Raw genomic sequence first — 72,089 nt, forward strand, 5'->3', positions numbered from 1 at the left:
ACTTTGCCTGTGAAATCAGGACTTGAATTCCGTGAAAGCACAGTTCACTTGGACGAGCACATCAGAGCAGGGTGCACCAGTGGCTGCAGGAGAAAGACCTCAACACATTATCTACCAGCACCCAGAAAACCCAGAGTTATATAACCACAGTTACACAAGTAAAAAATGTCTATATCCTCGCTACTCTTCCTCTGTGCTCATGCCCCATCTCCTAGAAATTAATAACAAAACCTAAAGTTTGGAGAGGAGATTTTTGGGAGAGACAGAAAAAAATACACCACATTCCCTTCTTAAAGGAGGTCCTTGAAGAAACCTCATATGAGGCCCTAGGTGAAGCCAGGAAAATTGAAGTGTGTGCTGCATATGTATTGGACTGGGTATTCTGATTTCTGAATCAAGGCTCAGCAACTTAAAGTGACCAAAAAAGTATTAGCTATGTTCAGTTTAAGTGACTATCAATAATATCACAAAGGGCCAGGAAATTCATGGAGCAGTCAAGGATTTTACCCAAGGGCAAGAGTTAAGCTCATCCTTTGAATAAACACGCACACACACAAACACACAAATGGAGGGAGAAAACAATTCAGTTCCATATGGGACCATCCCACAATTTGTGTCTAATAATTTTTGTTTTGGTTTCAAAAATCATCATTATCCTTCAATGATTTGGGGAGTGTTGTTTCTTTTTAAGAAGGAGGCTGGCTTCTAAGACTACAGTCTTTGCTTCGTATGGGTTATACTTATAAGTACTTAATAGAACCATCACAACGTTTGTGTAAATGATGAGGCCACCCCTCCACTCTTCCTCCCTCTCTTTACTTTCCACCACGAGAGTACAGTGGGACCTTTCTGCAATCTACAATACCTTGTGCATCTCAAAAAGGTTGGGCTGCTGTGACATTACTGTCTACTTTCCCAGAGCCTGGCACTAGATCACATGCTGGATTCTAGAGCAAATCCATCTTTTATTATGAAGAAAACTTGTAAAAAATGATTATTTAAAAAATTCTTTCAGACCTATTGTCTTGTTCAGTTGACTCTGGTTTTTAAATGTTCCAAAAAATAATCCTCTACTGGACAAATTTCTCCCTTTATTCAGGAAACATAAATACAGCTATCTCTGTTAGACCCTATGTTAAATACTGGCTGTGTAATGGTGAAAAAAATAGACTCATTTCTTATTTTCACCAGGGTTACTGTTAATGAGAGTTATATTCAACAAATAAGCAAAAAGACTTATGAGTTTTAAGTACTAAGAAAAAAGATCAGAGTCCATAGAAATAATAACAAGAAGCAACAAATTTTGACCAATATAAAAACTTTATTATAGCTAAAATCAGTTTTAGTTTATGCAAATGGGACTGCAATTGGTACAATCACTTCAGAAAACAGTTTGGCCCCTATATTTCAAGAACCTTAAGAAAATTCCGGTGCTTTAACCTAATGATTCATTTGTAGAAATTTATCCTACAAAATTGATTTGAGATGGAACTAAAGAACTATGAGCCAGCATATTCATTGCAGCATTATTTAAAGTAATGAATAACTGAAAATGACCTAAATTTCTAATAAAAAGAGAATGGTTCCATAAATTAGAGTAAATTCATAAAATAGAAAATCATGAAGTCTTTTACAAAGGATAGTTATGAGCTGTTGATAAGTGGACTTTTGGTCCTGTCCAAAATGTTCACTGAGGCATTTGGTCCACACCAAAATATGGTCCTGTCAAAAATGTCCATGAGTGTATCAGGTCCATGTCAAACAATCCTTGACATTTGATCCTCTTAAAACCTCCTTCCTCAGAAGACATCTCTTGGTTCCAATAGCCTATGACATTTATTTATATTTTTGGTTTATAGAATTAATATGTAAAAATACCATCCATCATGTTTTATTGGTCTAATAATTGTGTTATGTCTATATTGCCACTAATAACTCTTTTTGCTTTAGTAACCTAGCTGGTAATCATGTAGGTAGATGGGCTTGGGTTCAAACCATGCATAAAAGCTGGATTTATATTAATTATATTTACTAAGCAAGAATCCTACAGTTAGAGAAATATACCAAGAATAACTTGAAGATGGACCCTTGTGATGCACAGTGTATTAATAGGTTACTGGGTTTTTGGTTGGCTGTAGCTGGATTGTTCAATAAGGGCAGAGCTTGAAAGAAGGAGCTTGGTCAAGCTTCTGGGTAAAACAGATGGAAAATACTTTGAGGCAAATTTTCCATAAATTGTCTTCCATTTTTGGGACGAGCAAGAAGGGGTCAAGTGATCATAACTGTCATGAGAGAGATTGTTGGTATTCAGTAACCAAATTGTGTCTGATTCTTTGTGACCCCATGGACTGCAGCACACTAGGCTTACCTGTCCTTCACTATCTCCTGAAGTTTGCTCAAATTCATGTCCACTGAGTCAGTGATGCCATCTAGCCATCTTATCCCCTGTTGCTCCCTTCTCCTCCTACCCTCACTCTTTCTCAGCATCAGGGTCTTCCTGAATGAGTTGGTTCTTTGCATCAGGTAGACAAATTATTGGAGCTTCAGCATCAGCATCAGCCCTTTCAGTGAATAGCCACGGTTGATTTCCTTTAGAATTGACTGGTTCGATCTCCTTGCAATCCAAGGGGCTCTCAAGCATCTTCTCTAGCACCACAGTTTGAAAGCATCATTCTTTGGTGCTCAGCCTTCTTTATGGTCCAACTCTCGCACTCATACATGACTACTGGAAAAACCATAGCTTTGACTATACAGACCTTTGTTGCCAAAGCGATGTCTTTGGTTTTTAATATGCTGTCTAGTTGCATCATAGCTTTTCTCCCAAGGAGCAAGCATCTTTTAATTTCATGACTGCAGTCACCATCCACAGTAATTTTTGAGCCCAAGAAAAAAATCTGTCACTGTTTCCATTTGTTCCCCATCTATTTGCCATGAAGTGATGGGCTTGGATGCCATGATCTTAGTTTTCTGTGGTTGAGTTTCAAGCCAGCTTTTTCACTCTCCTTTTTCACCCTCATCATGAGGCTCTTTAGCTCCTCTTCCCTTTCTGTCATTCGAGTGGTATTATTATCTGCATATCTGAGGTTATTGAAATTTCTCCCAGCAATCTTGATTCCATCTTATGCTTCATTCAGTCCAGCATTTCACATAATGTATTCTGCATATAAGGTGCAAATAAATAAGGTGACAATATAGAGACTTGATGTACTCCTTTCCCAATTGGGAACCAGTCTGTTGTTCTATGTCCTTTTCTAACTGTTGCTTCTTCACTTGCATGCAGATTTCTTAGAAGGCAGGTTAGATGGTCTGATATCCTCATCTTTTTAAGAATTTCCCACACAGTCAAAGGCTTTAGCGTAGTGAATGACGCAAAAATAGATGTTTCTTTCTGGAATTCCCTTGCTTTTTCTATGATCCAGCAGATGTTGGCAATTTAATCACTAGTTATTCTGGCTTATCTATATTCATGTTTTATATCTGGAGGTTTTGAGTTCATGTACTGCCAAAGCCTAACTTGAAGGATTTTGAGCATACCCTTGCTAGCATGTGAAATGAGTGCAATTGTATGGTAGTTTGAACATTCCTTGGCATTGTCCTTCTTTGGGATTAGAATGAAAACTGACCTTTCCAGTCCTGTGGCCACTGCTGAATTTTCCAAATTTGCTGGCATATTGAGTGCAGCACTTTAACAGCATCATCTTTTAGGATGTGAAATAGCTCATCTGCAATTCCATCACTTCCACTAGCTTTGATATTAGTAACACTTCCTAAGGCCCACTTCACTTCACAGTCCAGGATGCCTGACTCTAGGTGAGTGACCACAACATTATGGTTATCTGGGTCATTAAGAGCTTTTTTTGTACTATGTATTCTTGCCGCCTCTTAATATCTTCTGCTTCTGTTAGGTCCATACCATTTCTGTCCTTCACTGTACCCATCTTTGCATGAAATGTTCCCTTGGAATCTCTAATTTTCTTGAAGAGATCTCTAGTCTTTCCTATTCTATTGTTTTCCTCTATTTCTTTACATCATTCACTTAAGGCTTTCTTATCTCTCCTTGCTATTCTCTGGAACTCTGCATTCAGGTGGGTATATCTTTCACCTTCTCCTTTGCCTTTCCCTCTCTTCTTTTCCCAGCTATTTTTAAGGCCTCCTTAGACAGCCATTTTTGCCTTCTTCATTTTTTTTTCCTTTGAGATAGTTTTAGTCAGCACCTCCTGTACAATGTTATGAACCTCTGTCCATAGTTCTTCAGGTACTCTGTCACACCTAACCCCTTGACTCTATTTGTCACTTCTACTGTATAATCATAAGGGATTTGATTTAGGTCATACCTGAATGGCCTAGTAGTTTTCCCCACTTTCTTCAAATTAAGTCTGAATTTTGCAATAAGGAGCTCACGATCTGAGCCACAGTCAGCTCCAAGTCTTGTTTTTGCTGAATGTATTGAGCTTTTCCAACTTCAATGGATACCCAGCATCTAATTATCACCCCCCCCCACACACACACACACACAGCTATTCCATTGCTCAGGTTACTGGGCAACATTTCCCTTGAATTGATGTCCTACAGAGGTACAACTGCAGTAGCCTGCAAGAGCTCTCTACTCCTATTTGGGAAAATGTTAGTTGACATGACTTCCACACTTACCTCTCAATCACTGTGGACCACCATGCCCTCAGCTGGTGCCTACCTACTGATGATTCAGCCTGGTTGAACAGGGTGTCAGATGCATAAGATATCAGTAAGGTTTACCCAGCTAGTAAACCAGTACTGACCCATGGTTATGGGTCAGATGCTTACAAAGAAATAACTCTTCTCCTCTTGCTTGGAAATACGATACCTTTATTTGAAATTTCTCAGCAGAATATGACAGAAATAGTATACTTTTAAAAAGAAAAACCAGTGTTATATCTTAATGGTATTTGTTACCATTTCCAATCCTTAACAGTAATTGTAGTAAAGGTACTGAAGCTGTGAAAAAAGGAGAATCTTCTACACCAGATATATAAAGTCAAGACTTGGATAACATTTCAATTATTCAAAGTGAGACAGGAAAACATCAGTACAACACTGGTCTTGAAGGGGAAGTAAGGGAACCTGGAATAGGTTACAATGACAGAAAAAGAAGCAAATGCAATACTGTCACAAGTAGCGTGAAGACCTCATCATGATGTTTGTGATGATGAGGTCCTTTTGACACTACCAGAAAGAAACTCATTAAAGAGGAGAGTAGACAGAATTTAAAGCAAACATCAACCCCTGAACCGAACTTCATTGCATGGAGCTGAAATTCCAGAGGAGTATTCCAGTAACCAGTAGAGACCCAGTTCTTATGCATGATTCCAGTGCTCGAGATGAGGAAATAATTCTTTTTTATGGCTATATTCGACACGAGTGCCAGTGCAACATTACTCAGCGATGGCACCTTCAAGATGGCACCAACACAGTTCACTCGGTTATTTACTGTGCACCGTGTACTATTGGGTGAAACTATGCCATTGATTTATGCACTAGCAGTGAAAAGGCAAGGAAACACTTATAGATAAGCAAATGAGAAAGCACTTGCATTTATACAGAAAGAAGTCTCAACAATAACCTTTCATTGTGCCTAATGAATTTTGAGATTTGCAAATATGAATGTGATTTGACAACTCCTATCAAATGCGGGAGGAAAATGGTGCTTGATTCACTTTTCACTATCACTGTGGTGAAAAATTTCTTTGTATCTAATATTTGAGAATATGACAACAGAAAGTAACACCTATAAGTGTGCTTTCCTGTTATTTGAACTTCTGTTTGTGTCTTTGGAAGATGTAAATGAAATTTTGGGGTACATTGTGGAAATTGAAGAAAAAAAATTAGATGACCTAATGGATCATGTGGTGACAGTACATGTCCATGGAAGGCTTGGCAGAGGCATAAGACCACAAGTGCTTAGATTTCCACCAGAAACTTGGAATATTTTTATATCAGCACTGAACAGCAATCACAGAACAAACAACACAGTGGAAGGCTGTCATAGCAAATTTCAAAAGCTGATGGTAATACATCATCCTTCAATTTGGAGGTTTTTTTTTTTTTTTTTTTTTTTAAGTGTTAAATGAAGAAAAGCAAAACAGTTATGACTCAGGTCCTTGGTGGCACACTCAAATATGGCCACTAGCTTCATGGCAATACTAACACAATAAATCCATATAATGAAAGTTGTTGACAGATATACTAGATATAAAACCAATGATCAGGCCAATGTATCCTTGAGAGCAATCACTTGGTGACTTAAGAGCAATCCTGATGAACATAACTAGGAAGAACAAGAGTAAATTGAAAGCCAAAATTCATCATGAATTACAATAAAATAATGCAAAATACAGCTTTAACACAGTTAAAATTCATATCATTTAGTGAATAATGGGCCAAAATTTTCAGTAGACATTTTGAAAGCAATAAATGTCCTGCAAGAGATCTATTAAATTGATACAGAATTCTATACATATATAGTATACTTTCAATCTAAATAAAAATCACACCACTTATTAATGATCTATTGTGTGCGGCCCAGGAACTATAGCTAATAATAGATGTTTTTTACTTTCTCTACACCTTTCTGTGTTTTCTATAATGAAGATGTGCTCTTTCTGCCAGAAGAAAAACAAAATGTTATAAAACAGAAAAATATGCACAAAAAGGAAATTAAAGGGCAATGGCTATCTAAAACTGTAAGCACATCTAGGTTAAATAATTAGCCCAAGTTTTTAATTTTTAAATATTTTCATTGTTTTCTAACTTTATAAAATGAATATGCACTATTTTGGGAACATGAACAGTGTCTACCCAAATAACAGGTTTTTGAGTCAAATAGACTCAAAATCCCATCTGACATTGAAAAATCATTTCTGTGAATTTGGACAAGCTATTTAACCTCTCAGAATTTGTTAACACATTTGTAAAACAGATGTACCAAAATGTCTTCAAGTTTGTTTGTTTTGTTTTTTGGAAAAATAAAATGAGGGAAAAAATCACATGAATTGGCTTACTGCAATCTGTCATAGAATAAGTCCTCTTTAAATTCTCCCTTCTTATCCCTTCTCTTATTGCCTGCCACCTTCCACTGCATCAGTTTTCCTTCACTGAGGAAAAAAAAATATTACATTTGTTTAGTAGTAATTGGTTAAATTTCAAACAATTATATAAAGGATAGCAATTTTAGCTGAATTTTAAGAGTAGCAGGACAAAATTGATCAATGAAAACTAGACAGGATTTATATCCCCTCTGTTATTGAACTTTAATATTTTTAATGACTTTATAGAATTTAAATTTCAATATTTTATAGACACAGGAATCTACTGAGTTGTTGCAAATGTGTCCAGTATTCATTTCAGTTGAGATATAAATGATAATTCATTTATGTTGATAAGGATAGAATTTGAAATTATGTCCATTTCCCTACTTCCTTCTATCCCTTTAAGATGACCATCATCTAGGATACCATCTTCTATTTCAGTTGCACATTTTCTGATGGGTCAGCCATAGTGCAGAACAGAGAAATTATTATAGGGAGCCATAGAAACCAGTGACTTTCTAAATTTTAAAGCAGTCCCACAATTATTCTCAGTAGTTAAGCACTCTTTCTCCTAAAGTGTCATTGTATATTCAGCTTAAATATTAGCTCACTTTCTATAATGGCAGTGCTCTTAAAGAGGTTTTATGTAAGTGCATTTGGAAAGCCAGTTATTTAGTGTTGTCCTATGGTGAATTCTTTATTAAAATAAAGACTTGTTACCAAATTTACCTTTTCCTGTATGGGGTTTTGTTTAATGAGGCATATCCACCTTGATCCCTGCTGAATGAAAAGGCATTATTTCATAGGCTGGTGGAAGTTTCTCAGGAGAGGTACTGCCTTCAGTGTAGGCTTGTCAGTCTCTCCTTGTATCACCCTGGCACCTGAATAGTGAGAGATCAGGCTGGGAAGGTAGGGGCAGGTCCAGTAACTGACCTGCAACTTACCATAGGTCTAGACAGTCCAGTCCTATCCCAGAGACTGATGAGTAATGCTGTTCTAAGAAGGAACAAAGTTGGGGATCAGTGAGGTTAGGGAGTCAGCGAGAGAATTCTAGTGGGCTGGGGATGGTGGGAAGGGCAGGGTACTGAATGTCTCTCAGAACGTGGGACTGTTGGCTGCTCAGGCTGGTCCTTCATTATCTACTGACTGTCATCACCTCTAAATTCCCAATTGTTATTTCTGAACAATAGGAAATCACAGTTCTCTGGGATACACTGATATATTGTTCTCTATGATACATTGATATATTGTTAAGTGTTTAACAATCTGCTGGGAAGAGGGTTTGAGGGTGAAAGTGGAAAGAGCTTTTATTTGTAGCTTCTGCTGATTTCCATGGTGTCAATACTTTGGTGACAGCTGATTTCAAGCTACGAGTGTGTCATTGGACAAGCTGTTGGTAGAAATGGGAGACCTCAACTCTTACCAGCCAGTTTGAGACGGCTCTGGGAACATTATATTACCTTTTCTTGCTTGAGGTTGTGTCTGATGTATTGGAATACTGGAATATTCTCTTTTTTTTTTTTTTTTAATTTTTTTTTTTAATTTTTTTTTATTATTATTATTATTTTTTTTTTCCAGTGGGTTTTGTCATACATTGATATGAATCAGCCATGGATTTACATGTATTCCCAATCCCGATCCCCCCTCCCACCTCCCTCTCCACCCGATTCCTCTAGGTCTTCCCAGTGTACCAGGCCGGAGCACTTGTCTCGTGCATCCCTCCTGGGCTGGTGATCTGTTTCACCATAGATAGTATACATGCTGTTCTTTTGAAATATCCCACCCTCACATTCCCCCACAAAGTTCAAAAGTCTGTTCTGTATTTCTGTGTCTCTTTTTCTGTTCTGCATATAGGGTTATCGTTATCACCTTTCTAAATTCCATATACATGTGTCAGTATGCTGTAATGTTCTTTATCTTTCTGGCTTACTTCACTCTGTATAATGGGCTCCAGCTTCATCCATCTCATTAGGACTGGTTCAAATGAATTCTTTTTAATGGCTGAGTAATATTCCATGGTGTATATGTACCACAGCTTCCTTATCCATTCATCTGCTGATGGGCATCTAGGTTGCTTCCATGTCCTGGCTATTATAAACAGTGCTGCGAATATTCTCAAACTTTTACTTTTTAATCTCTGCCTCAACATACTTTCTCTTTCCTTTCTTTTCCTCTCTCTCTCTCCTCCTTTTTTCCCCCTCCATCTCTCCTCTCCCCAACCTTCTCCCCCCTTTCTCCAGTTTTCAGTTAACTAGTGAACCATCTACAAATGTTTCTCCCATAAAATAGCCACAGGGTTATTGGTCATGTTGTTCCTTTCAGCAGATTTTAACATTATTTTTTTCCCCCCTAAAACAATGAATTGCCATACTCCTGTCTTTATTGACACAGAGATCTTCTCCTTCTGGTATGCTTTCTTAACACCTAAGTGATGTTAGGGAAAATTTATTATTTTCTATTCAATTAGCAATATGCCAATAATTCTTGTATTTTAATCTTAATTCATATACTACTATATGAAGTAGTACATGTGATATGAAATAGCTTCATATGATAGTACTTGAATCTTCCAGTATTTATTAGATGCAGTATTGGGTGCTATGAGACCTATGAACAGCAATGAGATGACAGTTTGGCCTAAAATTTAATTGACAAGAAAACAATAACATACAGTAAAAATCAGAGAAATTTATGGGAGTGGATAGAAACACGTGCTAAGTTCCATAGAAAATTACAGCAATTTAAAACTGACTGCCCTCAGAAATGTTTTGTTTGGCCTATATAGTGTTTTTCAAATTTTCAATCAGTTCCAAATTTCAATTTTACATGAAAGTTAGATATTATATTTCAACAGGATAAATGGGATTATTTGGGAATCTTAGCCCCACACTGGAGAAGGTAGCAACATCTTGAGTTTATAATCTTCCTTAATCCCATAGATATATATCTGTAAACTCATCTTGCCTCAATATCTGGGCCAATCCTTCCTTTCCATGAGAGGGATTTATGAAATTTTTGTTCCACATTCACCTGATTCAGCATAAAGCCAGCTTTGATGGCTTAGGATTTGTATCATAATCCTCATAATACTTATTCTTTTCAGCTAAGAATGAATCTCTGCTTGGGGGGCCATTTTTCAAATCTATCCAGGCCAGTCTCCTTTTCTCCATGTCCCCTCTTTCATGATGATACCTGAAACCCAGAGTTTGTCAGGGAGAAGTTAGGCATGAACTACTAGCATAGTCTCCATGTTCCCTGCTGCTCATATTTGCTCATTGGCTGGACTAAACATGCTACTATCTCTGGTTGAACAGTCTATGACAACTATTTTCCCCTATTTATACCATCCAACCAGATATAACCTGCCAATTTTAATCATCTCAAGAAGCTCAATTAGTTTGAATGGGGTTGAATCTGGATTCTGTGGAAACAAGTTTGGACCAAAATTTGGAAGAGGCATCAAACACCTCCCAAAGAAAATATTCAATATGATTCTCCTGACACTTTTCATTATATACAATGAAATGTGGAGATGCTCTAGGACTGAAAAATGAGTCTTCAGCACTTTAAAGCATTTAAAGTATCACTATAGTTCATGTTTAACATGGCCTTTATATTCGTCTTAGAAAATGTTTCCATTTCTGCATCCCCTACCATTTGCTATTGAATCTGCAAACTCTAACCCATGTTCATTGTTCATATTTCCAGACATTGCCAATGGGAGCTGAGAAAGGAAGAGAAAAAGAAAAATCTGTGTTTAATATATATTAAAATGAATATTCCTCTCAAAAATATACCAGTATGCCACCTACAACCCACAGCAATTTTTTCCTCATATTTTACATCTTTTCTTCTTTTTTCTTCTCTTTTCTCTTTTTTCTTTCTTCTCCTTATTCTTAATCATTGTCCTCTTGCTCATCTCCTTTTCTTTCCTTTTCCTTGATCTCTGATGAGCTGTCTTTTCTTTCTGTTTGAAAGCAGATAAAATAAGAACACCATCAAGTTAGAGTCTAAGTAGAACTCCAACATCAAGACTAGTAAAAGTCATGTGGTTCTTGAAGAAATTCCCAGTAGTGGGGTGGTGTATTTAGCTCAATTATTTTGTATATGAAGCAGTCCATAGAGTAGCATGATAGAGTCTGTAACTATTTACCTAAGTACTATTTAGCATAGGACAGTATGTATTATCATCAATATATTTAAATAATTTCACAAATCCCCAAAAGTATATAGATCCTTATTCAGGGCTGGTGCCTTGATTCATTTAAAAAATCATCATTTGTTTATTAGTATTTTTGGTTCTGGAGAACTGCAATAATTTCTATATTAAGGGAAAATTATAGTCAAGCTAGTAGTTTCACAAGAGGAAGTAAATATGGACTGGATCCAGTGGAAGTAATGTCCTTGGAGGAAGGAGATGGAGAATCTTACCAGCTCTGTGCCCTCTTTAATATTCTTGCTCAATGGACCTCTCAGGATCAGATATATAGTGGTAAAGAGAAGAGAATTCAGAATGACAAGAATGATTTGTGAATCAAAGCAGCCAACTAAAGGAATGATGAGCATGCTCAACTCAGTAATGTTGAAGAAGAAAATACTCTTTTTTATAGAATGTGATTCAACAAAGAGCTCAATAAGGTGAAAAGCCGACTTCAGTTATTTGGAGATGATTATGCCATTAATTATACTAGCTCCTATTTTATATTACTTTGTAAAATATATCCTTCCCTTTTACTCTTTCAGCAAGCATTTTAGGTAAGATAAAATTATATTTCATTCATGCAGATGTAGAAACTGAGGCCTGGAGAGGATGTATTTTACCCAAGGATGAGCAAGTAATAAATGCCTGAGTGGAGAAGAAAATCTAGGTCTACTGGGTCTACATGTGTTAGTGCTGCTGTCCAGATACTATTAATAAATAACAAAGACTAATTGGTCACTGAAACCAAAGTGCAAAGAGAATGGGATGACTAAAATACGCAGCAATTATGTAATAGTGTACATAATATTTATATACATTATGGGAGATAATATTATAAAGTATATAACAATTATATAATATTGTACATAATATTTATATAATATTATGGTACATAATATTATAAGCACATAGCAATTATACGATGTTATGTGGAAAATATGTTAACCCTCTGACATCATTTTACTATTGAATTCTTTGGAAATGCTTAGCTTGGGCCATTTGAAACTGAAATTGAAAAGACTGTGTGAGGCCCAGGCTGCCCCTGAGGATAATGGAAGATAGACTGGGCGATCTGTTAAATGTGACTGGCTCAAGTCTGGAGGATTCAAATGGCTCTTGTTGTATTCATTAGAAACAGGTTTGCTTAACAGTCTCTAGAGCTCCCTGAGAATGGAGCTGACATTTGCAAATGATAGGCTTAGGAACTTTCTTCCCTCCACAAGTCCCCTTTTTCTATTGTTCTTTTTCCTCTGAGCTTTCCTTCTGGATGTTGGTAAATCTCTAGGAAATGCACTTGTGTTTTCTGTTGTCACATCTCATCAGTGCCTTGCAAGGGGGGTTTGCAGGGGAGATGAGGGAGAACCAGGAAGAAGGAGAGAATGCCCTGGGCTGAAATGGCAGCAGCATGCAAATGAATGCCAACCCTGTGAACATTTCCCAAGCAGTCACATTTTATTACAACCAAATTATGGGATGCAATTCCTAGAAAATGGCAAAAGAGGGACAAAAAAAGGAAAAGTGACCATGCATAATTTATTCTTGATAGAATCGCTGTTGAAATAGCAAAAGTACTATAACTTAGTTCTTCCTATCCTTCAATAAATGCATGCATATTTACTAACTATGCTTACCACTCTAGGTAGGAAATAGAGGTGCATACATGTGTATATTAATTTTTATATCTCCACCCCATTTTTTTTTTTTTTTGTTCTTTACCATCTTGGTTCTATTATAAATCTTCAAATTTAAGTAGGTCCCTGGGCAATCAACATTTCTAAAATATTTTGGCTCAGAAATGCAATCCCAGATCTTTGCACATTTAACTGAGAACAAACTCAGATATTTGTCAATGACCACATTCATCCTAGTAACTATTTATATATATATATTCCTATGAATAACTCTTATGAAATTTTTTATTTGCTAGATCTCAGATGGGAGATTCTGATGACAGCCAGGCTTGGAATTATGGGATAAAACACATACCTCAGGTAATGACAAATTGGTAAAAGCAATTAATTACTTTAACAAGCTTGTAAGAATGCACCAAATAATAACTGTAGCTTTTGCAAGATTAAATTTGGGACTAAAATTCAGGAATAAACTATATGTCTACTGGATAAAGAATATTTTGATAAATATTAAACATGGAGAAAAGGGGAAGAGTATACAATACTTCAGAGAAGTACTGAGAAGCTCAATCCAAAGAGATTGAGATGTGGTTCCTACCTTTCATATGCTGTCAGTCTGCTGAGGAAATCACGTATAAACTCTTAGTGGTATGCAAAGTTGTATGTGCTAGAATTTGTGTATACATGAACAAAGAACTGTAGGAGCAGAAAAGGGAGAGAAACAAGCTTAGCCTCAGGGCAGAGGGGAAAGGCTTCACAGAGGAAATCTGCTGAATGTAAAAGGATGTAAAGAGTTGAGTGAGGTCAAGGTGGAATCATATTCTAAATGGAAAGAAAACTCTACACATGGCAAAGTGTAGGCTTTTGAAAGTGCATGACAATATTTATAACCTGCTTAAAAGCCAGTGGCTCAGTTTATGCATAGTACAATATTTAAAATAAATCAAAACAAAAGACAGGCTGACAACAAAATAATTTTAAAATAATGAAAATTTAATTGCTTATTCTTAAATTTTAACATGAATGAAACCTAGGGAAATCATATTTATAGTTCTTTCTTCTTTCCTATTCCCTTCCCTCATGAGTCATTCCTGAGAACTAAGATCTTGCCTATCCCAGTCTCTCACTCCCTTTTTGGTGACTGCTTCATTCTTTTTGCTCTCTAGACTTAAACAATTTATTCTCCAAACTGCATTAAAAAATAAAACAATATAAAAATAAAAGCAGCCATGGTACTTACTCTTTAAAACAAGACAGAATAATAGAAATTGTATTTTCTTTTTCCACATAAAATAACTGAACACAGTATAGGAAAAATTATACTTTGGCCACCTGATGCAAAGAGCTGACCCATTTGAAAAGACCCTGATGCTGGGAAAGATTGAAGGCGGGAGGATAAGAGGACGACAGAGGATGAGATGGTGGGATGGCATCACTGACTCAATGGACATGAGTTTGAGTAAACTCTGGGAGTTGGTGACGGACAGGGAGGCCTGGCGTGCTGCAGTCCATGGGGTCACAAAGAGTCAGACACGACTGAGCGACTGAACTGAACCAAGCTGATACATACGTCACTGGACATCAAACAAATCAGGTGACCTATGATTGTTTCGTGTTATTGTATGGAGATTTCATGGGTCATGGTGTAAGAAAGGATAACTGATGGTGGTTCTAGCCCTCTGGCTGAGTAGAGCGGATGTTGTTGAGAAAGCAGGAAGATGAAGGTAGATAGAGTTCATAGGAAAGAATACTAGAGAAGAGAAAGTTGCACAGCTAGAGAATTTCAGAGACCTGCAAAGGGTTGCCCTTGAGTGTTTACTGGAGCAATGATCAACATAGGTGTGTGAGGAAACTGGCAGATTGGGGAAAGAATCATCTGAAAGAAGTAGAGGCAACATACCCACATTTAGGAAATGTTCCTGGCCCCACCAATAGGACTAGAAAAGCACATGATTTATGAAACATTTGAGTAGAATATACAGAGGAATATTGCCTCAATAGTATAAAATATTTATTTCTAGACTAATCATAATCTAGACCTGCTTAACAAATCTTAGAAACAAGGCCCCTCAAAGTTTAATTGATTTTAAAGTAAGTTAACTTTAGGAAAAAAAAAATTTAACCTGCTTTTGGAAACCATGTATTTAATATTTTCATTAAACTGTGTCAATACAAGTTCAAGCAATTGCAAACTGGAAGACCAGGCCCAGAAAAGAAACAATCTTTGAAACAACAAGGAATGCCAAGGTACTCTTCCACTCCAGCTGCACCATTAGTGGCCATGATCGTGCCAGTCAGCCAGTGTTAACCAGATTACCGAGTGTTTACCACATCATCAATTTTCAGAATGCTCCGGACAATTTCAGTTGCTAGAGTCAGCGCACTGACTGACACCAGGAGAGGCTGGACAACCAGTTCCTCCAGTATGTTGGAAACACCACCCTTTCGGACGTTAATACCTGTAGTTTATTCTCCTTGGGCATGCCGGCTTCTTAGTTCTGTTACAGTAGAAATGGGATTCAGGACACCGTTTTCAGCTAGTGTAGATGGAATGACTTCCATAGCACCTGCAAAAGCAGGAATGCAGTAGGATTCCGTACCACTCAATGTTCGTAAGTGTTCAGTTAACAATAGGGCCAACTCTATTTCTGGAGCACCACGTCCTGCAATGAGTGCTCTATTCTTCACTAAACAGCGAATAACGCAGAGAGCGTCATGGATGGAACCCTTAGCTTCTTCAATCACCGATTTGTTAGAACCACGAACAATTGTGACTGTCTTTCCAGCGTTTGCACAGCCCGTAATCTTGATCAGTTTGCCAGAACCATTTGAGCGGACCTCCTCAGCTAATTCGGCAGAACCCAGCATGTCAGCATTGAACTGGTCAACATGAACAACTGGTTTGGCTCCAATTGTCTTACAAATGAATTCAATGTCTTCTCTTTCAATATCCTTTACCACCATAATCTTCATTTTGTTCAGGAAATGTAATGCAAGATCACTAAGAGCATCTCTTAGAATAGACTTCTGTAAGAGAAGAACATTACATCCTGTTTTTTAAATTTGCTTCACTAAATTTAGAATATAAGCTCTCTCTTCTCTAAGCACTTGATCCATCTGAACATAGTCAGAAACCACTATTTGATTGTCCATATCTGTTTTGGGAGCAGATAAGCAGAACTGAATAAGCCCAATCAGCCTTTTCAACTCTGGTTATGCCAGAATTTGCTACCTTTTGAGTAAGAACCAGATCTTCCACCAACTCACAGTCATCAATTGTCCCACCAAGCTTCTTAACTATTTTAATATCGCTAAGATCTACACTAGTAGCTGTGGCTGGGTCAGTCACTTTCATCATTGCATCTACACTCACTGGAGAAAGGGGACTTGAATACTGAGACACAACCTTTGAGTTCAATGAAGTGGCCGCACTATTTAACAAAGTTTCTCTGTCACTCAGTTCCACAGGTCAAGCCATGTCAGTCAAGATTTCAATGCCCTTTTCCAAAGCCTTCTGGAATGACTCAGAAATGATGGTGGGATGAATCCCTTTCTGAAGAAGCTTGGTACAGCTTGGTACAGAATCCAAGAGAGAGCCAGCAATAATGACCACTGATGCGGTGCCATCTCCTGCTTCTATATCCTGAGCCTTGGACCAAGAATAAGCTCCACCAGCATTCTGGCCGCTGGATGTAACACCTGCATTTGTTTCAGAATGGTGGCACCATTATCTGTAATGGTCACATTACCTTTTCCATCTTGAATCGTTTTATCCATTCCTTTTGGTCCGAGGCTTGTGATAATAGCATCAGCAACAGCTTTGGCTGCAGAGATGTTGCTGAAGCGGTTGTGGGCGGGCTTATCACAGTCCTCATAGGCGCTCTTCCCGTGGCCGCCTGCAGCCCCAACAGCCCCGGGGGGTGGCCCGGTCCAGGGGGCTACATTCTCAGGCATGGCAACCGTACACGGGTCTGCGTGAGCTTGGGAAGGACGGATGGACACGGACTGCGGCTGACCAGCAACCAACCGTAAGTGCCCACCACCTTCACGAAGCTTCCAGAAAGTGGCGCCGGCATGGGGAGGAGGAGGAGCCAGGGCTAGAAAAAATTTTGACTATGTATAGGAAAACAAAAATATCCAGCAACTAAAAAGATAAAGTACAAAAACTAAAATGTCTGAGATGAATCATAGATTAGATTAGACATTGCAGAAGAAAATATCAGTAAGTGTAATACAATTAACAGTGGGAATAGTCCAAATTAAACATAGGAAGAAAAAACCAAATTTTCAATTAAAGCAATATTAGTGAGTTTTGAAAAGCCATGAGAGACATAATATACACATAAATAGAATCCACAGAAGAGAGGGGAGTGGTGAAGAAAAATATTTGAAGAAATAATGGCCAAAATTTTTGCTAAACTGGATAAAACCTATAACCTCACCGATAATAAGATTTTATAAACCCTAGGCACAAGAGGCATGAAGAAAATTATACCAAAGTACAACAATTTGCTCAAGTAATAAAGACAAAGGCAGACTGAGACAAAGGGCACATTATTTCTAAGGATCCAAAATAGTGTTTATTTTGTAAAAGTATTTTGTAAGAAAAAATTCAAGCAAGAACACAGTAGAGCAATATCATTTAAGTACTGAAAGAGAAAGATATCATTCTGGAATTTTATATTCAGCAAGAATAGTTTTCAAATTTGAGGGTGAAAGAAAGACTTTTCCAGATACATAGCAGTTGAAAGTAGTATTCATTATCTGCACACTTAACTCACAGGAGATGATAAAGGAAGGCTTTGGGGAGGAGGAAAACAATACCAGGTGACAATTTGAACCTCAATAAAGATATGAAGAACACTAGAAACAGTTGCAACTTGGGAAAATATACAAGAATAAGAAAATATTACTATGTAAGTATGTAACCTAAAATAAACATTTAAGCAAAAATAATATGAATGTAGTGGGATTTATAAAATATGTAAAAGTGAAATGTATGGCAATAATAACATACCAGACAGAAGGGGAGACACTGAAGTATACTACTATAAGTTTCCTATGTTATATGTGAAACAGTATATTGTCACTCGTAACTAGACTGATATGTTAAAAATGTATACCACAACCCTCAGATCATCTTCTAAAATAACATAGCAGATTTATAACTAAAAATTCAACAACAACAAAAAACACAATGACACTTTAAAAAAGCCATTAGTTAACCCAAAAGAAGAAAGAGTAGAGGAAAAAGAAATTGTCTTCTAGATAGAGTTAATCCTAATCAGATCAGTAATCACATTAAACGTAAATGGATCATATACCCCCAAATAAAAGACATAGCTTGTCAAATTGAATAAAAAGCAAGGACCAACATATGCTTCCCTTAAGAAGTGCATTTTTAACATAAGGGCACAATAGCTGGTGGTCCTAAGATGGCGAAGGAATAGGATGGGGAGACCACTTTCTCCCCAAAAAAGTCATTGAAAGATTGTTTGAAAGCTGAACAAATTCCACATAACAACTTCTGAATGCTTGTGGAGGACACCAGGCACCCAGAAAGGCAGCCCATTCTCTTTGAAAGGAGGTAGGACAAAATATAAGAGCTAAAAAGAGAGACAAAAGACTGGAGACCCTTCATGAGGGAGTTGTAAAGGAGGTTTCCAAACACCAGGAAACCCTCTCACAGGCAGGTCTGTGGGGAGTTTTGGAATCTCAGAGGGCAATATAGCCAGGAGGGGAAAAAAAACCCCACAGAGATTACATGCCTAACTGCAACTCCCAGTGGAAAAGGAGCCCAGACGCTCACATCTGCAGGCAACGAGTGGGTGCTGGACAGGCAGGTGTGGGCTGCATGCTTAGGGTAAGGACTGGGCCTGAATGATCTGAGGACAATCTGAGGGGGCTAACGTGAGACAGCAACCTAAACTGGGATAGCCAGAGAGAGGGAGAAAAAAGGGAGAGGGAGAGAGAACTTTTCCATAAAAAGATCTAAGGCACAACCTGTCTTGCTCACAGAACAAAGGACTGAGCGAATACCAGAAGAGAGCTAGCTGGCTGTGGACTGGCCCATCCACCACTGGAGACAGGGAGGCAGGCAGGCACTAGCCAGAGCCGGAAGGCAAGGGGCAAAATCAGCCCCAGGACAGCATCCTCCACCAAACTCTGAGCAGGCTCCCAGTTGCTAACCAACTCTTCCTGGGATCCTGGATGGTTGACATCCTCCGGGAGGGTCGCAGCCAGGGATCAGCTTCCCAGAAGAGACACAGGGCACACCTAAGATGGCGCTCCCACTGCGGACCCAGAAAACTGAGTGGCTGGGATGGGGGAGGTGATAAGATGTACTTCCCCCGACCTGGGGAGAGTGTGCTGGCCAAGCACCTGGTCACCTTAGCTGCTGGGACCTGGGAAGGGCACAAACCGCAGGACCAACTGAGTCTGTGCCCCTGTGGAGTACCCGAGAACCTGAACCTGAGCGGCTTAGACCTGGGAAGTGCATGCAACCCAGGGCCTGCTTTAGACAGTTCCCCTGCAGAGCAACCTGGAGCCTGAGCAGTGTAGACCGAGAAAACACACACGCCATGAGCGGGGGCAAAGCCAGTGTGGCCCAGACACTGCCAGCACTCCCCAATATTCCTCCCTCCCCAAAGGACAATTGAACAAGTGAGCCTTAGTAAATGACCGCCTTCACCCCCTTGTGTCGGGGTGGAAATTAGACACAGAAGAGACTTGCAAACAGATAAACCAAAATAAACAAAGAAGAGGGAACCGCTTTGGAAGTGACAGGTGCAACAGATTAAAACCCTGTAGCATTGACTACATTGGAAGGGGCTATAGACCTTGAGAAGAAGTATAAGCTGGAACAAGGAACTATCTGAAACTGAACTGACCCCACACTACCCTCAACAGCTCCAGAGAAATTCCTAGATGTATTTTACTTTTATCATTTTTCAAATTTTAATTTTTTTATCTTTAAGTTCTTTGTTACTCCTTTAATTTTCATTTTTAAAAACTACTATTACCTTGAAAAAAATACCCTATTTTTTAAAGCAAATTTCATATATATATTTTATAATTTTTTATGATTTTTTAAATTATAGTATTTTTGAGAGTCTAACCTCTACTCTAGATTTTCAATCTTTGCTTTTTGGTATTTGTTATCAATTTTGTACCTTTAAGAATCCAATCTTCAGTACCCATTTTTACTTAGGAGTGTGATTACTGGCTTGATTGCTCTCTCCCCTTTTGACTCTCCTTTTTCTCTCCCAGGTCACCTCTATCTCCTTTCTCTCCCTTCTCTTCTCTATTTAACCCTGTGAATCTCTTTGGGTGTTCTGAATTGTGGAGAACATTTAGGGAACTGATTACTGATTAGATTTTTCTCTCTCCTTTTGACTCCTCCTCCTCTCCTCTTGGTCCCCTCTGTCTCTTTCCTCCCTCTTCTCCTCTATGTAACTCTGTGAACCTCTCTGAGGGTTCCAGACTGCAGAGAGCACATAGGGAAGTGATTGCTGGCTAGATTGCTCTCTCTCCTTTTGACTCCCCCTCCTCTACTCCTGGTCACCTCTATCTCCCACCTCCCTCTTCTCTTCTCCATGTAACTCGTTGAATCTCTCTGGGTGTCCCTCACTGTGAAGAAACTTCATCATTAACCTAGATGTTTTATCATTGGTGCTGTATGGATAGAGAAGTCTTGAGGCTACTGTAAGAACATGACTGAAAGCCAGAGGCAGGAGGCTTAAATCCAAAACAAGAAAACACCAGCAAACTCCTGACTTCAGAGAACAGTAACCAACAAGAGCTCATCCAAAAGCCTCCATATCTACACTGAAACCAAGCTCCACCCAAGAGCCAACAAGTTTCAGAGCAAGACGTACCAAGCTAATTCTCCAACAAAGCAAGACTTTAACCCTGAGCATTAAAATACAGGTGGCCAAAAGTCACACCAAACCGACAGACACCTCAAAATCCGCTACTGGACACTTTGTTGCCCTCCAGAGAGAAGAGATTTAGCTCCACCACCAGAACACCGATGCAAGCTTCCCTAACCAGGAAACCTTGATGAGCCACTCTTCCAACCCCAGCCACAGGGAGGAACCTCCACAATAAAGAGGATCCACAAACTTCCAGCATACAGAAAGGTGTCCCCAAACACAGCAATCTAAACAAGATGAAAAGGCAGATAAATATTCAGCGGGTAAAGGAACATGATAAATACTCACCAAACAAAAGAGGAGATATTGAGTCTACCTGAAAAAGAATTCAGAATAATGATAGTAAAAATGATCTAAAATCTTGAAAACAAAGTGGAATTACAGATAAATACTGGAGACAAGGATTGAGAAGATGCAAGAAAAGTTTAACAAGTATCTAGAAGAAGTAAAAAAGAGTCAATCAATAATGAATAATGCAATAACTGAGATCAAAAGCACTCTGGAGGGAACCATCAGTAGAATAACTGAATCAGAAGATAGGATAAGTGAGGTAGAAGATAGAATGGTGGAAATAAATGAAGCAGAGAGGAAAAAGAAAAAAGAATGAAAAGAAATGAGGACAACCTCAGAGACCTCTGGGACAATGTTGAACACCCTAACATTCGAATCATAGGGGTCCCAGGAGAAGACAAAAAGAAAGGCCATGAGAAAATACTTGAGATGATAGTTGAAAACATCCCTAAAATGGGGAAGGAAATAGCCACCCAATTTGAAGAACCCAGAGGGTCCCAAACAGAATAAATCCAAGGCAAAACACTCCAAGACACATATTAATCAAATTAACAAAGATCAAACACAAATAACAAATTCTACAAGCAACAAGGGAAAAAATAACAAATAACACACAAGGGGATTCCGATAAGGATAACAGCTGATCCTTCAATAGAAACCCTTCAGGCCAGAAGGGAATGGGAGGGCATACTTAAAGTGATGAAAGAGAAAAATCTAGTTAGATTACTGAACCCAGCAAGGATCTCATTCAAATGTAAAGGAGAAATCAAGAGCTTTATAGACAAGCAAAAACTGAGAGAATTGAGCACCACCAAACCAGCTCTTCAACAAACGCTAAAGGATCTTCTCTAGACAGGAAACACAGAAAAGGTTTATAAACTCAAACCCAAAACAACAAAGTAAATAGCAATGGGACCACACTTATCAATAATTTCCTTAAATGTAAATAGTTGAATGCCCTAACCAAAAGACAAATAATGGCTGAATGGATACAAAAATAAGACCCCTAAATATGCTGCCTATAAGAGACCCACCTCAAAACAAGGGACACATACTGACTGAAAGTGAAGGGCTGCAAAAAGATATTTCATGCAGATGGAGACCAAAAGAAAGCAGGAGTAGCAATACTCATATGAGATAAAATAGACTTTGAAATAAAGGCCTTGAAAAGAGACAAAGAAGGACACTACATAATGATCAAAGGATCAATCCAAGAAGGAGATATAACAATTATAAATATATATATATGCACCCAATATAGGATCACCACAATATGTAAGGCAAATGCTGACAAGTATGAAAGGGGAAATTAACACTAACACAATAATAGTGGGAGGCTTTAATACCCCACTCACATCTATGGATAGATCAACTAAACAGAAAATTAGCAAGGAAACACAAGCATTAAATGATACAATGGACCAGCGAGACCTAATTGATGTCTATAGGACATTTCACCCCAAAACAATGAATTTCACCTTTTTCTCAAGTGCACATGGAACCTTCTCCAGGCTAGATCACATCCTGGGCCATAAATCTAGCCTTGGTAAATTCAAAGAAATTGGAATCATCTCAAGCATCTTTTCTGATCTTAATATGGTAAGATTAGATGTCAACTACAGGGAAAAAATTATGAAAAATACAAACATATGGAAGCTAAACAACACGCCTCTGAATAGCCAACAAATCATAGAAGAAATAAAAAAAGAAATAAAAATATGCATAGAAATGAATAAAAATGAAAACACAACAACCTAAAACCTATGGGATTCAGTAAAAGCAGTGCTAAGGGGAAGGTTCATAGCAATACAAGCTTACATCAAGAAACAGGAGAAAAATCAAATAAATAACTTAACTCTCCAGTATTCTTGCCTGGAAAATCCCATGGATGGAGGAGCCTGGTAGTCTGCAGTCCCTGGGGTCATGAAGAGTCGGACATGACTGAGTGACTTCATTTTCACTTTCATGCATTGGGGCAGGAAATGGCAACCCACTCCAGTGTTCTTGCCTGGAGAATTCCAGGGACAGAGGAGCCTGGTAGGCTGTTGTCAATGGGGTTGCACAGAATCAGACACGACTGAAGTGACTTAGCAGCAGAAGCAGCAGCTACACCTAAAGCAACTAGAAAAGGAAGAAATGACGAACCCCAGGGTTAGTAGAAGGAAATAAATCCTAAAAATTAGGGCAGAAATAAATGCAAAATATACAAAGGAGACCATAGCAAATATCAACACAACTAAAAGCTGGTTCTTTGAGAAGGTAAATAAAATAGACAAATAATTAGCCAGACTCATGAAAAAAAGGGAGAAGAATCAAATCAATAAAATTAGAAATCTAAATGGAGACATCACAATAGACAACACAGAAATACAAAGATCATAAGAGACTACTATCAGCAACTATATGCCAATAAAATGGACAACTTGGAAGAAATGGACAAATTCTTAGAATAGTATAACTTTCCAAAACTGAACCATGAAGAGATAGAAAATCTTAACAGACTCATCACAAACATGGATATCGAAACTGAAATCAGAAATCTTCCAACAAACAAAGGCCCAGGGCCAGACAGCTTCACAGCTGAATTCTACCCAAAATTTAGAGAAGAGTTAATACCTATCCTACTCAAACTCTTTCAGAAAACTGCAGAGGAAGGTAAACTTCCAAACTCATTCTATGAGGCTACAATCACCCTAATATCAAAACCAGACAAAGATGCCCCCAAAAAAGAAAACTATAGGCCAATGTCACCGATGAACATAGATGCAAAAATCCTTAACAAAATTTTAGCAAACAGAATCCAACAACATATTAAAAAGATCATAAATCATGACCAAGTGGGCTTTATCCCAAGGATGCAAGGATTCATCAATATTCACAAATCAATGTTATAAACCACATTAACAAATTGAAATATAAAACTCATAAGATTATCTCAATAGATGCAGAGAAAGCCTTTGACAAAATTCAACATCCATTTATGATAAAATCCCCCAGAAAGCAGGCATAGAAGGAACATACCTCAACATAATAAAAGCCATATATGATAAACCCACATCAAACCTTATCCTCAATGGTGAAAAATTAAAACATTTTCCCTAAGGTCAGGAACAAGACAAGGATGCCCAGGGTCACCACTACTATTCAATATAGTTTTGAAAGGTTTAGCCACAGCAATCTGAGAAGAAAAAGAAATAGAAGGAATCCAGATTGGAAAAAAAGACATAAAATTCTCACTGTTTGCACATAACATGATCCTCCACATAGAAAACTCAAAAGACTCCACCAGAAAATTATTAGAGCTAATCAATGAATAAAGTGAAGTTGCAGGATATAAAATTAACACACAGAAATCCCTTGCATTCCTATACGCTAACAATGAGAAAACAGAAAGAGAAGTTAGGGAAATAATTACATTCACCATTGCAACGAAAAGAATAAGATACTTAGGAATAAATCTACCTAAAGAAACAAAAAGACTATATATAGAAAACTATGAAACACTGATGAAAGAAATCAAAGATGACACAAATAGATGGTGAAATATACCGTGATCATGGATTGGAAGAATCATTATAGTGAAAATGAGTATACTACGCAAAGCAATCTATAGATTCAGTGCAATCCCTATCAAACTACCAACGCTATTTTTTCACAGAACTAGAACAAGTAATTTAACAGTTTGTATGGAAACACAAAAAAACCTCAGATAGTCAAAGCAACCTTGAGAAAGAAGAATGGAACAGGAGGAATCAACCTGCCTGACTTCAGACTATACTACAAAGCCAGAGTCATCAAGAGAGTATGGTAATGGCACCTAGACAGGCATATAGATCAATGGAATAAAATAAAAAGTCCAAAGGTAAATCCATGCACCTATGGATAGCTTATCTTTGACAAAGGAGGCGAGAATATAAAATAGAGAAAAGACAATCTCTTTAACAAGTAGTGTTGGGAAAACTGGTCAACCACTTGTAAAAGAACGAAACTAGAACATTTTCTAACACCATACACAAACATAAACTCAAAATGGATTAAAGATCTAAACCTAAGACCAGAAAATGTAAAACTCCAGGAGGAAAACCTAGGCAAAACACTCTCTGACATAAATCACAGCAGGATCTTCTATGACCCACCTCCCAGAGTAATGGAAATAAAAGAAAAGATAAACAAATGGGACCTAATTAAACTTAAAGGCTTTTGCACAAAGAAGGAAACTGTAAGTAAGGTGAAAAGATCGCCTTCAGAATGGGAGAAAATAATATCAAATGAAGCAACTGACAAAGAATTAATCTCAAAAATATACAAGCAACACCTGCAGTTCAATTCCAGAAAAATAAATGACTCAATAAAAAAATGGGCCAAAGAACTAAACAGACAGATCTCCAAAGAAGACATACAGATGGCTAACAAACACATGAAAAGATGCTCAACATCACTCATCATCAGAGAAATGCAAATCAAAACCACAATGAGATACCATCTCATGCCAGTCAGAATGGCTGCTATCCAAAAGTCTACAAACAATAAATTCTGGAGAGGATGTGGAGAAAAAGGAACCCTCTTACACTATTGGTGGGAATGACAACAAGTACAACCACTATGGAGAACAGTGTGGAGATTCCTTCAAAAACTGAAAATAGTTCTGCCATATGACCCAGCAATCCCACTGCTGGGCATACACATCGAGGAAACCAGAATTGAAAGAGACACGTGTACCCCAATGTTCATTGCAGCATTGTTTACAATAGCCAGGACATGGAAGCAAGCTAGATGTCCATCAGCAGATGAATGGATAAGAAAGCTGTGGTACATATACACAATGGAATATTACTCAGCTATTAAAAATAATGCATTTGAATCAGTTTTAATGAGGTGGATGAAACTGGAGCCTATTACATAGAGTGAAGTAAATCAGAAAGAAAAACACCAATACAGTATATTAATGCATGATTATGGAATTTAGAAAGATGGTAATAATGACCCTATATGTGAGACAGCAAAAAAGACACAAAGCTAAAGAAGAGGCTTTTGGACTCGGTGGGAGAAGGTGAGGGTGAGATAATTTGAGATGATAGCATTGAAACCTGTATATTACCATATGTGAAATAGATGACCAACCCAAGTTCGATGCATGAAACAGGGCACTCAAAGCCGGTACACTGGGACAACCTTGAGGGATGGGATCGGGAGCGAGGTGCCTGGGGAGTTCACACCCATGACTGATTCATGTTGATGTATGGCAAAAACCACTACAATATTGTAATTAGCCTCCAGTTAAAATAAGTAAATTAATTAAAAAAAAAAAAAGAAACTAAAAATAATTGTGGGCATGATGTTGCAACGTAAAATTTAAAAAAGTATTCATTCTATAAGGCTTAATAATATATCCCTTTCTGAGATTTTTCTCCAGTGATGCAGCACCTTCCCAAATACTCTGGATTATTAGTTCTCATCACTGCTCTTATTTCCCAGGGGCTTTTTTCACTCATTTTCCACTATTGTTCTGTTATATTATGAATTTGTTCTCATATCTTCACTTTAAATTTACCTTATCTATCTTTGCCTTGATTCTGATGATCAGCATTTTTCCTTAAACTCTTCCAGATCATTAAGAAATTTTACCTTATAATTTCATGTCTTTGGGAATTTGGCTGTCTTAGTTACCCCAAGTTGTTCTAGATGTATTGAAGTCAAGTAGAAAAAAAAAATGAAAGCATTAGTTGCTGAATCCTATCCGACTCTTTATGACCCCGTGAAGAGACTTTTCTGCCAATGGCAAGAATCCTGCATTGGGTAGCCATTCCCTTCTCCAGGGGATCTTCCCAACCCAGGGATCAAACCTTGGTCACTACATTGCAGGTGGATTTTTTATCATCTGATTTACTGAGAGAGCCTGTATAAAAGTCAGGGACACAGCAAAAGAAAACTCACCTCAGATGGTTCAGATGAAAGACTTTAATGAAGGGACCACTTTTTAAGTAAGGGGTAAAACAAAAAGGAGTATTTTGGGAAAACCAGAAGCATAGAAATTGAGCTGTCCTTAGGAGTGGAGCAAATAAGGAAGAAACGCCGTGATCTTTTTCTTTCATCTCCCAATCTCCAGTGAAGTCCTCCCATTGTCAGCTGGCACAGGAATATGAGGAATGCTGTTTACAAAGGCAGTCCTACTGCAGATATAAAGCATGGCAGAGAAACACACACACACACAAATGTATCTGGGGAAAAAAAAAATAGCATAGGACAGAGGGTAATTCTGAATTTTTTTTTTTTTTTGTCAGCCCATAAATATCTTTTGTTTGTATGAGATAACTACTAGGTCATGATCTACATAATATAAAAGACGGTATTTTTAGAAGATTTTAGAAAGAATTTACTTTTGTTTTTTTAAGGTAAGAAGCAGATTTATTTAAAGAGAAACATACTCATAGAGTGTGGGCCATCTCAGAAGGAGAGACCGGCTTTGAAATATGGCATGGCTAATTTTTATGGGCTGGGTAATTTCATAGGCTAATGAATGGAAGGATTATTCCAACTATTTGGGGTAAATGGGGGGATTTCCAGGAATTGGGCCACCGCCCACTTTTTAAACTTTGTGGTTCGCCTCAGAACTCATGGCACTGGTAGAGAAGTAATATGAGGGAAAGAGAGCAATCAAGGATGCCTAGATTCATTTCTTCAGCATCACTGACAAATTATCATCCGGCTTTGATTAAACTTATTGAATGGCTTTGTTCTCACCATTTCATAAGACAACTATGATGTTCATATTCCCCTCTATGGTAAATCAACTACACCATTGATGCATTTTTCTCCTATGAAATTTTGAAGTTTAAATAAATTAAATTAAAAGCAATAACTTTTATGTTAATTATTTATCTCTATAAACTGTTACTATAACTTTATTTTATTTTTCCCTGCAGGTGCCACAATGTTTGCACATGAAGCTCTAAAGAACCACATGAAACCCATGGCAGTGGGTTGAAACGTCCCTATACTTGCCCTCTTTCATATGCGGTTCAATTGAGGGGCCTTTGACATTTTCAGGGATGGTCTCCTTTGATACTGTCTGTGAGCCTTCCTTGTCTGTGAGGCTATTGAATCCTTTGTAAGAGGGAAGAGGTGATTGAAGCTATTTCTCTTTACTTGCAATACAGTCAGATTGAACAATCACTGAGGGACCATTCTTTGCATTTTGTGAAAAGGTGATGCATAAAACAAAGTACAGAGGCATAATATAAAAGTAACAATAAAATAGTATCTATCAAAGTTATAAAATCCAATATGGGTTTGTTTTGTGCTTAGGAAAGAATATTCTATATTTTACCTGATGATTGGAAAAATATGTAATTTTATGATTGTTCTAGTAAAGTAGGTTATATCTAAGCTATAATGCAAGCAATAGTGAGAACTTACACTTGTGTCGTGCCTTTCATTACAAAACACTTTCAGAAAACTGTATATATTAACTTTAAGGCATATGGCAATGTATAGTCAAGATATGTGCTATAGACTGAATGATTGTATACCTTATGCTCCAAATTCATAAGTGATGGTGTGAGGAGGTTGGGAGGCCCTTGGGAAATGATTAAGTCATGAGGGTGGAGCCTCATGAATGGGATTAGTGACTTTATAAACGATCTCAGAGAGCTCTCTTGCTGCTTCAAACATGTGAGGACACAGTAAGAGAAGAGAGCCATCTATGAATCAGGAATCAGACTCTCACCAGACACCAACTCTACAGGTACCTTGATTTTGGACTTCTCAGCCCCCAGAACTGTGAAAAATAAATTTCTTTTGTTTATAAGTCACCTCATCCATGGTATTTTGTTATAGGAGCAGGAATAGATCAAGAACATACATATAAAAGAGATCAACACACAGATAGCTCCTTCACTGACACGAATTGACTTTATCTTGTGTAAGGTGGAGGGACTCAGGCCACAGTGGACACGATTTTACTTGCTGTTTGCTATACATTTATTAGTAGTCAGCCAGATTGCTCTGAGTTATCCACTTTCTAAGGGGGGGAGGGGAATAAGTGATGCAAAATCATGCAGGGGCTTATTTAGTGTGCTTTATGAAATCAGAGTATTATTCATAGACATTTCATGGATAGGCATACATCTGAGGAGAGGAAATAAAATGGCTCCATGAGCAGCTTGAGAGAATGGGAGTTCCCTGGAAATGAGGAAGTCCTGGATAGAGCAATGGAGGCTTAGACAAGCAAAGAGGAAGAGCACCAATTAGTTCATGCAGTTCTGGTTCTTGGATTTGTGTGGAAATGAGGAGCAGTTCAGAGAGTACCAGCCTCCCAGGTGGTGCAGTGTTAAAGATTCCACGTGCCAATGTGGTAGACACAAGAGACTCGGGTTTGATTCCTGGATTGGGAAGATCCCCTGGAGTAGAAAATGGCAACCCACTCTTGTATTCTTAGTTGGAAAATTTCACGGACAGAGAGGCCTGGCAGGCTATACAGTCCATGTGGTCGAAAAGAGTGGGACACAACTGAGTGACTGACATGAAATGAAGAAGAAGCAGAGAGAAAGCACAGACATTGCACATAAAAAGCACTTTATTTTGCCAGAAACTGAGATGATCATTTAAGCTATGTCTATAGAAAAAAAGAAAAAAGAAAAGAAAAAACCGTGGGCTGAGAGAAAATGATTCTATAATTTTGGCTTGTTGAAATAGCCCTTTCAAATAACCAAGTTCATATGGCCTGTTGTGTGATATTTGCTTACTTGTCATGGCTCCACCGAGAATGAGCAGATAAGGTAGTTACACACAAACCTCAGGGGGTAAAGAATCGCCTGATTCATGTCAATGTATGACAAAAACCACTACAATATTGTAAAGTAATTAGCCTCCAACTAATAAAAATAAATGAAAAAAAAAAAAAAGTCCTGATGATTGAAACGGGGAAAAAAAAAAAAAAAGACTCGCCTGCAATACAGGAGACACAGGCAACACAGTTTCAATCCCTCAGTTGGGAAGATCCCCTGGAGGAGGAAATGGCAGCCCACTCCAGTACTCTTGCCTGGAGAATCCCATGGACAAAGGAGCCTGGCAGGCTACAATCCACGGTTTCTCCAAAGAGTCAGATACTGCTGAAGTGACTGAGCACACACACACAGACACAAACCTGATTCCAGTTCCTTGTGACTAAAAGTCAACCTCCAGGCTTAGCTCCTCTTAGGAAATGGAACATGAGGATAGTTTTCTTGACTCTCCTTAACTTTCATTGATACTGTATAGAATTAGAAATCAGAATCTAATAAGACTCTTCATTGAATATTTTGTGTAATACTGAATCATTGCTTCAACAAAACACACCCCCACCCCCGCCTTAGCAGCATCATTTTTGTTGGCCAGTGGCCAATTTGGTTTGTATCTTAATGGAACTGAAGCTAGACTGGTCGCTCATTCTCATCAGGGTTTGGAAGGGCTTTGTTCACATCACGTCTCACGTTGCCTACCGCCCGACTCTCCTTTCCTACACTTTCTGCCTGTACGTGTGCGGTGGAGTCTGCCCATTCAGAAAAAGCAGGGAAAATCTCCTTTCCAATTGAACACAATCATCTGCAATTCCCAAATCACCAGCTGTGTAAAAGGCAAGAAAGTGCTATTCCATGTGATTTTGGCAATCCAGAGGAGAACATCTGCTTCCCCAAAATGTCTACTGTGGAATCTTTCACTCCTTTACTAGGAGGAAATGCATAATACAAGTATTAAAAAGGTCCTTGTCTCTTTAGAAATACATACTGAAATATTTCAGATGAAATGCTCTAATTTTTGGGATTTATTTCAAAATAATCTTGAAATAAGAGAATATGGAGCTTGGAGAAATAGCTGTAGGAAGACTGGCCATGTACTGATATTAGATGGGTCTAAATTTTGGATACATCAATTTAATTATTCTATTATCTTTACATTTGTAGAGATACTTAAATATCTCTATGTGTATTTACAGGTAGTTAAATAAATATTCAAAATGTTTCAAAATAAAAATTTAAAAAATATTTAAACTATTCTGGTGGAGTGGGAAGCCAGGCTACTGCCTTAATGACTTAAAATTACACAAAAGTTGATTTGACAGGTAACCTGTACAATAATACCATCAGCCTCCCAACCCATAAGAAGCATCACGAGTAAACTGATTAATCAGCACATTTCCCCTCGCATTCTGCCCAGTAGTATGTTGAGAAGAATTCTGAGGCAGCCTTCAGGGAGTCACTACATGAACTGACTACAGCTGACAAATAGGATGATAACCAGTTGTTTTCCCTACTATAAGATGTAAATACTTGGGATGATGATGCTGGGTGCCTGAGGAAGGTGGAAGCGAAGAATGGAAACATGAAAAAAAGTAGGATCTACAAAGGAAGAGCCTGATATCACTAAAGAGAAACTAAAGGCAGTAGTCTTAAAAATAACTCCAAGAATTAGCATAATCAAAGTGTTTTAGGGTTTTAGGACACACTGATCCCTCACTGTGCCTAAAAGGTGGAGGTCAGTTAACAGTTTAATTCTTCATGATTGACATCTTAGCCTCTTTGTTCTCTTTTTCTGCAATTTATAGTATTCTCAACTATTTTGATGAGCTATTATTGATGAATTATTATTCACCATTTGGTGAGAAGAAATAAGTAGGGAAAAGTAAATGAATCTTTATGGGGCTCTGATTATAAGTTAGGCACAAATTGTGGAATTATATATATATATATATAATATATAAATTATATATATACATATATAATATATAATATTCCATCTCATTAAAATGTAAAGCATCTTAGAATCACTGAACTTTTTAAGTTATGTGGACTGAATCTTCATTTATTTAGCTTTTACTCCAGCTAATTCAGTTTAAATGTATACTGACAAAAAGAAAGAACTCAATGTAGGCTATATACTTTTCTCCATCTAACTTATAGGAACCTAACTGCCTTATAGCATAGCCTCATAGCAACAACATTTAATGAAATGATAATCTTCCTCCAGAAACCTTAGAAGAATAACATAGATCTTTAGTCTAGATCTCTGTAAAAGTGTTGTAAGTGTCATTCAGGGCAAGCCACAATACAGAAAACAGAAATATATATATATATATCCATCTTTAAATGCATCTTCTTCTTTGAAAGGTTTTATTTCTCTCCCTAACTCCCGTATTCCCTATCTCCATTCTTACTGTCTCAACATTGCTTTTCTGTCCACTTGTTCCAACTCCACTCTGTACCTTCAAAGGCTGAGTTTTGACACATGGCTTCCCTTGCTGGGAACAGTCCTTTGGAAATCTGGTCTTATCATCACAACAGTTTTTATTGTAAGAGTCAACAGCACTGTAATTCTGATGGGGAACATTCCAAAACTTGTTAGAAATGTACTTTCTTGTTTCAGAAGTGTTGCTATTATTCCTATTCTCCAAAGTCATGAAGAGTTAGTGACTGGTGCCTTCTTTCTGGAAGCTAGAGCAGTGAAGAGAGGTATGGGAGGGCTGAAACACCCTGCCACATGTGATTGCAGGAGAGAGGCATAGAAGTGAATGGAGCCAGCCTGCCTCTGCTCCTCAAAGCTAAAGTCTAAGTCCGGTAAAGGGTAGGTACCAACATCTAGGCTGGACATCAAGCAAAATGTGTAGTTTACTTAAGAAGGGCTGGGGCAGTTTAAAAAGTAAAAGATAAATTAAAACATTGTATTCAAGGGTATGGAGAAAGAGTTGCAACATATTCCCTAAAATGAGAAAGCCACAGAAAACAGATACGGTAATAATACACATTTTGGAGGTAGTATCTAGCTTTGAGGCAAGGGTTTTCTCTGTGTGTGTGTGTGTTGGTAGTATGCTACAGATGACTATATTAATGTAGGACCTAAGACCATACTTACCATGTATTGGACCTAGGGGCTTGGCCTTACGTTTTCCTCCTTAATATTCTAAGACATTTCAGGTTAGGGTTGGTTCCTTTGGCATCAACATGTCCATATTCTGTTTCTCCAAGCACCAAGAATTGGTGACTGCACACATGAAAAAGAATGCTTTTCAATTTTTTTTAAATTTTTAAAAAATTTATTTATTTTAGTTGGAGGCTAATTACTTTACAATATTGTAGTGGTTTTTGCCATACATTGACATGAATCAGCTATGGCTGTACATGTGTTCCCCATCCTGAACCTCCCTCCCCATCCCCCCCTCTCCCACCTCCCTCCCATACCATCCCTCTGGATCATCCCAGTGCACCAGCTCTGAGCACCCTGTCTCATGCATCAAACCTGGACTGGCGATCTGTTTCACAGATGGTAATATACATGTTTCAGTGCTATTCTCTCAGATCATCCCACCCTCGCCTTCTCCCACAGAGTCCAAAAGACTGTTCTATACATCCGTGTCTCTTTTGTGGTCTCACATATAGGGTTATCGTTACCATCTTTCTAAATTCCATATATATGCATTAGTATACTGTATTGGTGTTTTTCTTTCTGGCTTACTTCACTCTGTATAATGGGCTCCAGTTTCATCCACCTCATTAGAACGGATTCAAATGTATTCTTTTTAATGGCTGAGTAACATTCCATTATGTATATGTACCATGGCTTTCTTATCCTTTCGTCTGCTGATGGGCATCTAGATTGCTTCCATGTCCTGGCTATTATAAACAGTGCTGTGATGAACATTGGGGTACACGTGTCTCTTTCAATTCTGGTTTCCTCAGTGTGTATGCCCAGGAGTGGTATTGCTGGGTCATATGGCAGTTCTATTTCCAGTTTTTTAAGGAATCTCCACACTGTTCTCCATAGTACCTGTACTAGTTTTCATTCCCACCAACAGTGTAAGAGGGTTCCCTTTTCTCCACACCCTCTCCAGCATTTATTGTTTGTAGATTTTTGGATAGCAGCCATTCTGACAGGCGTGAGATGGTACTTCATTGTGGTTTTGATTTGCATTTCTCTGATGATGAGTGATGTTGAGCACCTTTTCATGCATTTGTTAGCCATTTGTATGTCTTCTTTGGAGAACTGTCTGTTCAGTTCTTTGGCCCATTTATTGACTGGGTCGTTTATTTTTCTGGAATTGAGCTGCAGGAGTTGCTTGAATATTTTTGAGATTAATTCTTTGTCAGTTGCTTCTTTTGCTATTATTTCTCCCATTCTGAAGACTGTCTTTTCACCTTGTTTATCGTTTCCTTCATTGTGCAATGCTTTTTAGTTTAATTAGGTCCCATTTGTTTATCTTTGCTTTTATTTCCATTACTCTGGGAGGTGGGTCATAGAGGATCCTGCAGTGATTTATGTCAGAGAGCGTTTTGCCTATGTTTTCCTCGAGGAGTTTTATAGTTTCTGGTCTTACCTTTAGATCTTTAATCCATTTTGAGTTTATGTTTGTGTATGGTGTTAGAAAGTGTTCTAGTTTCATTCTTTTACAATGGTTGACCAGTTTTCCCAGCACCACTTGTTAAAGAGATTGTCTTTTCTTCATTGTATAGTCTTGTCTCCTTTGTCAAAGATAAGGTGTCCATAGGTGCATGGATTTATCTCTGGGCTTTCTCTTTTCTTCCACTGATCTATGGTCTGTCTTTGTGGCAGTACCATACTGTCTTGACGACGGTGGCTTTGCAGTAGAGCCTGAAGTCAGGCAGGTTGATTTTTCCTGTTCCATTCTTCTTTCTCAAGATTGCTTTGGCTATTCGAGGTTTTTTGTATTTCCATACAAACTGTGAAGTTATTTGTTCTAGTTCTGTGAAAAATAGTGTTGGTAGCGTGATAAGGATGGTACTGAATCTATAGATTGCTTTGGGTAGTATATTCATTTTCACTTTATCAATTCTTACAAATCATGAACATGGCATATTTCTCCATCTATTTGTGTCCTCTTTGATTTCTTTCATCAGTGTTTTATAGTTTTCTATATATAGGTCTTTTGTTTCTTTAAGTAGATATATTCCTAAGTATTTTATTATTTTCATTGCAATGGTGAGTGGAATTGTTTCCTTAATTTCTCTTTCTGTTTTCTCATTGTTAGTGTATAGGAATGCAAGTGGTTTCTCTGTGTTAATTTTATATCCTTCAACTTTACTATATTCATTGATTAGCTCTAGTAATTTTCTGGTAGAGTCTTTAGGGTTTTCTATGTAGAGGATCATGTCATCTGCAAACAGTGAGAATTTTAATTCTGCTTTTCCAATCTGGATTCCTTTTATTTCTTTTTCTGCTCTGATTGCTGTGGCCAACACTTCCAAAACTACGTTGAATACTAGCAGTGAGAGTGGGAACCCTTGTCTTGTTCCTGACTTTAAGGGAAATGCTTTCAATTTTTCACCATTGAGGATAATGTTTGCTGTGGGTTTCTCATATATAGCTTTTATTATGTTGAGGTATATTCCTTCTGTGCCTGCTTTCTGGAGAGTTTTTATCAAAAATGGATGTTGAGTTTTGTCAAAGGCTTTTTCTGCATCTATTGAGAAAATCATGGTTTTTATCTTTCAATTTGTTAATGTGGTGTATTACATTGATTGATTTGCAGATATTAAAGAATCCTTGCATTCCTGGGATAAAGCCCAATTGGTCATGATGGATGATCTTTTTAATATGTTGTTGGATTCTGTTTGCTAGAATTTTGATAAGGATTTTTGCATTTATGTTCATCAGTGATATTTGCCTGTGGTTTTCTTTTTTTTGTGTGTGGCATCTTTTTCTGGTTTTGCTATTAAGGTGATGGTGGCCTCCTAGAATGAGTTTGGACGTTTACCTTCCTCTGCAATTTTCTGGAAGAGTTTGACGAAGATAGGTGTTAGCTCTTCTCTAAATTTTTGATAGAATTCAGCTGTGAAGCCGTCTGGTCCTAGGCTTTCGTTTGCTGGAAGATTTCTGATTACAGTTTCAATTTCCATGCTTGTGATGGGTCTGTTAAGATCTTCTATTTCTTCCTGTCTCACTTTTGGAAAGTTGTACTTTTCTAAGAATTTGTCCATTTCTTCCAAGTTGTCCATTTTATTGGTATATAGTTGCTGATAGTAGTCTCCTATGATCCTTTGTATTTCTGTGTTTTCTGTTGTGATTTCCCCATATTCATTTCTAGTTTTGTTGATTTGATTCTTTCCCCTTTGTTTCTTGATGAGTCTGGCTAATGGTTTGTCAATTTTACTTATCTTCTCAAAGAACAAGCTTTTACCTCTGTTGATTTTTGCTATGGTTTCTTTTGTTCCTTTGCATTTATTTCTGCCCTAATTTTTAAGATTTCTTTCCTCCTACTAACCCTGGGGTTCTTCATTTCTTCCTTTTCTAGTTTCTTTAGGTGTAGGTTAGGTTATTTATTTGATTTTTTTCTTGTTTCTTGAGGTAAGCCTGTATTGCTATGCACCTTCCCCTTAGCATTGCTTTTACAGTGTCCCATAGGTTTTGGGTTGTTGTGTTTTCATTTTCATTCGTTTCTATGCATATTATGATTTCATTTTTTATTTCTTCTACGATTTGTTGGTTATTCAGAAGCGTGTTTTTTAGCCTTCATATGTTGGAATTTTTAATAGTTTTGTCCTGAAATTGAGATCTAATCTTACTGCATTGTGGTCAGAAAAGATGATTGGAATGACTTCAATTTTTTTGAATTTACCAAGGCTAGATTTATGGCCCAGGATGTGATCCATCTTGGAGAAGGTTCTATGTGCACTTGAGAAAGATGAAATTCATTGTTTTGGGGTGAAATGTCCTATATATATCAATTAGGTGTAGCTGGTCCATTGTGTCATTTAAAGTTTGTGTTTCCTTGTTAATTTTCTGTTTAGTTGATCTATCCATAGGTGTGAGTGGGGTATTAAAGTCTCTCACTATTGTTGTGTTAGTGTTAATTTCCCCTTTCATACATGTCAGCATTTGCCTATTTATATATTGTGATGATCCTATGTTGGGTGCATATATATTTATAATTGTTATATCTCCTTCTTGGATTGATCCTTTGATCATTATATAGTGTCCTTCTTTGTCTTTTTTCACAATCTTTATTTCAAAGTCTATTTTATCTGATATGAGTATTGTTACTCCTGCTTTCTTTTTGCCTCCATTTGCATGAAATATCTTTTTCCAGCCCTTCACTTTCAGTCAGTATGTGTCCCTTGTTTTGAGGTGGGTCTCTTGTAGGCAGAATATATAGGGGTCTTGTTTTTGTATCCATTCAGCCAGTCTTTGTCTTTTGGTTGGGGCATTCTACCCACTTACATTTAAGGTAATTATTGATAAGTGTGGTCCTGTTGCCATTTACTTTGTTGTTTTGGGTTCGAGTTTATACACCCTTTCTGTGTTTCCTGTCTAGAGAAGATCCTTTAGCACTTGTTGGAGAGCTGGCTTGGTGGTGCTGAATTCTCTCAGTTTTTGCTTATCTTTAAAGCTTTTGAATTCTCCTTCATATCTGAATGAGATCCTTGCTGGGTGCAGTAATCTGGGTTGCAGGTTTTTCTCTTTCATCACTTTAAGTATGTCCTGCCATTCCTGGCCTGAAGAATTTCTATTGAAAGATCAGCTGTTATCCTTATCAGAATCCTCTTGTGTGTTATTTGTTGTTTTTCCCTTGCTGCTTCTAATATTTGTTCTTTGCGTTTGATCTTTGTTAATTTGATTAATATGTGTCTTGGGGTTTTTCACCTTGGGTTTATCCTGTTCAGAACTCTCTGTGTTTCTTGGACTTCTGTGACTATTTCCTTCCCCATTTTAGGGAAGTTTTCAACTATTATCTCTTCGAGTATTTTCTCATGGCCTTTCTTTTTGTCTTCTTCTTCTGGGTTCCTATGATTCGAATGTTGGGGCATTTCACACTGTCCCAGAGGTCCCTGGGGTTGTCCTCATTTCTTTTGATTCTTTTTTCTTTTTTCCTCTGTTCATTTATTTCCACCATTCTATCTTCTACCTCACTTATCCTATCTTTTGCCTTTGTTACTCTACTGTTGGTTCCCTCCAGAGTGTTTTTGATTGCATTTATTGCATTATTCATTATTGATTGACTTTTTTATTTCTCTTAGGTCCTTGTTAAACTTTTCTTGCATCTTCTCAATCCTTGTCTCCTGGTTATTTATCTGTAACTCCATTTTGTTTTCAAGATTTTGGACCATAAATATTATCATTATTATAAATTAGTTTTCAGGTAGACTCCCTATCTCCTCCTCTTTTGTTTGGTTTGGTGGGCATTTATCATGTTCCTTTACCTGCTGAGTATTTCTCTCACTTTCATCTTGTTTATATTGCTGTGTTTGGGGTGACCTTTCTGTATTCTGGCAGTTTGTGGTTCCTCTTTATTGGAGGTTTCTCCCTGTGAGTGGGGTTAGAAGAGTGGCTTGCCAAGGTTTCCTGGTTAGGGAAGCTTGCATTGGTGTTCTGGTAGGTGGAGCTGGATTTCTTCTTTCTGGAGTGCAATGAAATGTCTAGTAGTGAGTTTCGAGATGTCTATGGATTTGGTGTGACTTTGGGCAGCCTGTATATTGATGCTCAGGGCGATGTTCCTGTGTTGCTGGAGAATTTGCATGGTATATCTTGCTCTGGAACTTATTGGCTCTTGGGTGGTACTTGGTTTCAGTGTAGGTATGGAGGCTTTTGGATGATCTCTTATCAATTAATGTTCTGGAGTCAGGGGTTCTCTGGTGTTCTCAGGTTTGGACTTAAGCCTCCTGACTCTGGTTTTCAGTCTTATTTTTAGAGTAGCCCCAAGACTTCTCCATTCATACAGCCCTGTCAATAAAACTTCTAGGTTAATGGTGAAAAGATTCTTTGCAGCAAGGGATACCAAGAGAGGTTCATAGAGTTACATGGAGAAGAGAAGAGGGAATAGGGAGTTAGAGGTGAGCAGGAGGAGAAGAGGGGGAATCAGAAGGGCAGGGAGCAATGTAGCCAGTAAACAATTCCCTATGTGCTCTCCACAGTCTGGAACCCTCAGAGAGGTTCATGGAGTTACATAGAAAAGAGAAGAGGGAGGAAGGAGAGAGAAGTGAGCAGGAGGAGAAAAGAGGGAATCAAAAGGAAAGAGATAGATCTAGGCAGTACTCTGTTCCCTAAGTACTCTCTGCAGCCTGGAACACCCACAGAGATTCACAGAATTTGACTGAGAAGAGAAGGGGGAGGGAGGAGATAGAGGTGACCTGGGGGAGAAAAAGGAGAATCAAAAGGGGGAGAGAGCCATCAAGCCAGTAATCACACTTCTAAGTAAAAATGGGTACTGAAGATTGGATTCTTAAAGGTACAAATTTGATAAATACTATAAAGCAAAAATTAAAAATCTAGAGTAGAGGTTAGACTCTCAAAAATATAATATTAAAAAAAATCACAAAAAGTATAAGAAATACATATGGAGTTTGCTTTAAAAATAGGGTCTTTTTTTTTTTTTTTTGCAAGGTAATAGTAGCTTATAAAAATGAAAATTAAAGGAGTATTAGAGGACTTTAAAAAAAGAAAAAAATAATGATAATAGTAAAAATATAGCTAGCTATTTCTCTGGAGCTGTTGCGGGCAGTGTGGGGTCAGTTCAGTTTCATATAGTTCCTTGTTCCAGCTTATACTTCTCAATATCTTTAGGCCCCTTCCAATGTAGTCAGTGTTAACTACAGGGATTTTAATCTGTTGCACCTGTCACTTCCAAAGCAGTTCCCTCTGTTTATTTGGCTTCTGTTTGCAGGTCTCTTCAGTGTCTAATTTCCGCCCTCACACAAGCGGGCAAAGGTGGTCACTTATTTAGGCTCACTTGTTCAGTCGTGCTGTGGGGAGGGAGGATCACTGCAAACATCAGTGGCATGTGTGGGGAGCGATCATGGTGTCTGGGCCACCCTGGGTTTGCCCCCACTCACGGCGTGTATATTTTCATGGTCTACACTGCTCAGGCTCCAGGTTGTTCTGCAGGGAACTGTCTAAAGCGGGCCCTGGGTTGTATGCACTTCCCCGGTCTAAGCTGCTCAGGTTCAGGCTCTTGGGTACTCCACAGGGGCACAGACTCCATTGGGCCTACATTTTGTGCCCTTCCCAGGTCCGAGCAGCTCAGGCGACCAGGTGCTTGGCCAGCACAGTCTCCCCAGGTGCGGCGCGTCTTTTCACCTCCCTGGTCTCAGCTGCTTTTCCTGGTGTACCCATCTGCGGGGTTTGTGTGTCTCAGGCTGCAGCCCTCCTGGCAGATGTCAACTGTCCAGAATCTCAGGAAGTCTTTGGTTAGAAACTGGGAGCCTGCACGCAGTTTGGTACAGGATGCTGTCTCTGGGGCCAACTTTGCCCCTTTGTGGCTCTGGCTGCCGCCCGCCTGCCTCCCTGCCTCTGGCCACTAGCTCTTCTCTGGTATTTGCTCAGTCCTTTGTTCTGTTAGCGGCCCGGCAGTGCCTTAGGTTAGGGCTTTTCCTGGGATAGTTCTCTCTCTCCCTCTCTCTCTCTCTTTTCTCTCTCTCTCTCTCTCTCTCTCTGGCTCTCCCACAGTTTGGGTTGCTATCTCATGTTAACTCCCTCAGCTTGCCCTCAAGGCGTTCAGGCCCGGTCCTTACTCTAAACAATGCTGCCTGCTCCTCTCCGTTCAGCCCCCGCCTGCTGGTGGCGGATGTGAGTGTCTGGGCTACTTCTCTGTTGGGAGTTGCCTTTAGGCATGCAATCTGTGGGTTTTATTTGTTTATTTTTCCTCCTGGTATTGTTGCCCTCTGAGATTTGAAAACTTCCCCCAGACCCACTGGTGAGAGGGTTTCCTGGTGTTTAGAAACTTCTCCTCTATTAAGAATCCCTTCCCAGGACGGATCTCCATCTCTAACACTTTTGTCTCTCTTTTTATCTTTTATATTTTGTCATGCCTGCTTTTGAAGACAATGGGCTGCTTTTCTGGGTGTCTGATGTCCTCTGGCAGGGTTCAGAGGTTGTTTTGTGGAATTTTCTCAGTGTTCAAAGGTTCTTTCAATGAATTTGTGGGGGAGAAAGTGGTCTCCCTGCCCTATTCCTCTGCCATCTTAGGACCACCCTCTGCTTTTCAATCTTAAGAGCAATTGAGAATTTTATGCAATATTTTATTGAATATTGTGTAGATCATGAGTGATTGTATTTATTATATTTTAAGATCTTAAAATGTTGTTAAGAAGGCCTGTTGCAGCTATTTTTATGTATAGAGGTGATTGATTAACTAGTACTGGGAGCATTTCTATTAGGCTATTTCAACTAAGACTTTTAATTATGAGTTTTAAATTGAACTACAATAATTTTCCCTGTGATATTTGGTTCTAGTACCCCTATTTTCATGCTGATGTGCCCTTCAGAAATAATACAAGATTTCATAGTTTTAAGTTAGCTGTCCTTTGCTTGCCATTCGGTTTTCTAAGAGTGCTGATAGTTAAAATTCTATCATGACATGTTCAAAAGCCTGATTCAAATATATAATTGCAATATATAACACCACTTAAAATAAGTACAACTTCTTTTGCTGCTTATATGCCAAGATTAATAATAGTGATATTTATATTAAAAATCTTAAATTCCAACCTGGAATTTCTGGAAGCAGACATAAGATAAAATTTAACACTTTTATTGGGGCTCAACACCTATGGAAGGAAGAGGGAGGAAGTAGTGTTGGTTAGAGGAAGGAGAAAAGCTATGACACCAAGCCTCACTCACCCTAGCAGTGAGTTACTGAGTGACTATTGCCCAACAGGTGTATTGGTGCTGTGCTGATAAATATTTAATAGCTAGCTCTCTGGGGTGGGAGTGGGAGGGTTGGTGGTGGTAGAAATCCCTGTTTGGATTTGTAGTATTTGCCAATTTCCATCACTTAAATTCCTCTACTATGGCTGACTTGAAACTACAAACGTGATGCCATTGAGTGGGGAATGAGGAGGAAATGCATACACACAATTCCTGTGAAATGGTGCCAGCGAATCACTAGCTGCATCAGACCCAAATAGCCAGAATTTTGTTCCTCTGCTTTGGAAAGTCTCTGGATATGGGCTGCTCTGTGAAGGTCATGATTTGGGCAAACCTATTTTCAACAATTAAGACAGAAGGAATCTTTGACTGCATTCCATGCAGAGTGGTATTAGGTTCTTCCTTGCAAAAGACTGTGGATAGTTCATCTCTCTCTTGACTATGTTCCATTTTTTATGCCACTCAGATCCACTTTTCCATACAGTAGTACTTTATCATGTAATTCAGTGGGACACTTATTGTGTCCCCTAAAAAAAAGTGTGCCACTTTTGAAAACCAGGACCAGTAACCCAGAGTACTAGATACTGGAAACACAAAATCCAGCGAATCATTGTTTGTGATGGTAAGACCACTGATGCCTCCACTCCTTGATTCCTGGAACTGTATCTTTTTTTCCTTACTGGGGGCACAGTGTATACATTTTTCCAGTTGATAGCATTACATCCTCTGGCAGAGGGGTTGGCAAACTTTTTCTGTGACGAGCCAGATAGTAATTATTCTAGAATTTGTGGGCCATATGGTTTCAGTGACAACAACTCAAGTCTGCCCTTGTAGTGCGAAAGCAGCCATAGACAATATGTGTACGAATAAGGATGGCCGTGTTCCAATAAAACTTTTATTTACGAAAACAGGTGGCAGACTGAATTTGCCAACCCCTTCTTAAAATTATAGCCTCTCTGCTGGAGCTGGAGCTGTAACTGTGCCTCTGTAGTCCATTCCAGCATTCTACGAGGCCAGCTGCTTCTGCCATTATACTATGTCAAATGACCATTGGATCCTGTTTTGTGCCCACATTGAGGACACTGTGAAGTGGGCCCCAGCCTTGGCCACTCTGTAAGACAGTGGTGATCACTGAGGCTTTGTGAACAAGAAAGGGCAACCCATATGGGAAATGAGTCACTGTGAAGATAAACTGCTGGCCCTTTTGGGATATAGGTGACCCAATGTGGCCTACTTGTCATCAAGTGGCCATATGGTATTTTAGAGAAATAGTGCCATGAGGGTGTCAAGTATTTAAACCTCCAATGGCAGCAATATTTATATCAGTCTTTATTATTAGGAATCCATGCCCTTAAGTCCATGCTTAGCCTCCACCTCTGTCAACATGGACACTTTGTTCATTTGTCCATTATGTAAGTCATTTGATATACTTATTTATCTGGATCCGGGTGGCTCAGCTGATAAAGAATCTGCCTGCAATGTGGGGGGCCTGGGTTCCATTCCTAGGTTGGGAAGATCCAATGGAGAAAGGAAAGTCTACCCACTCCAGTATTCAGGCCTGGAGAATTCCACAGACTGTATAGTCCATGGGGCCGCAGAGTCGGACACAACCGAGTGACTTTTACTTTCTTCCTTTCTTTTATTTAACACTTATGTGGGGAATGCTCTTTGGTGGGTGTTAACTTGTGTTTGAAAGACATTCAAACTTTATACCCACTCCAGTATCTTCTTTTATGTGTCTGTACCCAAGATTGACTTGTCCCCAGTATTTCAATCTCTTTCCTTCTAGGCTCCTTGCCATCTGGTCAGTTACTTACCATTGCCCATGAAGTCTAATGTGGGGTCACCTCTCCTTCAGCACAAAATGCATGAACAGGGGCACTGTACCAAGCTAGGAACTTTTCTTCCTCCTTCAGGAATCCCCACAGAGCTCTAGATGCAAGCCAAGGAAGGGTACAACAATGATGGATACTATGGGAATTTTGCCTATATATTTATGCAGCTTCCTTCTGCCCTCTGATCCTACTTGATCTCAGTCTTAGAAGTGACACTTAACCCCACAGTGGATGAGCACTGGGTCACTGACCTCAAAACTTGGTGAATCTGATAGGAACCAGCTCATGATGGGAAGTTTCAGGTGCATGGTCACCTGTGGCTCATGGTCATGCTTGTGCTCTATCTGGGCCAAGAAGCATGATAGGAGTTGTTTTTCAAAAGGAGTATAATTATCTTCAGCAGATGGCAAAATCCCACTTCAGAATCCCAAATGCTACCATGTGATTCTCTCACAAACTCCATGCAGCATCTTTTCCCATCATTGATACTTCTGACACCAGAGGAGCACAGTCCAAGTGATACCTTGGACTATGTTGCTACCAGTTGGTACCACAGCCTGGATCTTCTGGAATGTCCTCTCCTACTTTGGGCCTAATCAAAGCTGATAGCCTCTTGCCTCTTTCTGTATAAGGGGCAAAGTCATATTCCTAGGTGTAGAATATGCAGCTTCTAGGACATGTGATTTAGGCTTTATTCTTTGTGATAAGAAGAACAAGATATAATGATTGTCTTTACGTTGATGCAAATGTCCTGTATTTGATCCCTGCATCTTCCTTTGGAAAGGTATGTACAATTCCTTTCTAAGGCCTCCAGTGCTCTGGCCAGTTCTTGCTTATTCAGCCCAATCAATGTAAAGTTATCAATGTGATTTTTTGGTGGCATGTTGCCAGCTGTCTCTGAATTATATTATGATCTAGGGAAGGAGAGTTAGTATAGCTTAAGAAGATAACTCTAAATGTATAACACTGTTCATTCCATGTGAATGCAAACTATTTAAAATCTTTTCTAGCTTGAGAAAGAAAAGACTATATTCACCAAATTGTAGTTACATAAAATATATCCAAGTTTGCAATCTGCTCTAGCAGACTAAGAGATTTGTGAAGTATGATGGACATCAAGACATATTGCCTAGATTCCCCTTTAACCCACCTGGATCTGTGCTGGGCCTGATTTACAGAGAGCAGGGACTCTGACTCAAATGAACTACATAACTGAGCTGACATACACTCACAGTACAGTAAGTCCCCTACATACAAACGAGGTCTATTCCTGGAGCATCTCCCTAAGTCTCCTTTGTTTGTAAGTTCTACAAAGTTAACCTAGATACACAACTAATGCAATCAGCTACATAGTACTGTAATAATTTTTCACACGAATTAATACATAAAAAGTAAACACAAGAAAGAAAGCATTTTTAATCTTACAGTACATACTTGAAAGTACAATATTATAGTACAATAGCTGGCATATAGGGGCTGGTATCGAGTGAACAGGCAAGAGGAGTTACTGAGTGGAGGTGAGAGAAGTGGAAGATAGTAGAGATGAAGGATCATCAGAAATAGGAGGGCAAGTTGCAATTTCACTAACACTTGATGTTGATGGCACAGGTTCTGCTCCTTGCTGAATTCAATTCTACCTACCCCAACCCACTCCAGTTTTCTTGCCTGGGAAATCCCAAGGATGGAGGAGCCTGGTTGCCTACAGTCCATGGGGTCAAAGAGTCAGATGTGATTAAAGCAACTGAGCACAATGCACCCTCTTTAAAAAACATTCCAGTGATGCATAGTCACATCTTTGAAAGTTTGCAACTTGAATTTTCTTATGTAGGGGACTTACTGTATTCCTGGGGCTAGATTCTTAGCAGGTTAGGTCCAGAGTCCTCGAACACAGAATGTCATGGGAAAGAATTTATTGGCCTGGGAGCTTGCTTAGCTTTTTGGCCACACGGCACAGCATGCAGAATCTTGGTTCCCCTGCAAAGAATCAAGTCAGTGCTCCCTGCAGTGGAAGTGTGGAATCTTAGCCACTGGATAATAACCACGAAGTCCCTGAAAGCTCTTTCTTGACATATCGGTTCAGTTTAGTCACTCAGTAGTGTTTGACTCTTTGCAACTCCATGACTGCAGCACACCAGGCCTCCCTGTCCTTCACCAACTCCCAGTGCTTGATCAAACTCCTGTCCATCGAGTTGGTGATGCCATCCAACCATCTCATCCTCTGTCATCCCCTTCTCCTACCTTCAATCTTTTCCAGCATCAGGGTCTTTTCCAATGAGTCAGGTCTTCACATCAGGTGGCCTGAGTTTTGGAGTTTCAGCTTTAGCATCAGTCCTTCCAATGAATATTCATTACTGACTTCCTTTAGGATTGATTGGCTTGATTTCCTTGTTGTCTAAGGGACTCAAGAGTCTTCTCCAACAGCACAGTTCAAAAACATCAGTTCTTTAGTGCTCAACTTTCTTTATGGTCCAGTTCTCACATCCATACGTGACTACTGGAAAAACCATAGCTTTGACTATATAGGTACTTGTCAGGAAAGATTCCTCTTTACTTTCTGCTATAAGGGTGGTATCATCTGCATATCTGAGGTTATCGATATTTCTCCCAGCAATCTTGATTCCATCCTGTGCTTCAACCAGCCTGGCATTTCACATGATCTACTCAGCATATAAGTTAAATAAGCAGGGTGACAACATGCAGCCTTGACATACTCCTTTCCCAATTTGGAACCAGTCTGTTGTTCCATGTCTGGTTCTAACTGCTGCTTCTTGACCTGCATACAGATTTCTCAGGAGGCAGGTCAGGTGGTGTGGTATTCCCATATCTTTAAGAATTTTACAGTTTTTTTTTTGTTGTTGTCCACATGATCAAAGACTTTAGCATAATCAGTGAAGCAGAAATAGATGTTTTTCTGGAATTCTCTTATATTTCCTATGATCCAGTGGATGTTGGCTATTTGATCTCTGGTTCCTCTGTCTTTTCTAAATCCAGCTCAAACATCTGGAAGTTATCTGTTCACATATTGTTGAAACATAACTTGCAGAATTTTGAGCATAACTTTGCTAGCGTGTGAGATGAGTGCAATTGTGTGGTAGTTTGAACACTCTTTGGCATTGCCTTTTTTTTTTTTTTTTAGGATTGGAAGAAGACTGACCCTTTCCAATCCTGTGGTGCCAGCTGTTTTCCAAATTTGCTGGCATGTTGAGTGCAGTACTTTAGCAGCACCATTTTTCAGGATTTGAAAAAGCTCTGCTGGAGTTCTATCACTTCTACTACAATATCAGACTTTACTTCCATCACCAGTCACATCTACAACTGGGCATTGTTTTCACTTTGGCTCAACCTCTTCATTCTTTCAGAGATATTTCTCCAGTCTTCTCCTGCAGCATATTGGACACCTACCTACGTGGGGAGTTCATCTTTCACTGTCATATCTTTTTGCTTTTTCATAATTTTCATGGGGTTCTCAAGACAAGAATACTGAAGTGGTTTGCCATTCCCTTCTCTAATGAACGACATTTTGTCAGAATTCTTCACCATGACCCATCTGTCTTGGGCCTTACACAGCATGGCTCATAGTTCCACTGAGTTAGACAAGGCTGTGATTCAAGTGATCAGTTTGGTTAGTTTTCTATAATTGTGGTTTCCAATCTGCCTGCACTTTGATGGATAAGGATAAGAGGCTTGTGGGAGCTTCCTGATGGGAGGAACTGCTTGTGGGGAAATCTGGTTCTTGCTCTGGTGAGTGGGATCATGATCAATAAATCTTTAAGCCATTTTTCTGTTGATGAGTGTGTCTGTGTTCCCTTCCTGTAGTTTGGCCCAAGGCCAAACAATGGTAGGGGTAATAGTAATGGCAATCTCCTCCAAAAGTACTTATGCCTGGACTGTTGTATTCAGTGCCCTTGACCTCATGGCAGGTCACTGTAGATCCATACCCCTGCTGAAGACTCCTGGGCACTCACAGACAAGTCTGGCTCAGTCTCTTGCAGGGTCACTGCTCCTTTATCCTGGGTCTTTGTGCGCACACGGCTTTGTTTGTGCCCTCCAAGAGTCTGTTTCTCCAGTCCTGTGTTAATTCTGTAATCAAATCCTACTGGCCTCTAAAGTCAAATTTTCCTAGGGATTTTCAGTCCATTTGCCAGATCCCCAGGTTGGGAAATCTGTTGTGGCCCCTAGACCTTACACAACAATGCTAGGATTCTTTAGTATAATAGTTCTCCATTTTGTGAGTTGTCTGCTCTGGGCCTCTGTGGTGAGTCTCACATGCTGCACCTCCCGGGTCTGCTGCAGCCAGAGCCCCTGTCCCTGCAGCAGGTCGCTGCTGACCTGTGCCTCCACAGGAAGACACTCAAACACTCAAAAGCAGGTCTGGCACAGTCTCTTATGGGGTCCCTGGGTCATAATGCACACAAAGTTTTGTTTGATCCCTCTGAGCATCTGGCAGGTATGGAGTTTGATTCTAAACACGATTTCACCATCCCTCCACAATCTTGTTCAGGCTTCTCCTTTGCCCTTGGACGTAGGGTACCTTTTTTTGGTGGGACCCAACATTCTGCTCTTGATGGTTCTTCAGCTGTTATTTGCAATTTTGGAGTTCTCACAGGAGAAGATAAGCACATATTCTTCTATTCTGCCATCTTGTGAAAATCAGGAGCCCTGAGTACAATAGTCCTGGCTTAAGTCCTTTTGAAGTAGGTCTCCATTACCACCATTACCCTTACCACAGTGAGGGAACATGACCCAACAGAAAATCAATCAACAATCAACAGAATATTCCATTAAAAATTTACCACCAATCAGAGCAAGACCCAGATTTCCCCACAGCCAGTCTCTCCCATCAGGAAGCTTCCACAAGCCTCTTATCCATCAAAGGGCAGACAGAATGGATACCACAATTACAGAAAACTAAACAAACTGATCACCTGGATCACAGCCTTGTCTAACTCAAGGAAACTATGAGCCATGCTGTATAGGGCCACCCAAGATGGACAGGGCATGGTGGAGACTTCTGACAAAACGTGGTCCATCACCTTCTTGACATATAGGATTTAGTATTCTGGACCTAAAGAAATTGTGTAAACTTGCTACTGATATAGCTTCTAGAAGCATTGAAAAAGTCATGACTCACACTGAACAAAGTTCTAATGCCACAGTTAGCACTGCAGATTGTGGACAAATGTTCAAGGAAGTGAGTATGTTGGAATATATGCACTATAAATGGCTGGAAAAAATACAAAATGGTATGTATTCATGGGAAGCTGCAGGACAGACCACCTATCAAAGTCATCAGGAGTGCATGGTGAAAGGGTCTCCAGAATTGGTCCTTGGTCTGTAGGCCCATTTCTTTCTTCTTCATGCCTCACTTTGGGTGTATTTAACAACTCTAGTTGTTAACTAAAGGAACTTTAGTTTCCTTATCTGTAAAATAGAACTAAATGTTAACAAAATGGCTTTTGCAACAATTAATTGAAATGCTTTTTGTAACATTCTCAGTATAGTCGTTAGTGGTTATTTTTAAATAACCACTGTGATTAGGACAGACAACATGGAGACCCTATATCAACCTGCCCAAAATGAATTTCTTTTTCCTAGTCAAGGAGCCATAGCTGTGGCTCATACTACCTTCTTGCTCTTAAGTCCAGACGTACTGTTATTCAGAGAAATTTATCACCCAAGGGACACTTGATGGACACTTCATTAAAGTCATAAAAAATAAATCACCTTGAAACTATGCTAGAATTAATGGGAAAAAGGAATTTCTTTTTAATACTTCTTTAGGTCTCAACAACTAGCTGATGACCTGTGTCAGCATGTTTTATGAAACCACCTGAGAATTAAGGAAAACAGAGGAAACCAGAGTCCAGAAATTAGGAGTAATGTGAAGAAGTGTGGATGGTACACAGATGGTACACAGATTCCTAAAACATCTTTTAACTCTTAAATCTAGCCACATCTGTCCAGATTCAGCTCTGGAATGTTACAATTATGTGAATTAATATCCACTTCTACCATTTAAAATGGTTGTCTAAGGAGGCCTTACAAATAGCTGAGAAAAGAAGTGAAAGGCAATGTAGAAAAGGTAATCTGAATGTAGAGTTCCAAAGAAGAGCAAGGAGAGATAAGAAAGTCTTCCTAAGTGAAGAATGCAAAGAAATAGAGGAAAACAATAGAATTGGAAAGACAAGAGATCTCTTCAGGAAAATTAGAGATACCAAGGGAATGTCCATGCAAAGATAGGCACAATAAAGGACAGAAATGGTATGGACCAAACAGAAGTAGACGATATTAAGAAGAGGTGGCAAGAATACACGGAAGACATATACCAAAAAGATCTTAGTGACCCAGATAACCACGGTGGTGTAATCACTTACCTAAAGCCAGAACTCTTGGAGTGTGAAGTCAAATGGGCATTGGGAAGCATCACTATGAACAAAGTTAGTGGAGGTGATGGAATTCCAGCTGAGCTATTTCACATCCTAAAAGTTGATGCTGTGAAAGTCCTGCACTCAATATGCCAGCAAATTTGGAAAAATCAGCAGTGGCCACAGGACTGGAAAAGGTCAGTTTTCATTTCAATCCCAAAGAAGGGTAATACCAAAGAATGTTCAAACTACCGCACATGAGTATGCTCAAAATTTTCCATGTGAGGTTCCAATACTATGTAAACTGAGAACTTCCAGATGTCCAAGCTGGATTTAGAAAAGGCAGAGGAACTAGAGACCAAATTGCCAATATTTTTTGGATCATAGAAAAAGCAAGGGTATTCCAGAGAAACATCTCTTTCTGCTTCAGTGACTATGCTAAAGCCTTCGACTATGTGGATCACAATAAACTGTGAAAAATTCTCAAAGAGATGAGAATACCAGACCACTTACCTGCTTCTTGAGAAATTTGTATGCAGGTCAAGAAACAACAGTTAGAACTGAACATCGAACAGTAGACTGGTTCAAAATTGGGAAAAGAGTACGTCAAGAATCTATATTGTCACCCTACTTATTTAACTCATATGCAGAGTACATCATGCAAAATGACAGGCTGGTTGAAGCACAAGCTGAAATCAAGATTGCTGGGAGAAATATCAATAAGCTCAGATTTGCAGATGACAACCTCCTTATGGCAGAAAGCGAAGAGGAACTAAAGGGCGTCTCAATGAAGGTGAAAGATGAGAGTGAAAAAGGTGGCTTAAAACTCAACTTTCAAAACACTAAGATTATGGCATCTGGTTCCATCACTTCAAGGCATATAAATATGGAAACAATGGAAACAGTGACAGACTTAATTTTCTTGGGCTACAAAATTACTGTGGACAGTGACTGCTGCTGCTGCTGCTAAGTCACTTCAGTCATGTCTGACTCTGTGTGACCCAATAGAAGGCAGCCCACCAGGCTCCCTCATCCCTGGGATTCTCCAGGCAAGAACACTGGAGTGGGTTGCCATTTCCTTCTCCAATGTGTGAAAGTGAAAAGTGAAAGTTAAGTCGTTCAGTCGTGTCCGACTCTTAGCGACCCCATGGACCGCAGCCCACCAGGCTCCTCCATCCATGGGATTTTCCAGGCAAGAGTACTGGAGTGGGGTGCCATTGCCTTCTCCAGGGCAGTGACTACAGCCTTGAAATTAAAAGACACTTGCTCCTTGGAAGAAAAGCTATGACAAACCTAGACAGTGTATTGAAAGGCAGAGACATTACTGTGTCTGTGTAGTCAAAGCTATGTTTTTTTGTTTTGTTTTGTTTCAGTAGTATGAATGCGAGAGTTGGACAATAAAAAAGGCTGAGCGCTGAAGCTAGACAATAAAGAAAGCTGATGCCTTCAAACTGTGGTGTTGGAGAAGACTCTTGGGAGCCCCTTGGATTGCAAGGAGATCAAACTGGTCAATCCTAAAGGAAATCAGTCCTGAATATACATTGGAAGGACTGATGCTGAGGCTGAAGCTCCAGTACTTTGGCCACCTGATGCAAAGAGTCAACACATTGGAGAAGACCGTGATGCTGGGGCAGATAGAAAGAAGGAGGAGAAGGGGATGACAGAGGATGTGATGGTTGGATGGCAACACTGACTCAATGGACATCGGTTTGAGCAAACTCTGGTAGATGGTGAAGGAGAGGGAAGCCTGGTGTGCTGCAGTCCATTGGATGGCAAAATTGGACACAACTGAGTGACTGAATCATAACAATCCCTTAAAATGAAATTTTTTAGTTCCAAGTCTACAGCAAAGTGAAAGTCAGTGCAAAGTCAAACTATATATTCATAATCTTTTCTATTATAGCTTATTACAAAATATTGAATATAGATCCCTGTGGTATAAACAGGTCCTTGTTGTTTACCTTTTTTAGATGTAGTAGTGTATATACATTAATCCCAACTTCCTTATATATTTCTCCCCCATTCCATTTTTTTTTAACTGTAAGTTTATTTTCAATGTCTGTAGGTCTATTTCTATTTTGTATATAAGTTATTTTATGTCATTTTTTAAAGATTCCACTTATAAGTGATATTGTGTAACATTTGTCTTTGTCTGGCTTACTTCACTTAGTATGATAATCTCTAGATCAGTTCATGTTGCTGAAAATAGCATTTTTCATTCTCTTTTATACTGAGTCATATTTCATATATATGGACCATATCTTTATTCATTCAGCTGTCGATGGATATTTAGGTTGCTTCCATGCCTTGGCTATTGTAAATAGTTTTTGAGATCTAATTTTAGTTGGGTTTCTGTTGCTTGTAGCTGAAAAATTCCTAACTTATAGACCTAGACAACCTAGTCTTTGGTGGTCAGAAAAAGCTTCTCTGGGTAAGTGAAATCTAAATGGACCCTTTAAGAAAGAGTAGAAACTGACCTGGCTAAGCTGGGAAGAAGGATCAGTTAAAACGGCATAATTTTCATTCCTTAGCCTATTCACCGTTCTTTGATAGATTCAGTTATAGAAATTTGATAATCTGTGTTTTATAGCACATTGCAGATTACAGATAACAAATTGGAAGGGGAAGAAGTCATTGAAATTTCAGACTTACTGACAACGTGGCAAGTGACCTTAATGTGAATAGTGTTGGTGGAGTAGTGGGGGTGTCAGCCTAATCATGAGGTGCTATCAAAGAAAGAATAAATTGAAAGTCATAAGAAAGATTTGTCATCATGTGTACTACACTTAGAGTGAAAGCAGAGAGCCCACAATCACTGCATGACAATAATAACAGAATGAGCTATGGTGTTCTGAACCCTTTACTAAATTCCAGGTACTGTGTTAAGTCCTTCTGACTCATTATCTATAATTTTATCTTAAGAACAATTCAGAAAGATAGGTGTTATAATCTTGTGCATCATCATTTGTTTTTCTCTCTACGGACCATTTATTAATATATCAGCATGCAAATATAATACACCACTCATTTTAAATAATAGGAGAACATAAAAGTTCCTTAATTCCAATGTCTCTCCAGCTTTCACCTAATCCCTTTGATCTTCTTCCCTAATCCTCTTTCCATTTGAAGAGCTGTTTATAATTTACTGACTCCAAATCTTCTCTGATTCTTTTTTTTTTTTTTAATTTAGATCTAATTAGCATTCAACAAAATGTACAGCCCTTAAATGTATAGTTCATTGAGTTGTGACAAGTGCTTACACTCGTGGAACTTGCACCCAAAACAAGATGCAGAGCATATTCATCAACCCAGATAATTTCTTTTTTCCCTTTTCTAATTAATTAACTTTCCCCCACGTGAATTTCTATCTTCATATAGTTTTCTTTTGGACATCATGTCCTAATATAATCATGCAGTATTTATGTTTTTGAATCTGATTTCTTTTGCTCAACATAATGTTTTTGAGATTTTTCCATCAGTCATCAATATCAGTTTATTCTTTTGTATTGTTGAGTAATAACATTATACAAAAGTGTGAAAGAAAGTGAAAATGGTTTAGTCGTGTCCGACTCTTTGTAACTCCATGGACTGTACAGCCCATGGAATTCTCCAGGCCAGAATACTGGAGTGGGTAGCCTTTCCCTTCTTCAGGGAATCTTCTGAACCCACGGATAAAACCCAGGTCTCTCCCACTGCAGAATGAATTCTTTACCACCTGAGGCACAAGGGAAGCCCAAGAATACTGGAGTGTGTAGCCTATCCCCTCTCCAGTGGATCTTCCTGACCCAGGAATTGAACCAGGGTCTCTGGCATTGCAGGCAGATTCTTTACCAACTGAGCTATCTGGGAAGCCCTCACATTATATGACCACACCACAATGTGAATATCCACTCTCCTGTTGATGGATATTTTAGTTTTTTCTAAGTTTTGGCTATTACGAAGAGGCTCCTCTGAATAATAGTGTATAAGTCTTTGAGTGAATATATGTTTCCATTTATTTTGGACGTATGACTTGAGTGTATGTGTTGGGTAATGATAAGTATATATTTCCATTTAAAGAACCTGCCAAACAATTTTGCAATGTAATTCTAAGACTTCATATTCCAATCAGGATAGTATGAGAGCTCCATTTGCTTTACATGCTCACCTATATTTAGTGACTAGTCTCTTTGATTTTAGTTAATATTCTAGTGAATGTGAAAAAGTATCTCATTATGATGTTGAATTAAATTTCATTCTCTTTTAAATCCTTACATGAGGCAATTGCCTGCACCAATTCACTCTAAAATGATTCTTGTCAAGGTTTCCAACAATCCTCATGCTGGCAGATCAAATAAGAAATCCTTAGTCCCCTTATTATTTTATGTGGTTTGTCACATAAGGGTTCCAGCATCTACTTTTCTCCCCTCATTGACTGCTCCTTCTCATTATCCTTTGCTGGTTCCTCGTCATCTCCTGACCTCTAATATTATGTTGCCTCAACGTATTCCTTAGTTCTCTTCTCTTTTCTTGGTGATCTCATCTAGTCTCATGACTTAAGCTTTGTATCTTCAGCTCAGATCTCCCTCCTCTAAACCACAGACTTAGGCATACAGTGGATAGCTTGATATATTCATTTGGATGCCTCATAAGCATTATAACTTAACATGTTCCAAAAATGAACTCCTGAACTACTACAGTAAATTCACCCCTCTGTAGTTTTCCCTGTCTATAATAATGACACTTCATCCTTCCAGTGGCCCAAGATTCAAACCCTGGAATCATCTCTGACTCTTTTCTTTCTTTTATACCTAATATCAAATTTGTTAGCAAATATGTCTAGCAAATACATCACTTCCCACCACTTCCATCACTACTCTTTAAATTATTGCAGTAGTTCCTGAATAGTTTTCCTGCTCCCAATCTTGTAAACTTACAATTTCCTTAAAAGAGAGCAGCCCATGTGATTCTATTGAAATATAATTCATATCACGTCACATTTTTACTCAAAACTCTTCATTCGTTCAATAATCGACACCTATCATGTACCATCCAGGGACATTCTGGCATGAAGAAAAATAAACAAGTTTCGTGCTTTCTTGAAACTTGTGATTTATTAGGAATATTGGACAGTAATTATACACTTAATTTCATAGTAATTCTGATAGCTGTCACAAGGGATAAGTACAAGGAGACCTGAGAATGTGAAATAAGGGGTGAGAAAGACAACTGGAAGATATGATATTTGATATGTAATCCAAATAGTTTCACCACTGTACAGGTGATGTGAATATATAAAATATTCTATCATTAGAAAGTCATGGTATGATTCAAAACCAGATTAATATGTTTCCAAATTTCCAGCTTATAAGCATTGTGTCATATTGGCCTTGATGTTAAACACATTGATTACATTTTATTAAGATTGTAAAGCCCATGGATAATGGAGCCTGAACATAAATGCAGAGTCGAGGGCTCTTTTTTAAAAAAACCCTTATGCCTTTTAGCTATTTTATGGCAAGACTTACATTTTGCAATGAATGAGAAGAGAACTAATTCATTAAGAACTTATGCTTAGAAAATCAGGCTTAAAATTGTGTATGTTATATGGATTAATTACAATAATTATCACCTTTCCATAAAATGTACTTTACAGTACAGACACCGTGTTGAACATGCCACATAAATTATTTTATTTTAATTTCACAACAAGATTATGAAATAGGGTCTATTATTCCCATTTTGCTGACAAACAAATTTCAGCTTAGAGAGAGAAAATCTTAACCTAAAGTCATATGGTCAGGAAATGGAAGAAGGGGGCTTTGAACCAAGGACTTAAGCTCCTGAGTCTGCTGTTTTAATAACTGTGTTATCATTGAGAACGTTTCTGTGTGTTTAGCTGAGCGTTCTCAGGCAACACTAGCTCTGAGTTATCTTTGAGCAAGCACAAGGTGCAAAAGGAGTGCTGTTGATTTTTTTCTTCCAGCCATTATCTACCCATTCCTTGCCCTCATTCACATCCAGCACCTCTAGAAACTGGTGTGCTTTGTTAACAGTTTTGACACCTACAGAGACCAGCTGTGGGATTTCAGAACAGGCGGCAGTGTTAGGCAACCTCACGTTGGAGTGTGTGACATGTGGCTCGCATAGGCTCCACTTCCCCCCTTTCAGCCTGCTATCATTATCCAGGTCACTGTCACTTCATAAAACATCTTATTGAAATTATTATGGGTCTTCTTTAATGATTTTCATTACTAACAGAGATTCTAATCTCAGATTTTCCTTTTAATATTAAGAAAAATCACACACATGTTAAAACTGTAAGAATAAACACAACCTACAATAACTACAAGCTAACGCATTACAACTTCTGAGGAATTTCTCTTGCAAACAGCTAATTGAAACATTCCTTCAATTTGGGCTGCTCAGTTTTGACAGTAACTCTGTCCCTTGTCATAAAATCAATGGTCTTTTTTTTATCCCATCCCTCCATTCACCATCTCGCCTCTGACTGTAGGGCCTTCTTTCCCCACTCAGAGTCTTCCTCAGATCATCGGGGTTAAGTGATCTTTTCAAACTGCCTGGCCAGACTGTCACAAGGCATTGAGTGGCTTTTGAAAATGAGCCATGTTAAATGGACTTGATGGGGGTTAAAACCACCATTATTGCTATCACCACTGTGATAAAATGGAGCAATAATGACGGGGGAAGGTACTTATCACTGTCTTTTTGAGATCACTTAAGATAGTTTGGATTTGAAGCTTTTTGCCAAAGATAAATGGAACATGTACAAGATAAATGTTACCATTGCAGAATCTTTTGTGTGAACTTGCACGGGCCTGTGTTGTTTACTTGTGCGACAGCTAGAAAAGGGGCAATAAAGCCAGGACAGGAAATTCCATTCTGCATAAGGCGGCCACTTGTCATAGTTGAGGGTGTGAGAGCCTTGATTAAGTCAGGCTGCAGAGAATGGAACAAATTAGGATAACATCATTTTTTAAAAAATTGCTAATATGCCATCCATTTGCCTTAAGCATACAAAGTTATGAGTGTGCTCAATCGCTCAGTCATGGTCAATGCTTTGTGACCTCATAGACTGCAGGCCACCAGTCTCCTCTGTCCATGGGGTCGTCTCAGCAAGAATACTGGAGTGGGTTGCCATTTTCTCCTTCAAGGATCTTCCCAACCCAGAGATGGAACCCGTCTCCTGCATCTCTTGCATTGGCAGGTGGAGTCTTTACCACTCAGCTTCATATAACCACTTCATATAACACATATATGAAGAGTTAAAGTCTGTGTTTTGAAATTTAATAATCACTTAGTCCCTGTAGTTTAGTTGGAAAGGCCCAGGACTAGTTGCTAAGAGCTCTGAGTTCTAGTCCAATCCCATCACTAACTTGCTGTGTGACTGAGGATGAGAAATTTAAGCTTTCTCAGGATCATCAGCTCATTCCAACTGGCCCAGGACTGTCCTTGTTTTAGCACTGGAAGTAATACGTCCAGAAAAGCCCTCAGTCCTAGGCAAAGTCCTGTTTCCTGATCTACTTTGTCAATCAATTATATTAACCTCTTTTGTGAAAACTACTGAATATTATAAAATGAATTAGAAACATAAAGTGATAAATTGTTATAACATGAATATCCCCACAGGCACATCTTGGTCCTATCTTGACTTTAAAATCTTGAAGTGTATTGAAAAGCTACCTCACTTCCAACTGGAAATTCCTGGTGGCAACCGATTTTGGAAAGGTACTATGGCAATGGTCAGACAACTGAACTTTTAACAATTACTGATTAATGCTACAAAGAGCAAAAAGAGCCTTGAGGAATCTGTTTCAGGAAACACTAACTCCGGCTCACCTCAAAAGACGAGTCCGAAAGAACTGTAAAATTAGCATTCAAAGACCTCTTTTGCAATCTAACCCATGTTCTATTTTAAACTGTTTGAATATTCAGATTTTCTGAATCATAAACTTTAGAACATCAATTATGGTAACTATGAAACTAGATTAAGAATGACCTGTCTGTCATTTAGTAGTTGCTCAATAAATGTTAGTTTTCTTCCTGAAAGGATATAGTCCTTGCTTCATCTATACCACATCAATTTTCAAGCAAGCCCCACACTTAATTTATGATGCAGAATACCTATACTTTTGTTTTATGTTATTTACAGCTTTCACTGAGGTAACTCTCTGAAATTTATCTCACCTATAAAATGAAGTACTTTGGATAGTTCTGAAATATCTTCCAATTCTAACATTACATTACTCTAGAATCATCAATAATGTCTATAAATAACAAACAATTGCATAAAAACCTGTAAGTACCCATCATCGAAAAATCAAGAGAATTCCAGAAAAAACATCTATTTCTGCTTTATTGACTATGCCAAAGTCTTTGACTGCGTGGATCACAATAAACTGTGGAAAATTCTAAAAGAGATGGGAATACCAGACCACCTGACCCACCTCTTGAGAAACCTTTTTGTAGGTCAGAAAGCAGCGGTTAGAATTGGACATGGAACAACAGAATGCTTCCAAATAGGGAAAGGAGTACGTCAAGGCTGCATATTGTCACCCTGCTTATTTAACTTATATGCAGAGTACATCATGAGAAACGCTGGGGCTGGATGAAGCACAAGCTGGAATCAAGATTGCCAGGAGAAATATCAATAGCCTCAGATAGGCAGATGACACCACCCTTATGGCAGAAAGTGAAGAAGAACTAAAGAGCCTCTTGATGAAAGTGAAAGAGGAGAGTGAAAAAGTTGGCTTAAAACTCTACATTCAGAAAACTAGGATCATGGCATCCGGTCCCATCACTTCATGGCAAATAGATGGGGAAACAGTGGAAACAGTAGCTGACTTTATTTTTTGAGCTCCAAAATCACTGCAGATGGTGATTGCAGCCATGAAATTAAAAGACGCTTACTCTTTGGAAGGAAAGTTATGACTAACCTAGGTAGCATATTAAAATGCAGAGACATTACTTTGTCAACAAAGGTCTGTCTAGTCAAGGCTATGGTTTTTCTAGTGGTCATGTATGGATGTGAGAGTTGGACTATAAAGAAAGTTGAGTGCTGAAGAATTGATGCTTTTGAACTGTGCTGTTGGAGAAGACTCTTGAGAGTCCCTTGGACTGCAAGGAGATCCAACCAGTCCATCCTAAAGGAGATCAGTCCTCCTGTTCATTGGAAGGACTGATGTTGAAGCTGAAACTCCAATACTTTGGCCACTTGATGCGAAGAGCTGACTCATTTGAAAAGACCCTGATGCTGGGAAAGATTGGGGGCAGGAGGAGAAGGGTTGACAGAGGATGAGATAGTTGGGTGGCATCACTGACTCAATGGACATGGGTTTGGGTGGACTCCGGGAGTTTGTGATGGACAGGGAGGCCTGGTGTGCTGTGGTTCATGGGGTCATAAAGAGTCGGACACAACTGAGCGAGTAAACTGAACTGACCCATCACTAGTTTCAGAAATTAATAAAAATATGATTATAAAATATTATTTATTCATTGTGAAAATGTAAGTAATTTATAAAGGAGCAAAATGAAATTTATCCTTTTTCCTCTTCCTAGAGATGAGAACTATATCCTCATAAACATTATTTGGCAAAGCAGTAACATTTTAAAATTTACAATTTTTCTGTAGTTATTGGTATCTTTTAGTTATACAAAATAAAACCCATTTATACAAAACATAGTAGTGGAATAGAAATCGGGAGTTGTGGGTTCTAATCTAGAACCAGTCACTAACTATCTACTACTTTGCTATCATTCTGAAGTGGAAGGAATTGAATCAAATGGTTCCTTAGGTGCTATAGAGGTTACAAATAGTGGCTATCTAGTTTAATATTTTATTATAGAAGTATCAGGCATACAGCATTATAATTTGACATCTGTATACTCTACAAAGTGATCATCATCATAAGTCTAGTTAGCATGTATTTGACCCCTTTAACCCATTTCACGCATCGTTCAACCTACTCCTCTGGACACTAAAGTTCTCTACATCCATAGGCTTGTATTTGTTTTATTTTTGCTTGTTCATTTGTTTTGTTCTGTTTTGTTTTTTAGATTTCATATGAGTTAAATCATGTAGTATTGGTCTTTCTTTGTCTGGCTTATTTCACTTAGTATAGTTCCATGAAAGTCTATCCATGTTGAAACAAATGGCAGAATTTCATTCCTTTTTCATGGCTAAATAATATTCCTGTGTGTGTGTGTGTGTGTGTGTGTGTGTGTGTGTGTGTGTGTGTGTGTGTAACACATCTCCTTTATTCATTTCTCCATCAGTGGACATTTATATTGTTTCCGTATCTTGGCTATTGTAAATGACGCTGCTATAGACACGGGGATACACATATCTTTTTGAGTTAGTGCTGAGCCTCCCTCCTCTCACCACATCCCAGCCCTTTAGGTCATTACAGAGTGCCAGGTTGGACTCCCTGTGTTATTTAGCAACTTCCCACTATTTTATACATGATAGCGTATATATGTCCATGCTATTTTCTCAATTCATCCCATCCTCACCTTCCCCACTGTGTCCACAAGTCTGTTTTCTACTAGGTTCATCAGTAGCATTTTTCTAGATTCCATATATATGCATTAATATAAGACACTTGTTTTTCTCTTTCTGAATTACTTCACTTTAAGAATCACTAGGTTCATTCACCTTGCTACAACTGACTCAGATCTGTTCCTTTTTATGATTGAGTCATATGCCATTGTATAAATATACCACTATCTTAATTCACTCATCTGTTGATGGACATCTAAGTTGCTTCCATGTCCTGGTTATTGTAAATATTGTTGCAACCAACATTGAGATGTTTTTTCTGTTTTTTTTTTTTTTTTTTTTTTTTAAGAATTGTGGCTTTTTCATTGTTTATGCCCAGTAGTAGGATTACTGGGTATTATAAGCTTAACATACCTCATTATTAGAGAAAAGGGAAGCTTAGCACAAAAATAGGATTTATTCCTAATTTTTAAAGTAATCTCCTTACTGTTCTCCATAATGGCTATATCAGTTTGCATTCCCACCAACAGTGCAAAGAGGGTTGCTTTTTCTCCATATCCTCTCCAGAATTTATTATTTGTACATTTTTTGATGATGGTCATTCTGATTGGTGTGAGGTGATATTTCTTTGTAGTTTTGATGTGCATTTCTCTAGTAATGAACTATGTTAAGCATTTTTTCACATGTTTATTAGCCATCTCTATGTCTTCTTTGGAGAAATGTCTTCTCCCTGTTTTTTGATTAGGTTTTTTTTTTTTTCCCCCCCTCTGATATTGAGATATATGAGCTGCTTATATGTTTTAGAGATGAACCTTTTGTCAGTTGCTACATTTGCAATTATTTTCTCCCATTCAGAGTGTTGTCTTTTCATCTTGCTTATAGTTTCCTTTGCTGTGCCAAAGTTTTTAAGTTTTATTAGGTCCATTTGTTTATTTTTTATTTTATTTTCATTAATCCAGGAGATGAATAAGATAGCATATTACTGCTTATGTTTTCTTCTAAGAGCTTTATAGTTTCTGGCCTTACATTTAAGACTTTAATCCATTTTGAGTTTATTTTTGTGTATGATGTTAGGAAGTGTTCTAATTTCATTTCTTCTACACATTGCTGTCCAGTTTTCCCAGCATCATTATCAAAGAGGTTGTCTTTTCTTCATTGTATATTCTTGCCTCCTTTGTCAAAGGTAAGGTGCCCATAATTTCATGGATTTATCTCTGGGCTTTCTATCTTGTTCCATTGATCTATATTTCAGTTTTTGTTCCAGTACCATATTGTCCTAATGACTGAAGATTTGTAGTATAGTTTGAAGTCAGGGAGGTTGATTCCTCCAGCTCCATTTACCTTTCTCAAGATTTATTTGGCTCTTCAGGGTCTATTGTGTTTCCATACAAATTGTGAAATTTTTTGTTTGAGTTTTGTGCAAAATGCCACTGGTAATTTGATAGACAAAGAAATGAATTTGTAGATTGCTTTGGTTAGTATAGTCATTTTAGTTAATATAATCATTTTTGACAATATTGATCATTCCAATCCAGCAATATCATATATCTTTACATCTGTTTGTGTCATCTTTGATTTCTTTCATCAGCGTCTTATAGTTTTCTATCTTATAGTCTTTTGCCTCTTTAGGTAGGTATATTCCTAGATATTTTATTATTTTTGTTGCAATGGTATGGGATTAATTTCTTAATTTCCCTTTCTGAATTTTCATTGTTAGTATATAGGAATGTGAGGGATTTCTGTGTATTAATTTTATATCCTGTGGCTTTACTTAATTCATTCATTAGCTCTAATACATTTTGGTGGCATTTTCAGGTTGTTATATGAACAGTATCATGTCATGTGCAAACAGTGAGAATTTTACTTTTTTCTAATCAGTTGTTCAGTCATGTCCAACTCTTTGTGAGCCCATGAACTACAGCATACCAGGCTTCCCTGTCCTTTACTATCTCCCCAAAGTTGCTCAGTTCAGTTGCTCAGTTGTGTCTGACTCTTTGTCACCCCATGAACCGCAGCACGCCAGGCCTCCCTGTCCATCACAAACTCCTGGAGTCCACCCAAACCCATGTCCATTGAGTCAGTGATGCCATCCAACCATCTCATACTCTGTTGTCCCCTTCTCCTCCTGCCCTCAATCTTTCCCAGCATCAGGGTCTTTTCAAATGAGTCAGGTCTTTGCATCAGGTGGCCAAAGTATTGGAGTTTCAGCTTCAACATCAGTCCTTCCAATGAACACGAGGACTGATCTCCTTTAGGATGGACTGGCTCATCCTAATTCTTTGAATTAGGACAATTCTTTGAATTGTTCACTTAAGATGGCTCTCTTATCTCTCTTTGCTGTTCTTTGGAACTTTGCAGTCAGATTGGAATATCTTTCCTTTTCTCCTTTGGTTTTTCCTTCTCTTCTTTCTTCAGCTGTTTGTGAGGTCTCGTCAGACAACCACTTTTCCTTCTTGCATTTCCTTTTGTTTCTTTTTTTTTTTTCCAATTGCCATGGCTAGGATTTCCAAAACAATATTGAATAATATTGGTGAGAGTGAGCATTCTTTTCTTGTTCCTGATCTTAGAGGAAATGCTTTCAGTTTTTCACCATTGGGAATATTTGCTGAAAGTTTGTCATTGTTGTTTTTGTTCAGTCTATCAATCAGCCTGAACTTTGCAGCCCAATGGACTGCAGCATGCCAGGCTCCTCCTTCCTTTAATATCTCCCAGAGTTTGCTCAAATTCAAGTACACTGGGTCAGTGATGCCATGCAACTATCTCATCCTCTGTCACCCCCTTCTCCTCCTACCCTCAATCTTTCCCAGCATCAGGGTCTTTTCCAATGAGTTGGCTCTTCACAGCAAGTGGCCAATGTATTGGAGCTTAAGCTTCAGCATCAATACTTCCTTTAGTATTCACTTGTTTGATACACTTCCTGTCCAAGGGACTCTCAAGAGTCTTCTCTGGCGCCACACTTGAAAGCATCAATTCTACAGTGCTAGGTCTTCTTTATGGTCCAACTTTCACATCCATATATGACTGCTGGAAAAACCATAGTTTCAACTTTATGGGCTTTTGTCGACAAGGTGATGTCTTTACTTTTTAATATGCTGGTATATGATCTTTATTATGTTGAGATATATTCCTTCTATGTTGGTCTTCTGGTGAGTTTTTAAATGGGTGTTGAATTTTGTTGAAAGATTTCTTTGCATTTATTGAGATGATCACATTGTTTTTAACTTTCAGTTTGTTAGTATGTTGGATAACATTGATTGATTTGCATAAAATGAAAAATCCTTTCATCCCTGGCATAAACTCTACTTGATCATGGTATATGATTCTTTTAATGGATTGTCGAATTCCGTTTGCTAGAATTTTGCTGAATATTTTTGCGTCTATGTTCGTCAGTCACATTGGCCTGCAATTTTCTTTTTTTAATGATATCTTTGCCTGGTTTTGGTATCAGCATGATGGTGACCTTGTAGAATGAAATTGTTTTCCTCACTCTGCGATTTTTTGGAACAGTTTTAGTGGATGGGTATTTCATCTTCTTTGAACTTAGAATTCACCTGTGAAGCCATTTGGCCCTGGGCTTTTTTGTTGGAAGATTTTTGATCATAGTTTCAATTTCAGTGCTTGTGAGTTGTCTCTTCATATTTTCCATTTCTTTCTGATTAAGTTTTGGAAAGTTTTTCTTTTGTAAGAATTTGTCCATTTGGTATATAGTTGCTACTTTTAGTCTCTTATGACCCTTTGTATTTCTGTGCTATCTGTTGTAACTTCTTTTATACTTCTAATTTTATTGATTTGAGTCTTCTTCTTTCTTTCTTTTTTCTTTTTTTTGATGAGTCTGGCTAATGGTTTGTCAAATTTGTTTTCTTTTCAAAGAACTAACTTTTAGTTTTATTGACCTTTGCTATTGTGTCCTTCACTTATTTTTCACCTATTTCTGCTCTGATCATTATGATTTTTTAAATAAGTTATTTATATATTCTGTATATTAATCCCTAGTTAGATATATAATTTTAAGGTATCTTCTCTCATTCAGTAGGCTGACTTTTTTGTTTTAATGATTGTTTTTTCCACCCTACAGCAGCTTTTTAGTTTGATATTGTCCAATTTATTTATTTTTTCTTTTATTTCCTTTGCCTTTGGCATCAATTCCACAAAAACCACTAAAGCCAATGCAAAAGGTTTATTTCTGGACTTTTGGTTGTTCCAATGATCTATGTGTCCAGTTTTGTGAAAAAAACCATAATGTTTTGATGACCATCACTTTGTAGTAAAGATTAAAATCAGGATGTGTGATGTCTCCAGTTTTGTTCTTCTTTATCAAGATTGCTTTGGCTCTTGAGAGTGTATATTGGTTTTCCATATAAAATTTATTTATTCTAGGCCTATGAAATGCCATTGGAATTTTAATAGGTTTCATGTTTAATTTGTAGATTATTTTGGGTAGTATGGACATTTCTACAATGTTAATTCTTCCAATCTATGAGCACAGGATATCTTTCCTTTTGTGTGTGTGTCATCTTCAATTTCTTTCATCACTATCTTATAGTTTTTGGTGTACAGGTCTTTTACTTACTTAGTTAAATTTATTCCTATGGTACTTTATCCTTTATGATGCAAATGTAAATGGGATTGTTTTCTTAATTTCTCTTTTTGATACTTCATTATTAGTGTACAGAAATGGCACAGATTTCTGTATATTGATTTTGTATCCTGTGGCTTTACTGAAATCACCTATTAGTTTTAACAAGTTTTTGATGGAGTCTTTAGAGTTTCCAATATATTGTATTAGTCTTCCCTGGTGGGTCAGATGGTAAAAAGAATCCACCTGCAATGCTGGAGATGTGGATTAGATCCTTGGGTTGGGAATATCCCCTGGAGAAGGTAATGGCTACTCACTCCAGTATTCTTGCTGGGAGAATTCCATGGACAGAGGACCCTGGTGAACTACAATCCGTGAAGTTGCAGAGTTGGACACAACTGAGCGACTAACACACACACACTTATTACATCATGCCATCTGCAAACAGTGACAGTTTTTATTTCTTCCTTTCTTGCCTAGTTTCTGTGACTAGGACTTCTAATACTTGCTATTGTGCATGAAAGTTGGAGAATGGACATCCTTGTCTCATTAGTGATCTTAGAAGAAATGTTTTCATCTTTTCATTGTTGAGTGTGATGTTATTTGTGGGTTTATCACACATGGTCTTCATTATTTTGTGGTTATGTTCCATCTATACCAACTTTGTTGAGGACCTATTTTTTGTTAAAATTGTTGACCTTTGTCAAATACTTTTTATGTACCTGTTGAGATGATCATATGATTTTTCTCTCTCATTTTGTTAGGGCTTAAATAATCTTAAAGATAAAGAAGGTGCATGCCTGATATTCAGAAGGTCCATGACTGATACTCAGAAGGTACAAATATACTTTAGGCATATTAGTATGCCTAATATTCATTCTGCATACATTCCAGTAACTCTTGTACACTCATGGGATTCATTCTTTTGTAATCCTTCTCAGCACAGAATTCCAAACAGTCCTTAAAAGTTAGTTGGTGGGGGTGGTGAAACAAAACTCACCTGGCTTTCAAGTTTGAGCTCAGTGCCTATCCAAGGAAGGTTTGTGGAGCTTTCATCAGGCAGTTGAAATTCTTGTTTCAGGTATCTGTCCCTCACTTCAGAATTGATAAATTGAGATATCTGGGATGCAACACAGGAATTTGAAAATTTAATTACCTTATTGGGAGAAACTTAAATAAGATTGGAGTCCCTCTTTATTTCTTTTTTTAGGAACATTTTTATATATTTGCAGTTGTTTCTTCATCTTCCATTGCATCATTTATTTATCCATTCATTAACTATATTAATAGTCTTCCATATGCCAGGCATTTTCTAGGTATTAGGGCTATAATGATGAATAAAATTTAGTCTCTGCCTTATTATGAATAATTTTAAACTTCAGTTTATGCTTAAGTTTTTTCTTCTTTTACATGCTTTATCCTTGGGAAACTCACTGACTTCAGCTATCCTGCATATAATCTCATGTAGATTACCACTAAAACTGTTACTCTGGTTCAATTTCTTATTCTCCAAGAATTCTCTTGTTTTCAAAACTCTCTAGACCTTTCTATTTGGATCTCACATTGTCATCACTGGATTAGAGTACCTACAATTCAAGTAACTTTTTATTTATTTATACCTCAAATAAAAAGCAGCTTCACTTTGATTTCCATAGTCTTGAAGTCTACTAAGCTTGAATCTAATACTGTTCTCTCCAAATTATTTTTTATATTTTCTTGTGTATGTTCCTTTTCCAAACCTATTTTCTTAGTCTGACTGAAGCCAACTTTATCTCAGCTCAGTTCAGCTCAGATGCTCAGTTGTGTCCGACTCTTTGCAATCCCATGGGCTGCAGCACACCAAACTTCCCTGTCCATCATCGATTCCCAGGGCCTACTCAAACTTATGTCCATCAAGGCAGTGATGCCATACAACCATCTCATCCTCTGTTGTCCCCTTCTCCAAGCCTTCAATCATTCCCAGCATCAGGGTCTTTTCCAATGAGTCAGTTCTTTGCATCAGGTGGCCAAAGTATTGGAGCTTCAGCAGCAGAGTCAGTCTTTCCAATGAATATTTAGCACTGATTTTCTTTAGGATTTACTGGTTAGAACTCCTTGCAGTCCAAGGGACTCTCAAGAATCCTCTCCAGCACAAAAGCACCAATTCTTCAGCGCTCAGCTTTCTTTCTAGTCCAACTCTCACATCCATACATGACGACTGGAAAAACCATACCTTTGACTAGATGGACCATTGTTGGTAAAGTAATGGCTCTGATTTTTAATACACTGTCTACCTTGGTCATAGCTTTCCTTCCAAGGAACAAGTGTCTTTTAATTTAATGGCTGCAGTCACCATCTGCAGTGATTTTGTAGGCCCCCCCGCCCCCCGCCAAAATAAGGTCTTTAACTGTTTCCACTATTTCCCATCTATTTGCTATGAAGTGATGGGACTGGATGCCATGATCTTAGTTTTCCGAATGTTGAGTTTTAAGCCAAATTTTTCACTCTCCTCTTGTACTTTCATCAAGAGGCTCTTTAGTTCTTCTTTAGTTTCTGCAATAAGAGTAGTTCGATCTCTGTATCTGAGGTTATTGATATTTCTCCTGGAAATCTTGATTCCAGCTTGTGCTTCATTCAGGTGGCATTTCACATGATAGTCTCTGCACATAAGTTAAATAATCAGGGTGACAATATACAACCTTGACATATTCCTTTCCCAGTTTGGAACCAGTCTGTTCCATGTCCAGTTCTAACTGTTGCTTCTTGACCTGCATACAGATTTCTCAGGTGCAGGTCAGGTGGTCTGGTTTCCCATTTCTTTAAGAATTTTCCACAGTTTGTTGTGAGCCATACAGTCACAGGATTTGGCTTAGTCAATAAAGCAAAAGTAGATGGTTTTCTGGAACTCTCTTGCTTTTTTGATGATCTAGTGGATGTTGGCAATTTGATCTCTGATTCTTCTGCCTTTTTTAAATCCAGCTGGAACATCTGGAAGTTCACAGCTCATGTACTGTTGAAGCCTGGCTTGGAGAATTTTGAGCATTGCTTTATGTCACACTCATATTATTTTAACGTGGTCTTACTTTGTTCCTTTCATTTTATTTGCTGCTTTAGCATGTACTTTAGTTTGCCAAATTGTACTTTTTTTGTGCTTTATATGTTTAATACATTTATATTATTTTAAAGATAACAACTGGAATGTATAGATTCTGGTACACCACGTGTGTGTTGGTATGTGTTTTTTGTTGTTATGTTTTAAATGTATTTAGTTTTCATTCACGGATAATTGTTTTACAGAATTTTGTTGTTTTCTGAAAAACCTCAACTTGAGTCAGCCATAGGTACACATATGCCCCATCCCTTTTGAAACTACCTCCCATCTCCCTCCCCATCCCACCCCTCCAGTTTCATACAGAGCACCTGTTTGAATTTCCAGAGCCACACAGCAAATTCCCGTTGGCTATTGATTTTACATGTGGTAGTGTAAGTTTCCATATTACTCTTTTCATACATCTCACCCTCTCCTACCCTCTCTCCATGTCTGTAAGTCTATTTTCCATGACTCCTTCTCCACTGTTACCCTGTAAATAAAATTTTCAGTACCATTTTTTTAGATTCCATATATATGCATGTTAGATTATGATATTTATTTTTCTCCTTCTGACTTACTTCACTTTGTATAATAGGTTTTAGGTTCATCAACCTCATTGGAACTGACTCAAATGTGTTCCTTGTTATGGCTGAGTAATATTCCATTGTGTATATTGACAACAACTTCCTTATGCATTCATCTGTAGATGGACATCTAGGTTGCTTCCATATTCTAGCTATTGTAAACAGTGCAGCAATGAACAATGGGATAATGTGCCTCTTACAGTTTTGGTTTCCTCAGGGTATATGCCTAGGAGTGGAAATGCTGGGTCATATGGTGGTTTTATTCCTAGTTTTTAAAGGAATCTTCAAAATCTTCCACAGTGGCTATATCAATTTGCATTCATACCAACAGTGCAAGAGCGTACCACTTCATCCACAACCTTTCACACACTTATTGCTTGTAGACTTTTGATGATGGCCATTCTGATCAGTGTGACGTGATGTCTCACTGTAGCTTTGATTTGCATTTCTCTAATAATGAGCAATGATGAGCATCATTTCATCTGTTTGTTAGCCATTAGTATGTCCTCTTCAGAGAAATGTCTGTTTAGGTATTTCCCCCACATTTTTGATTGGGTTGTTTGTTTCTCTGGTTTGAGTTGCATGAGCTGCTTGCATATTTTGGAAATTATTCCTTTGTCCATTGTTTCATTTCCTATTATTTTCTGCCATTCGGAGGGTTGTCTTCTCACCTTGCTTATAGTTTCCTTTGCCGTGCAAAAGTTTTTAAGTTTAATCAGGTTCCACTTGTTTACTTGTGTTTTTATTTCCATTACTCTAGGAGGTGGGTCACAGAGGATCTTGTTTTGATTTATGTTATCAAGTGTTCTGCCTCTGTTTTCCTCTAAGAGTTTTATAGTTTCTGGTCTTACACTTAGGTCTTTAATCCATTTTGAGTTTATCTTTGTGTATGGCGTTAGGAAATATTCTAATTTCACTCTTTTTCCTGTAGCTGTCCACTTTTCCCAGCACCATTTATTGAAGAGGCTGTCTTTGCTCCATTGTATACTCTTGCCTCCTTTGTAGAAAATAAGGCATGCATAGGGGAGTGGGCTTGTCTCTGGGTTATCTGCTGTGTTCCATTGGTCTATATTTCTGTGCCTGAGCCAGTACCATGCCATTTTAATGATTGTAGCTTTGTAGTATAATCTGAAGTCAGGAAGGTTGATTCCTCCAGCTCCATTCTTCTTTCTCAAGACTACTTTGGCTATTCAGGGTCTTTTGTGCTTCCATATGAATTGTGCAGTTTTTTGTTCTAGTTCTGTGAAAAAATGCCATTGGTTATTTGATAGGGATTGCACTGAATCTGTAGGTTGGATCTGGTAGTATAGTCATTTTCACAATATTGATTCTTCCTACCCAGGAACATGTAATATCTCTCTATATGTGTATGTCATCTTTGATTTCTTTCATTAGTGTCTTATAATTTTCTATGTACAATTTTTTTTGTCTCCATAGGTAAGTTTATTCCTAGATATTGAATTCTTTCTGTTGAAATGGTGAATGGGCTAGATTCCTTAATTTCTCTTTCTGGTTTTCTATTGTTACAATACAGAAATGCAAGAGATTTCTGTGTATTGATTTTGTATTCTGCAACTTTGGTAAATTCACTGAATAGCTCTAGTGATTTTCTGATACTATCTTTAGGGTTTTCTATGTACAGTATCATGTCATCTGCAAACAGTGAGAGCTTTACTTCTTGTTTTCTAATCTGGATTCCTTTTACTTCGTTTTCTTCCCTGAATGCCATAGCTAGGATTTAGAGAACTCTGTTGAACAATTGTGGTGAAAGTGGACACCCTTGTCTTGTTCCTGATCTTAGAGGGAATGCTTTCAGGTTTTCACCATTGAGAACAATATTTTCTGTAGGTTTATCATATATGGCCTTTACTATGTCGAGATAGGTTCCTTCTATGCCCATTCTTTGAAGAGTTTTAATCATAAATGTGTTCTGAAGTTTTTCAGAGGCTTTTTCTGCATCTATTGAGATGATCATATGGATATCATCTTTCCATATGTTAATATGGTGTGTCACATTGATTTGTATATATTGAAGAATCCTGGCATCGCTGGAAGAAACCCAACTTGATCATGCTGTATGAGATTTTTGATGTGGTGCTGAATTTTGTTGAGGATTTTTGCATCTATGTTCATCAGTGATATTGGCCCGTAGTTTTCTTTCTTTGTGTTGCCTATGTCTGGTTTTGGTAGCAGGGTGATGGTGGCCTCGTAGGATGAGTTTGGAAGTGTTCTTTCCTCTGCAAACTTTTGAAAGAGTTTTAGAAGGATAGGAATAAGCTCTTCTCTGAATGTTTAATAGAATTTTCCAGTGAAGCCGTCTGGTCCTTGGCTTTTGTTTTTTGGGAGATTTTTGAACACAGTGTCAATTTCAGTGCTTGTAACTGGGTTGTTCTTAATTTCTATTTTTTCTTGGTTCAGTCTTCAAAGATTTAATTTTTCTTAGAATCTGTCCATTTATTCCAGGTTACTTATTTTACTGCCATATAGCTGCTCATAATAGTCTCTTATAATCCTTTGTATTTCTGAATTGTCTGTTGTGACCTCTCCTTTTTCATTTCTGATTTTGTTGATCTTGTTCTTCTCTCTTTTTTTCTTCATGAGTCTGCCTAAAAGTTCGTCAATTTTGTGTTTCTTCTCAAAGAACAAGCTTTTATTTTTATTAACCTTTACTATTTTTTCTTTCATTTCTTTTTCATTTATTTCTGCTCAGACCTTTATAATTTCTTTCCTTCTAATAATTTTTTTTTGTTGTTGTTGTTCTTTTTCCAGTTGTTTTAGGTGTAAGGCTAGGGTGTCTTTTGGATGGTTTTATTTTTTCTTGAGGTAGGATTGTATTGCTATAAACCCCCTCTTACAACTGATTTTGCATAAGTTTTGAGTTGTGTTTTCATTGCCATTTGTTTCTAGAAATATTTTGATTTCCCTTTTGATTTCTTCAGTAACCTGTTGGTTATTTAGAAATGTGCTGTTTAACCTCCATGTCTTTGTGTTTCTTAAAGTTTTTTTTTTTTTTTTTTCCTTGTGATCAATATGGTCTCATAACATTGTGGTCAGAGAACATATTTGATACAATATTAATTTTCTTAAATTTATTGAGATTTGATTTGCGACCCAAGATGTAGTCTATCCTGGTGTATGTTCCATGCGTACTTGATAAGAAGGTTTATTCTTCTGCATTTGGATGGAATGTCCTGAAGATATTAATGAGATCCATCTCATCTAATGTATCATTTAACACTTGTTTTTCCTTATTAATTTTCTGTTTTGCTGATCTGTCCATTGGTGTGAGTGGGGAGTTAAAGTCTCCTACTATTTTTGTGCTACTGTCAATTTCTCCTTTCATGTCTGTTAGTGTTTGTTTTATGAATTGAGGTGCTCTTATGTTGGGTGCATAGATATTACAATTGCTATG

At 38.2% G+C, this 72,089-nt stretch overlaps 1 pseudogene; it reads right to left on the bottom strand.

Moving 5' to 3' along the window:
- Nucleotides 1-15,152: 15,152 nt before the first annotated feature.
- LOC133040046 (T-complex protein 1 subunit delta-like) lies at nt 15,153-16,850 on the bottom strand (annotated as a pseudogene).
- Nucleotides 16,851-72,089: the final 55,239 nt, after the last annotated feature.

This window comes from Dama dama, chromosome 20, assembly GCF_033118175.1.
Source record: "Dama dama isolate Ldn47 chromosome 20, ASM3311817v1, whole genome shotgun sequence".
NCBI classification, from domain to species: Eukaryota; Metazoa; Chordata; class Mammalia; order Artiodactyla; family Cervidae; genus Dama; species Dama dama.